Source organism: Adelges cooleyi, unplaced genomic scaffold (genome assembly GCF_023614345.1).
Source record: "Adelges cooleyi isolate 19-005CV unplaced genomic scaffold, UGA_ACOO_1.1 ACOO_flye_CR_arks_rails_tigmint_CR_PRNA_2, whole genome shotgun sequence".
In the NCBI taxonomy this organism is placed as follows: Eukaryota; Metazoa; Arthropoda; class Insecta; order Hemiptera; family Adelgidae; genus Adelges; species Adelges cooleyi.
In genome coordinates, this window is record NW_026095860.1 from 13,144,735 (window position 1) to 13,216,823 (window position 72,089).

Genomic DNA, 72,089 nt, shown 5'->3' on the forward strand with positions numbered 1-72,089 from the left:
ATACCATAATATAAAAAATATTTTTTGTTTTATTTGAACATTTAAAGACAAAAATCGTTTGAGTGTAGAAACGAAAAAAGAGAACTCGGTTGTTAACTGAACTTAGATGATTTTTTACACAAACTTTCCTATATTTTTGATCTGATCCGACTTGCTGAACGGATTTATGAACAAAATGATGCAACCATTGGCTCTTGTGGTGGTGGAAGCGTCTAGGATAAATACCTGAACCGACGCAACGGTCGTATGATTCAATGTTACTGTATATGGTGCAAATGTATAACGTTTAAATGTAGGTATTTATGACGGTATGAATATTTTCTAGTTCGATTGGAGAAACCAAGCTAGTTTGGGTTTAACGGCCAATTCGATTCTACTCGTAGAACCTAAGGTTTAATGATCTAAAACAACGGCTAAACATTACATCATCAAGTTTCTAAACTGATATAAACAAATTCAAGGGGCTTTTAGATCCCATGGCCCGCTTTTTACATGCTTGCAGTAAAAGTGCAAGTATTATAATAGCTGAAATTAGAAAATTATTAGTTAATGTTTATCTTTACTAAAAAACCTATAATATGTCTCATTTGTATTTCAACTAAACCTCAACGCTTATACAGTTATACCTAAGTAGGTAATTGTTTTTACTGTAATTTTTAAAAAAATATTTATATTATAGACATTATCTAGGACATTTTTGCAGATAATGTTTGTATGTACATCAATTCAACTATAGGACGGCACGCTTAAGGCTAGCATTTGCACTCTGGGCTACACATAGTTTTATGCATTTTTGAAATCAGGCGGCAAAATAGGAATGCTTAAGTAAACATCGGGCACGGCGAGTAACGTCGTCATTAAAATGTGTTTTAACTGAATATTAGGAACGTCGCTTTATTATTACCTCGCGGTCTATTCGTTACCGTATTTAAAACACACTTAAACAAGTTGTACTTAACACACACACACATACTTAACTTCACACACAAACAGGTGCATAAAAGTAATAATAAACGCTGTGTTTGGAAAAAAAATTATTGTGTTTTACGTGATAAATAACATTACAGAGTCTTTATAGAAATCCGAATGAGACATTTTATTACAAACAATAATTATTATGTTTGCACCGCAATCGTTTAAATCGTGTAAGCATATATAAAAATAACCGATTGCCACACATGAAATCCCACAAGCTATATTTTATTTTCTAATCGAAATAAAATATAGCTTACATTCATTGCAACACAGTACTTACATTTCGAATGAAGACATGTACATTAAGTAAATTGTTTAATGATCAAAGGTGCTAAGTACGAAGATTTAATCTTTGGAAAACTATATAAAATGAATAGCGTAAAAAAAAATAATAGCACAATGGTGTAACGATTACTTATGAAATATAATATTATCATTTCAAATTTAAGTAGTATAATATAGTTAAATATTATTCATTTTTTTAAATTTTATTTTAAAAAATATAATTATATTCAACATTAAAAAAAAAATTTTGGTTTTCTTTAAGAACTACTTATTTTTACAAATTTGCCAAAACATTTTATTTACCACCATTTTTAAACAAACAAAAGGCAAATTATACCAGGGTGTGAAAGCTAGTAAGCTATGCAAAAAAACAATACATTTTTACAACTATACAAATGAGAACATTAAGAAACAATAATAAGTAATTTAAAAAGATTCAAAATAGAGTCTTTTAAAACAGATAAAGTAAAAGTCTAACATATACACATTACTATTGTTTGAGAACTTTTGTGTAAAAAATAAGGGAAAGTGCCTTTGAGGTGAATGAAGGCGGTGTTAGGCTGTGGTACTTATAATTATAGTAACTTAACCTCACCTAACTTTACTAGAAGTTAAATGACAATTTAAATAATATATTATTTTAATGTGTCAATGGAAAATTTGGGGCCACCACTTAGAGTATAAAGTTTAAAAATGTCACCCCTTTCTCCAGCTGGTAATATGGCGATTCTCCTAAAAAAAATTACAATAACTAAGCGAAAATTGGCGAGTGTAGTTTTTTTGAAAAATGTATAAATATACTCAAATGTTTTATCTCGTTGAGGTTTATTTGAATAAGTATAAACTCATTACAGAGTTATTTTGAGGGGAAATCAACATTTTAATAATCTTACAAATGTGATTAATATTATCTGAGCCATCGACATTGAGACAAATCCTAAATGTGAGACTTTTGTAGATTTCATAGATTTATATTTTTTTCCACATACAAGCATATGAATATATACAAATACATGTATAAATGTTGTGCATCAATAATACAAATTATAACGGTGAGTTTATTAAACCATTCCCGTATTAGAAATCTGACGTACAATAAAAACGTTGATGTTATTTTTATTAGACGTTGAAAGACATAAAAATGTGCGCAATAAACAGCTTCATAATGGATGTGTTGAAAAAGCAGAGACAATGTATTTGTATGTGTGTAAAAAATTATGCATGCCGAAGAATTATTGCTAATTATTTAGACACCGCCCCGACGTCCAATAGTGACTTAATAATAATATAATATTGTAATACCGATTATTGTAAACGGGAAGTAGCCTAACCGCAAAACGTCGTTTACCGCAATCCTGGTTTTGCGCAAAGAACGTTGAACTTAAGTAATAGTCGTCTTGACCCGTCGGCGATTCGTTTAGCTTTTGCAAAAAATAACACAAATATTTTCTAAACAAAATTTGTTCAAGAGTGGGTATACAATTTAAGAAAATCAAGACATTCCTGACCAATTTATCATTTTTTATGTTTGTGATCCTGTAGTTAATTGTTGTCTATTACAAGTTATCTATTACAGATAACAAGATACTTGTTTGTGGTGAGTAGGTAGGCTAAATAAAAATATCGCCTTAGGACATTTTACAATTATTTCCTCCTAAAGTCTAAAAAATAGTAAGTCACTTCTCGTCTTGGTATTGTTTTTACCTTTTGCTGGACTCACACGGCAAAAAAATAATAATATTGGTTTCTTTTTCAATGGAATTATCTGGAAAGTGCTAATGAAGTTGCGAAAAAAAACTCGTTTTGATAGTTTACTATTAAGAGTAAACTCGATTTGCGTTTTAAGACATCGAATACAATATTTATACATATTATTCACATAGTCAACTTGGTTTGCCGACGAAACCAAGTGATCTCATAAGAAACACCCAACCAAATACGTATGAGGTAGGATACAATAATTGGGAATTACTATGAAAATATATATATATAATAATATGCTATGCTCTTTTAAATAATAACTTTTAGCTTGAATTAGATTCAGAATACCTACACAATTATTTAGTCTAATATAGTTAATAGGTCAAGCCTTGTGTAGTTGGTAACTTTTGCTACATGATGTATGATAATACATACTTATATACACAATGTTTAATAATTAAGATCAGATGAGTCAGGTGGATTCACCGATTCCCGACTTGTGAATTGTTATCATGACTAATTTATTATGGCAAAGAGCCCACCTATGTCCACCTCATTTGGTATTAACAATTAATAATACTTGTTGTCTTATGAATGAGGTAACTGAACCAAACTATACTTTCTCGTGAGGTTTTCGTTAAAATATTGTTTAGATTTAATTAGTATGGATGAATTATTACTTCACGTGGCCACACGTCAAATGTAGAGATCATTTCAAGAGTAGTTAATTTTTTTACATGAGTGTCATTGTTATTTAATTTTTTTTTTAAGTCATTTAAACATCAGACCTAATCCGTGGTTACGGATATATATGACTAATTTTGCTATGTCAGAAAATATACATAGTTAAAATAGGGACGCAATAAAATGTATAGTTGGAATAACAAAATAAATAGTTAAGCCAGCTAAATGTATAGTATTACTTGATGTGGCCATGGTTACGAGGGGGTGAAACGGTTTCTCGGACAAATCTATAGACTTGTGAGCAAGTCCTTTACATACAAATATTGCTGTCGGCATTCAACTCTTCGGTAACGAACTTTTGAACGACTTTAGATCTACACTCGGTTTGACCTTAATCGATAAATTCTGTGCGCGTTCCAGTGTTTCACTGGGATTTTCAATATAAGCTGGACACTATATTATATTACAATAGTAGAGTCGGTTCTTGACGGCGGCGGTGACCAATGAGAAATTCCCAAGGCCGTTAAGGTTACACGGTTGTGATAACACACAGTCAGACACAGACGGAGGCCGGTCACTGTGTTTGACCGTCATTCCCACGAGGAAGAGGCGATGGTGCCGCGTGCGCAGATCATGTACCCGCCAAAGAAGTCGACGTCGGAGGCGCGAACCGGCGGTGATTAAAAAAATAGTCTCCGCCAAAGTAAACAAACTTAAACGACCTTGTGACGTCACACGCGACAACGTGCTCTCTCGCGAACGAGCACACAAACGCACCGCCCATCTGTTGGCTATTATAATAATATCTAATAATATGTAATACCGTTATTATTAACTATAATGTTGTACTGTCCGTGTCATACCGAATGTAGGCTATGTTCGGTTGTGTTGGAATAGGTAAGGACAACAACAATTACATTTAGGTATAATTATTAATTAGATGGAAAATTAAAAAAAAAAAACCGTAAAACTAATTGAGTAAAGACTGAAACTTTTAAAGGTTTTATTCCGGTTTTTATTGAACTTAAAAAATATTGTATACAAAACATGTAAACAATAATTATTGTATTCGTAAATAAGGAATTAAACAAAAAATAATGCAGAGAACAACATATAGGTATACAAAAAAACGAGTTGAAGCTATGTAAAAGAAATCAACCAAGAACGAAAAAATGGTAAATAATAAACTTTGTGAATTAATTGTCAAAAAAATGAAAGAAAAAAAATGTATAAGAAAAATCCGTATAATGACGAGGAGAAAACCCGCTCGGACGAACTACATATTGAGAAGAAATATGAGAAACACGACGGCTAAACGACCTGAATCGTCGGCGGACGGCTCTTTTACCTCGTTTCCACAACGACCCTAGACGGGAACTCTGGGAAGTTTCGGGTGTTCCCGAAGATATGAAGGTATTATAAAGATAAGAATCCCAAGCTTCGTCGCCAAAACCGGAAGTCGGAAGCTCTTCCAATGTAAAACCATCATCCCAGAGTCCCACGTCGCCAGCCGCCGGTTCATCCGAAGTCCGAGGAACTTGCCCAGATGAAGCTGATGCGAATTTGAAGAGCCATTTTCTGACCGTATCCTTTTCCATCCGAAGGGGAAAGGCCAGAAACGACGGTCGATAACTTTTCGGGAATCTTGAAATTTTTTTTTTTTTGGCAAAATCTGAATGTAGCGCGTAGAGAAAACTGTGCAGAGTGCAACGGTAACAGGTAAATGACAATTAAACGCATCTAAACGGCAAACATCGTATAAAGTTGAGCAGTGACATCCGAGTAGCACCAACTTGAAACGACAAAAGCGAAAAACATCTTGTTGATTCAGGGTACCTAGACAACGGCCGGGATAACTGGCCTTGACAACTAAATACATAATCACATAGAGTATCTATTACCGATTATTATTATAACGGTCGCTATATGAATATTGAATACTGTTATAATCATTTTTTTAAAATTGTTATCAAGTATATACAGGGCGATCTGTTCAACCAAAGCTAAAAACCAGTTTTATATAATGTGGAAAATAATTTTCCTTTAATTCTTCACTTGAAAAGGGCTTATTTTTAAATATCGAAACAAGTTAAAATAATAATATTTTTTAGACACTGTAAGTTATATAGTATAAAATGTATGTAGGTATCTTTGAAAGATACAATGCCAAATTTTAGTATTTTAATATCAATCAAAAAAGTTAGTAGTAATGCGAAGACATAATGATGCGAACAAGAAAATTTGAAGAAAACCATAAACGATTTAGTGGCGCTTCCGGTTCGTATGCCCATAGATCCGGTCGAACCGGATTCGGATGTGGGTGTATAAGGTTTAAGACACTACCGCGGTGGGGCTCATTCAAAAGTATTATCATTCAACATACTGACCGTTGCGGTAGATTGTTTTTACATGACGTACCTACTAATCTTTCCCCCCCCCCCAAGTTCACTTTCTAATCGCCAAAAATGTATAATCTCTAAATAGACCATACCCGATAGAGTTTTGGGAAAAACGTTTAAGATAACTAAATGTTTAGTCATCAACGCGTCTCCTATGGCCGGTACACTATATCAGCTGATATCAAGAACTTAGAACGTAGGCGAGCTCAGAGATTCCTCACCGCAGTCATAAATAATATTATCATTTTATAAGGCTTCAATTGTGAATGATGCTGTACAATTTCAAAGCTACAATGCAGTGGATGTGTAGCAATGTGTAGCTATGCACCGATGCTGGGACTGTGTTCTAACTTTGGCAATAAAAGAACACCGAGACGAAAAAGGACTATGTATTAGTATTTGTAAAGGATTGCCTGACGTGGCGTGCTGGCATGCATTCTGAAGGGAATTCCGGAAATGCTTACTGAGTGTGCGGCCTTTCACTCGATCCACGTATAGCCTTATACCGTTTTTGTGTTATTTATTCGATGACGAGTGTGCGTTTCGAAAATGCTCTGCAGAAGGTCAACCGTGAAATGCAAGATTGTGTAATAGCATGACGTTTACGCGTTGAAAGCATTTACTTGGATCCTACATGTGCGCAGCGGACAGTGGCAAATTTGGCCTCTATCTAAGTGCCTTTAGCGAATGACCTCGGTCTATAACTAGGGTCCCTGACTTTTTTAGATTCTCCAAATCCCCGAAAACACTTAGTCGACGAACAGTACAGGAGTTGTTTTTTAAGCACTCGTGCCCACCACCTACGCTTGTACTAAACTACACATTTCCTCAAAAAAATTAGGTGGTAAATTAGCCCTCATCCCGTGCATCCTTTAGTGACCACCGGGGATTGGAGCCACATTTTTCTACCCGTCCTCTATGTCAAGAGGTTAAGTTCAGTTGCAGAAATTACGTATGATTATGTGTAATATATTTATTATTTTTTGTGCCGGCGCAGAGGAAAGTAAATCGCACGGAAACTGGTTCTGATCCGATACGACCGATCGATATGCGTTGGAATAAGTCGTCAGCTGTTGTATAAAATTACTATACTCGATACAAACCGTTTATACTGTGAGTCATGAGCACGGCAATCCAACAAAAAAGGTAGGAAACCGGTGCGTTATAATACCATTTATACAAACGCACACGTATCGTGTGTGTAACACACCACTTGACACACATATTATTACTATTATTATTATTATTTTGTTAAAATACTATACATTTCATTACATGTTTATAATGTACCAGAGCCACTACATATTATTATGCACTAGTTGTAATAAACGGGTTTTACTCGGACATATCCATGTTGTTTTTTTTTAAAGTTTTTTTATTGACTCACGGTGGTGTATTCCACCATTATCACATGGAAAAAAATACATAGTTGGCCCAACTAAATTTTTAGTTGAAGCAACTATACATTTAGTTCGGCCGACTATTTATTTAGTTTATTCTAACTAGAAATTTATTGTGTCCCTATAGTAACCATAATTTTAGTTGGACCAACTATGTATTTTTTCCGTGCATAATGTAAACAACAAATATTTTGTAATCCCAATGATTTCATCACGAACACGATTTTAAACCCGGCGTTACAAGTGTGTCTCGACCTTTCCTATAAAATATAATTTTTATATTATTATTACCTGTAGGTACAACATTATTACCGTAACGTCATAGCGGTTGTTTCGATGTGACGTAAAACAATTAAAATTAGTTAACAACTGCTATTTGTTTTCTCTGAATGACATTCCCAAAAAACGGGTTTAATTAATTGTATTTATATTTTTCAAACATAAAAATATGCACAGCTTTTAACAGTTTGTGTACTTAGATTATTTTCTATGAGATAATCATCTTAGCGAAAAAAAAATGTCAACAATTATTATATTATTTATACAAAACAATCTTACATAGTATTAAATGTTAATCGAGGGCTACAATTGAAAAATATACTTCCGAACCTCCATTATTCCTCAAACTTTAACAGTGCAAAAAATATTTGTTTTTTTCCAAATTAAAGATGAAAATATCATGTTTTTAAAACATCATGAAAACAACAAAAATGTATTGGTCAATGAAGTTTTGAATTCCCGGCACTTTATATAACAACCTAACATAATTTCTTTGAAAACTTATAAGCGAAACTTATAGGATCGAGTGAAATCATGCAGTACCTCACTTGACAAGTGTGATATATTATGTATACAATATTCCCCGCAGCAAGTTAATAATACTAACATTTTTGTTGAAATTAATTAGAAAATAATAGCTTAGTTTAATAATTGCTCGATGTTTTGATAATAATTTATATGTAACTTTTAAATTTAGGTATAATAGGTATTTAGGAAATATTATTGAAGCATTTGTAGCGCGTTTAGTGATAAGATATTGCTCAGAGTAGATACTTATAAATAATAATATCAGGTACTTACAACAATAATACTAAGAACTATGTAGGTTTTGTCTTCTATTCGCCGCTTACAATTTGGTTAGTGTAAAGGGATAACAGTTTAGTAAGCGCCCTTTTTTTTTTAATCCGTTGACAAATTCTTCTCGAGTGTTGTGTTACAACGGTCACACAACAGACTCCGTTATTATAATAAAAAACCGTATAGGTGTATATATATATTGTGGGAATACAAGTGTGTAGTTAGACAAACGTGTTTAGCACCCCAAAATGATAAATAAAATAATTGAAAAAAATGTGAAATAATATTCTGACGTTTCGGATGAGGAAGGTTATCATTACGTTTTAGTTACCTAGTTGGTTTTTTTATATATTTTACTAATCCTGTCGAGTAGAATATTAACAGAAGGATTTACATGAAAAAACACACACGTGGACAGTCATAACTCGATTCATGTGCACAATGAAAACCCGACGATGTATACAAGACTATATAAGACGATTGGGAATTTACCCATAGTTAGGTATATAATATTCAATAGTTGTATCCACACTTGTATACACAGACGAATCACGAGTGTAGCCGTACAAATATTTCAGTGTTGAGTGTTTGTTGTTAACGTGGGATGGGGAAAATCTTAAGTAAAATTATGATCAACTCGTGAATTTTCAACGACTTTGATTTGGTTGCTAGACAATATAAAAAAATTAGAGCACTAAGGCACATTCTTTCACTCCCCCCCCCCCCCCCCCCGACCCAGAATCGTTTTATTTATATTCATCTTGACATAATATGTGTAATTACACATAAATTATAGGTTTTAACACAAAAGCCATACAATTAATTTCTAGGACTGATATAAAGGATTTAGTGTATAAGTTATCTGAAACAGAAAAATTACAGATGATCAAATAAAAATGTATATGCATAAAATATGATTTGAAGATCTTCTAAATAAAGAGGTTTTTCAAATAGTTTATAATTACAAATCATTATTTATCATTTAATAAAAAAATTCACCAAGTCTGATCCACCAAGAGTTTATTTTTTTTAGCGACTTTTCAGTTAGACTAATTTATTTTTACTTAATTTTCAATTATATTTCAAGAGTTTTTGTTTTTTTTTTTAAATAGGTAACTTTTTAAGTGTTTAAGCTTTGAACCATCTGCTCATATTTTCGAAAGGGGAGGAAATGCATTTTCGCTCATCGACGAGCTACTTGGGTTGACATTCTAGACGTTTTTTATATAATAATATTGCAATATTAGCTGTTATGATAGCTAAGAAGCTGGTTAACACTGTAGATAAAACTTTTCCTAAACCCAGTTTGAAAAAATATGTTTTTCAAAAATACAAATCATAGTAAGCATTACAGCGTTATTCATATTCTGTCCCAGGGAAATAACTTGACGACGGCAGTGAGTATTGTCTGTTGTGATCTTTCAGAGTTTAAACGGTTAGATAAGAACATCACAGTGTCATTGATTATCTCATTTGGCAGTTTCCCAGACACTATACAATGACACATTATCGTCTACGGAATTTTACATTGTTTAATTAGCGCAGCAGAGCCGAAACTAGTTATGGTAATGAGGTCGACACACGATCCGCTACCATCGTGAATTCCACCGAAAGTGACATTTTCGGATTTGTCGTCATTCAAGGGTATCCTCAGCTACCATGCCAGGCCATCTGTTTACCCATACTGTCTACTTGTACATGCACATTACACGGTATAACACTAATGAATGTAGGTAATACCTATCTGCGTTGATCTTTCCTTACGACCGTTTTGTTTCGCTGCGATTCGGTTCGACTTGTCTGAGACTTCCGGACTTGTGCATACCACTACAACTTATTAAAATAGCATTGTGCACACAACCGTACCACCTTACCCCACCTCCTGAAGATCGAGGCACAATGAGCGCATAATAAAACAATAATAGGTAACTCACGAAATCGGATTTACCGGAAACATTAAATAAAATATTATGTGTTATCGGCTGAGTCATTGCGGTGTTCATAAAAAACACGTGCAAAATCGACAAACACCTTAAATATAAATTATTTGGCCAAATATTTGGTTAAAAAAATATATTTACAAATTAAAATAACAGTTTTCCGTAGAACATCGTGTTATTTCACGTCAATCTTTCAGAGTTCATTTCAATAGACTAAATTAGATATTAAAAATATGAGTAGTCGGTACACTAGTAAAAGTAATAGTTCTATAAAAATTTCTGAAGACTGATGAAATCCTGAAAAACGGGATTTACAGGAAGAAATAAAATATTTTAATGGAAATACAAATTCCTAAAAAAATACATAAAACATTGGAAGTAATTAGTGCCTGTGATTTTAAACGTGTAATTTAAATACACGTGTACACGAACCCCGTGTAATTAACATACACGTGTAATTATAAATACACGTGTATTTAAAAAAATGTATTTTGTCAACAATTTTAGTTTGAGTTAACGTATTTACACAATTATACTTGTGTTTGAGTTCGTATAATTAAATAGACGCAATATTAAACGTAAAACAAAAATGAATAACAAAAAAATAATTTTTTTTGAATACACATGTATGTTAATTACACGGGTTTCACGTGTAATCGAATACACGTGTAATAGGGACCTCTAGAATTAATTGTTTGTAAATATTTTGGGTTTTCTTCCAAAAAAGCTAAGAAGTTCAAAATATATTGCTTGGTATTTGAACACTATTTTAGTTTTTATAGAAGTATAGCTGTTTATAATCAATTGATAACAGTATACAACAAAAATTCGCCGTTTGTTTGACACAAAATCCAAATTATATACATTTTATAGTAATTTGTTCGCCAATTTACTTTTTCAATCGACTCCACAACTGGAAACAATTTACAAAACAAAAATTTCTAATTTTCTTTTAAATAAAAAATAACTACAAAATGTATAATAGAATAAATTAGAATAAATAACTCTGATTAAAAAAAAAAAAATGTAGGAAGTTATTCAAAAGTGTAATTACTACAAAACGTGTTTGCTTACAAATTTGGGGGCGATGTAGAAGACTAGACGTGCTTTAGGTATATTGTGGCCGGATTAACATTAAAACCTACTAGATGTACTTTGGTTGTTTTTCTACAACTGCGTTGTGCAGTTAAGTAATAATTTTACTTATTACGCACAAACTATAAACAGAGGGTTATTGACTGACACAAGATAAGTATCACTGTTTAATTTCTTCAAGGAGGTACACGCCAAACTGTCAACAATTAATAACTTAAAGTTAAAGGCTGATTGATTCATGTTCGGTAACTTGGATAAGTTCAGTTGTTACCGTAGAAAATGTATTTTACATAAATTATAGTTTTATTAAAAAAAATATACATGTATAATATACCTATATATGTATATATGTATATTAAATTAATAATTGTTTGTAGAATTTATACGAGATTGAATTATATGATTGTGAGAAATTATTATTCTACCGACAGATAAAATTGTTAGCGCTTCGTCATCTGCATGTATTACTTATACTAGCTTACCGATTTTCGCTATTTAATGTCGCTATTAGTAACATAAAATAACTCTACTTCGGAATGGACTACAACACAGGTACATGTAAATGACCATTGTATGGTTTGAGAGGTCTTTTTTTTTTTTATGTTATAAACTCATATTATAATAATACAATATACGTCTTGTTAATACCACCATCGACGATGCTCTCGAATTTACACAAAAGAAAAACGCGCTGAATGATTGTCTGACCGAGCATGTTTGAATCATGCTAACCAACTTCTAAAATAACTATAAGAAATCTATTAATAAAAGTTCAACTAGTAATTTTATCTGAAGACCTATTCAAAACCTAACTAAAGTAAAGTAGGTAATCTATATAATTTAGAACGAGACAGTTTTATCAATGTTAATATTAAATCTAAATGTTATACTCCTCCAATAAAAACGCTGTGTCAGTATTTTCTTCATTCCGCATGGAAGTTAAAAATGTATTTAAACTCGAGCAAGGTCAATGTAATTTACAAAAATATTGTATTACTCAAACACCGAAGAACACCGCTCGTCTTGGTTTTTGTTTACATTTTTTTTCACGAGGTCATTTTTTTTTTAATTCCAAGTATTGTGCTTAATCTGAATTAATCCAATTTGCATTACACATTTAATGAGTCAGTAATATTTTTGTTTTTTATACCTACAGTTATGTGTATACTATAGATTAATCGGTATCTTCTGTTGCATCACATCGTCCAAATTAATTTTTTTTTTAAATAATTTCTTTTGTCTTACTGCCAACTAGATAATCGTCCCAAATATAAACTTTTTATTAACATTGCTATTAAATTTAAAAAATATATTTACACATATTTAAGTAATATATAGGGTTGTTCGTTCTGATAAAAAATGATTACTACTATATAACAAAACCTATTGGTTAGTATATTAATAAATTAATTGATTGTTAAACAAAATATGTCTAACAACTGCGACCATGTTACTAGGCTTATGGGGTAGTCATGGCCAATGACCAATGAATAAAACAATCTGCATCCATCATATTATATTAAATAAAATATGTATATTATAATTATTAATTATCCATGCCGGCGATAAAAGGCCCTTAAGTTCCAAAAAGTGAGATTGACCATTCTTGCACCAAGCCATGTTTTCCTTTTATTCAAAGCTACGCTTATTAGGTATACTTAACAAGTCTGGATATGTGAATAGGCAAGCGCCCAACTATAACTTCAAAAACATACTCTTAGAGTCTGCGCTAGACAAAAACGGTCCTTTTCGGAGCCAATTCTCGTTGAAAGTACACGACGTAGCGGCAGGGTTTAGTCTTCACACAGTGTCGTGTCTGTAGGGTTAGTGTCCGGGGGGGGGGAGGTGCTGTGTTATAAACGGGATGATAGAAGCTCGGTCGACCGTGTTTCACGGCTGTGTGGGTCCACCTGTGACGTAGAAGATTTGACGGCGGGGATGCAACACAAATACCGTGTCAACGTGTCTGGACGTCTGACCATTATGTTTGCCATCCGGCTAAGGCGATTTTAATTGGCACGGGCCGGCGGTCGAGGAATACCCCATAATGGAACATATGTAATAGTTTCGGCTAGACCGGCCGACGGTAGGCTCGTGTGTGTCTGTGATTTATATTATATATATATTTTTTATATAGAGACGACTTGAACGGACGCGAGGAGAGAGAGAGAGAGACGTAACGGATTGTCGTACCCTATATATTAGTATTATTATTATTATATAGCCCAAAAAAAAAAAAGTCAGCAGCTATACTTTTGGCAAACGAGGTGACCGTCGATGCGCACACCCCGTCCGTTCTTAGCCAATATATTATTATATTAGGTGTATTGTTATGTAGTTTATGTAACTTGTTTGTGCCCGCCGTCCGACGATTAGGCCGTCCGTAAGGGCTAAGAGAGACATAATATATAATATAGTATTACATTAGAGTTAATAATTGGTCAAGGTATAATTTTTATTATTATTTTATTATTATTTTTTTATATTATACTATGGTGGAAAATATTGTGAAATGTCAACGGATCACGTGTGCCCCGTAGTCTGTACAATCTAACGCACGCGGTACTCCCACGGGCCACGAGCTTATAATATTAATATATACCCACTGTTATTTCCTGAGTATAGAAATTAGATCACCTCACGCGCCTGACACACACACACATCGCATACACCATTCAAAGGGTTACATCTCGTAGTTATGTACACAATAGTATGTATATTAAGAGATACTAATAATATATACACTGTCGGCGTGTTACTGTTGTATGTACCTACGTTAATCGGTAAACAGTTGTAGGAAAAAAAAACAAAACGTAACTGCTAAAGCCGTATATTATTATTTTTAAAACAGCCGACACGACAATATTGTTAATACACGATGTAAATTCAAGGCTTCAACGTTAACTTACAAAGTTATCTCTCAACTTACAATAAGCATCTTAGAATACCAACTAATAATTGGTTTAATAATAAAAATATAGTTTCTAAAAACCATACTACAGTGGTATTCGAATATTGAGTGTTATGTAAAAAAGATTTCGTTTTTGTATAAAATGTATTATTACTATGAACAATAAACACTAAAATCAGAATTATAAACATTGTTGTCATATTTTGTTTTATCAATGCATTAGATAATATATATATTTTTTTTTTTAATGACTTGATGGCATTATATTAGTAAGTATTTTTTTATGTAAGAAACAGTTTTCTACACTATTGTATTTGTTAATATCTATGCATTAATAGTATTTTTTCCACCTATGATATTCTACATATTTTATCTCCTCGTTAGCTACAGCTCATAGTTGTTGTTTGTTTTCGATTTACATGAAAAGTTCTACTTGTTTTGGTGTTTTTGAGCTTTGGGCGTGCGACAATATGTAATAATAATAATTACAAAAGGTGTTGACAATACGCACCACAGGTATAAATGGCGGTTCAGTCGTCAGCAAGCTTCGGACTTGCCGTGACGTCCAAATAGGCCGGAGAAATTGCCGAATAGGCAATAATAATCACAGTAATAACGTAGGTATATAGGCGCTGACCAGCGTTAAACCGCCAAGCCCAAGCGCACCGGTTTGACCCGAGGGCACGCAACACTAATACAATAATATATTATATTATTATTAGTATTATATGCAAATCAGAGGCCGAATATAGAAACAGCGAGACATTTTACCAACGGACCACGTCCTGTCCGGCGTATAAATAGCGAACCGTCGAATTGACAAATGCCTTGTATCGTGTCAATAACACTGCTCTGGGTAGCTGTATTTTCTAGAATAATATATACCCGGTAATAAATATTTACAAGCAGTAAAACACATCGAATCCCACTCGCCCGGACGTTGATGTATCGCCGACGTTTCGTTATACCTGAAAATAGTCTTTTTTTTTTTTTTTTTTGACAGTGCCATCCCAATCAAGGTCTAATTTCATATCAATCTCTTGGGTCAGCGGCAGTACCATCAGTTCGGTCAAGCGGTTAAAGTATGGTGTGTTTGACGCGTTATAATAATATTTCGAGTCGACTACCACGGAACGTGCATCATAGGTCATAGCCCATTCCATAGCATATAGATGGTACGCCATTACAATAGTCCATTGCATATTATGGTTGTTCGATTATACTTAACGTAACGCACGGTCGTTGGTTTCGTTGTAAATTCAACTAAGGTTTTCACGATAAAATGACCGAAATCGTTGAATACCAACTAACCGTAACTTATCCAACTAACCGTTCTTCTTCTCAACACGAAGGTAGTTGACTGCTTGAGTATTTTAAACTTGGAAGATCTCGGGTTTTCCTAGATAGACCCGAGGGAGTCCCAGAAATAAATTATAAGCTATCAAAACAATAACCGTTGTTTCCTCTAAAGAGCGTTCCTAATGGGCAAACTATTAGCATAAAATATTGGGCCTCTAAAGGGACATCATTTAGGAATTTGCCGTTCTCGCATCTGTTAAAATTTCCTAAAAGTCAGTATAAAAATTTAATTTCCAGTTCCCTTGACATCCGAGGGATCGAAACTGTGTTGTAAACAGTTAACCGATCTCCGAGCACCGGTATCGTTGGCCGACAAATGTTAACTGCAAAATAAACACGTGTCAAGAAACTTACTACTAACAAGTCTTATTAGAAATATACACGTAGGTACTAGACCCTAAATGGGCTGAACAATTTGAAAAGAAAAAGGTACAATACAGATCAATTGCACAATACCATACTCCTCTCATTATGTCATTTACTTTAACGTGAATTCTATTTTGTTTTATCCCATAAACATGTAAAAATATTATGGTTTAATTTTATGTTTTAATATTTTATCGCTACAAGTCCAACGTTATCATAGAAAGCTTTGCACACATTGTAGACTCATCACTGCCATGTTACGTTCAATTGAATTTCTTCAATTTGTAAATTTTCCAAAACATTCCAACCTAGCGACATTCTTCACCTGCGTTCAAATAATTTGCCTACTAGCGTTATGATCAATTAAAAAAAAACACAGTTTAACAGCAGCCGGCAAACTGCCCCAAGACAAAATCAAGTATAATCGTCAATTATATAAAATCATTAGTCTGGAATCAACCGAACGGCTGTAGTATATGATTGGGGGTTTTGTATTCCACGTATGCGGCCTACATTGGATATTGAGACTAGGCGGATTTTATTTATAGACCGTCTTCATGATTACTATTACTAGCGCTCGGATGCTTAAAGTTAATAGTGTCTGAAAAAGATAAAAATGTCATCTCGTCCAAGGATAAGCTAATTAATTAGTGACATTTGCCGAACAAGGCGAAACGAGTCCTTTTCCTTGTCTATCATTCGAGTCCTAGAACCTCTATATCTCTATAGTACCCAAGTATCTCTCCTGACATCAGTTAGAGCTTTTTTCGTGGTATCCGAGAAATACGGTTAAGTCACTCCGTTCATCACTAGCTCCTGAGCCCGGTTTTGGCTGACCTGAGAGGATACCTAGAGTATTTGGGGATAAACTCACTTGTCTTAATCGGGATCTGACAACGTCGATTGGTTAATTACCGCTCCTATCTCAAAGGATCGCGCACTGGTCCTAAGTACTACTGCATAACTCAACCGAGATTTAGACCATAGAGCATTGTCAACTGAACGTTCTTTTATCTGTACACATACATTGGTTTTACAAAATCTCACTGATTATTAAGAAATACCCATCTCATAAGATTAACGTTGATAATAATGTACAATTATTTTGGTTTTGCTCTCCGGTAAAATGTTTTTAAAAAAACCTTTTCATTTCTACATCGATGTGCGACTAATAAAGTTTTAACCCCGCCTGCCGTTTTCTAATCAATTGTTATTTTTATTACCCGTTGTAATTGACCAAACCTCAAATCCTATCAACATAATCGGCAAGGCGTAAAGATAATAGTTATGTTTTCTTTCGTTTACGACCTAACCGTTTTGAAACATTTCGATTTCTCAATACAGTATTATTTTTATTAGTATAGATTTTATTATGCAAAACAATGAGCAGACAAAAGAGTGTCTAAAAGCTTGTACACAATTAAAACTGCACACAATACTTTTCGAATAAAATAAAATTATAAATACTCACAAACGTACATGGTAAAAATATAAATTTATTTTTATTTTTTATATTATTGACAAAATATAAGTGTTACAAAAAATAACATCAACAATAAAACCTCTCCTATTTCTATATTTCAAATTTGATTAGAACTTCTGTTTGTATTACAATATAATGCGGTATTATGTTGCATTGTTATGACATTTTTTTAATGATTTTAATGGTCTTGTATATTAGATAGACATGAAAGGCTAATGCTACCCATTCTATCCGATAAGTTATGCAGGACTACAAACTAATATTCACCCAATAACGAATTTGTTACATGTGCGTATGTCACTTATATATATTGTATTAAAAAAAAAAATAGTTACACGGAAAAGAATACATAGTTAGTCTAACTAAAAGTATGGTTATACATTTCTAGTTAAAGCAACTATAGATTTAATTCAACCAACTAAATGTTAACTGTGTATTTTACACTTAATTGTGGTACTAAAACTACATATGTTTTTGTTTCTGTGTGCGTGTTGCATTTAACATTAAATTGTTTTCAATTATTGTTGAAAAAGTATAGAAGTATACTTATATACTGCTATTTATAGCATTGATTTTATATATAATATTATACAATCAATGCTTATAGGTTTTTTTTTTTAAGATCTAACACCATGTTAAGTCGACCAGGCCACAGTAAATGGTAAACATATTGTTCTTTTTACTTTTATGCTCGCATAACTCATACAAACTATACTAAAACCGTTTTATTGGCGTTATAATTTTTTTGTTATACGTTTCTTATATTCGTGCATGTTTGCAGGAATTTTTACGACTTTCGGATGTGGTCGACCCTGATGTAAAAAAAAAATAGTACAATGCGCCGCCTGTACGAAAACCAATACACATAATAATTATACACATAAAATACAATATAATATTATTTTCCAAAAATTCGGGACGTAGGTTCGGGACTACCCGTGTCGGCGATCTGCTTGTAACGCTATGATTTATTGTACCTATATAGTTACATAGGTAAATTATATTATTTATGAAACCAACGGTAAGTATGTACCCCTTGTGATCTGCAAAATCACTCACAACGCTATATTTAAGCGCAAACAACATTTTTTGACGATTAAGTCATGATCACCACAGTATTTTCAAATAAGACGACACAAATTAAATTTTAAAAAATTCTCATTTGGAATATTTGTATAAAATCAAATTTTGTAGATTTTCTGTACTCATGGCAATCAATGTTAGTAAAATGTTACCAAAGTGTATAGTTTAATATACAATTTTCATGTATTTCTAATTATAACCTAATGTATACTAATAGTATTGATGTAAATAAAGATCGATAGTAAAAAATAAAAAAAATGTTACAACTGGATAACAAAATTAATGTGGATAATAAAAATAATCGTTTGACCGAAATTACTACCGCGGATTGCACCACTATACAAAATATAATATGCAGTTGGTCGTTTACCTAAAACAATAAAATGTAGAAAACTCAAACTGCTGTGTGTCCATAACTATACTCTAGGTGTACACTGTATAAAAACGATAGACAACATTAAGCGCGTGGACAAACAATGTTAATTAATTTTTTTAAATATATATTTTTACCACTATAACGTACAGAGTGGCGCTGAAACAGTATAATTATTGATCCGATAACATGGCGTCGAACGCGGTTCCTGTGTAGATTACACAATATTATTATAATTATTCTTATCTTATTATAATATACATTAAAATATTTTGATGATCACTCGAGTTATTCGGGTCGTTATTGCCGATAGACAGAGTAAATAAACCGATTCGATTGTCTAATAATTTTTGGTTTTTTTTTTGTAATACAACATAATATCGAAAACGTCCTCCGACTTGGGAACACTTGCGGGGAAGCCTTATCGTGGGCAAAGTATATTATACAGGTATAGTATACTCCTATATTGATATTTTTTCGATCAATAGATATTATATTGGATATTACACAACAAATATTGAATACTTCTAACAGACATATTAAATTAGTTGTTTTATTTAAAACATAAATGTGCTCGGGGACACTTCAGATACAATAATATTACAACAATAACGTAGAACACTAATTTCATATACCTACGGAAGATTAACTATTTAATAATTGCGTTATATAATTTTGATTAAACAAAAAAATATATATATATATATATAAACTATCATTATGTACTCATATTATACGAATCGTTTGTATATAAAACATCCTATGTATTCATCCTCTATGTATAAAAACGTTTTAAATATTAATATTACCCATAGTTGTTTATTATGGACAAATATAGCACTGCCGGAGGAATAAAATAAATGCCAATAATGTAAAATGATAATACCACCTCGAGTCAAAATGGTAAAATGCCCTTTTTTTTTTGACAAATCTAGCTTTACCCATTGAGCATGTAAAATATTTGTATTCTACAAAAAAATAACACTCCCAAGAGAACAAATGAGAAAGTTTGAGTTTTGTAAAAAAAAAATCAATAAGGAAAACTTAAAAATTAATATTCTACTTTTCGATCCGACTTAGACATAGTTAGATTATATAATAAATAATTTACCGATTACAAAAATATATATCACCATAAATCAGCGATTTTCTTAAATTTCTAGAAATGATCAAAAATACCTTTGAGTTACCGGTATTGTCCATTAAACCAATCGAGTAGATATAATTTAAAAACTACGTTGTAAAAATAAATAAAGTAACGTTTTGTAATTACATGATTGTCTAATGCTATTGAGTATATATTGGCATAAAATCGTAAAAACTTTAAATGAAAAAAAAAAATGCGATCGATTATATCTGCCCGTACAATTATTTAGAGGCACTCCGCCGGTAGAACCTATTGCGATTGAGCCGGGCCGGTTTTATGTTTATTTTACTTAACCCATATGCACTTATAAATTGACTGGACTGGGTTAACCAAAAAGTGGTCGACTATGTGATTCACCGCGTAACCGTATGATGGTAATAATAATTAGTATACATTTACTTTTGTTGCAGTCGATTCGATCAGCTGAAAAAGACAAGGGGACGCGGTCCAGAGGAGAGTCTTGCAACAGGAAACGTGTTAACGACGTTGACCGGCGCCGGCAGAGTATATTAGGCGGTCGTACGAGGGAGCAAGCACTCATCCGGAGCTTGTGTGTCTTCTATAAATAAGATATTATATTATAACAAGGCGAGTACATACTGTATACGGTATAAAAGTCGAGCAACGGTAAGCTGACGAGGGTCGTTAGGTGGTGTATAATTGATGTTCACTCGCTCGAGCGCAACGTGTAATTAATTGTCATCGACAGGACGAACGCGCGCAACATATGTGCAGGGGATGACCCGGTGACGTCAATGGTCACTGTCCACGACCATCCCCATATAATATGAGTTCCGAGTTAATTATAGGATTTTTTTTCTTGTGTGTGTGTGTGTGTGTGTCAAGGGGGAAAAAAATCAACGATTCTGTTGTTACCCTAACTTTTATCGAATTAAAACCGTTGATTTCCTGTAAACGGTACTGTACACGTATAGGTAATAATATTATGAGATCCACTATAATTGCAACAAGTTACAACATCTCTCTAGACGCGTGTTAGTTCTCTTAGAACCAAGTTATATATATATATATATATATTATGTTTATATATAATTTTTTTTTTCATTGCCCCTTTGTTAAAGATATAATAATCTTTTTGTTTTTCGCGCCGCCCTCGTACGGTTCGTCGCACAACTCTATATTAAACAGTTACTATACTCGCTACAGTGTATGTTCTGATACAGACAGTGCAATAGAAGTCTTTAGTTTTGAATATTGTAATATTGTAAGCCGTAAGGTACGACGATATGGAGACAAGTGAAGAGTTTTTGAATTTTGTGTAAAGGTAAATATTAGGAAAGCTTGTTCTCTTTATAATATGTAATTGAATACAGTCAATTAAAAAATAATATTATTCTGTTTACCTACAATTAACAGCTATGCACAATTATAGTATTTTTTATTTGTTTTATTATATTTGTAATTATTTTCAAATAAATCTCTCCGAGGTCCACAAGTAAGAGATACCTAACGATACCTACTATCGTTTAATTTTCGTTTAAATTACATTATTTAATTATTTTTACTCGACACTATAATTTGTAATCGATAAACAAGGAATCATATTATTACATTAATTTTTATAAAAATTACTGCTTTAAAATTCCTGATTAATCTCATTAGGAAAACATTAAAATACCAATTTGGATACAAACTGTGATTTATTGACTTATAAAATATGATGATTTGATTTCGTTTTTATAGTTTTATCTTCTTTTTATTTAATATAGTAAATTATTAATGTTATAGTATTTAAGATTGCATCTGTAATAAGTATCATTTTAATTATTGCAGTTTTTTCTATTTCTGTAATAAGATCAGTAATAAGAATATAATATATATTTTTATGACAGATTGATGCCACATTGTTTTTCTGTAGTCAAAAAACATAGATAGATTGACTGTTGATGCCTTTTGAATAGATGCATACCAGTTACTACAATATCCCACATTCATAAATACATTTTTATTAACACTCATAAACAACAACCTCAACTCAACAAATAAAATACAGATTCCATTTCAGTATAAAAACCCTATTATGATGAATAGTAAATCGTTTTAATTGTTTGTACACAAAACGTATGACAAAGCACGTTGTTGTACTATTTAAGGATGAAAATCATTTTTCTTTTTTCACCAACAATTCGAATTTCACGTATCTTTGCTAAATACCTACGGGTAACAATGACACAATATTTTAACCAACTTGTTCTTTTTACGCATTATTCATTTAAGAAACGTCTATATTTATACCTATGCTTACTACACTATAAATAAAATAATTTATATATAATATATGTCATTGTGTTACCTCTGGGTCTCTTTTATTTTTCCCTAATAACCGAGTTTTTGACGGGAAGTTCTGGGAATTTACCGAGCAAATATGTTGTCGTCGAGAACATTTCTGGAGTCTTTTCGATTATTCTAGAAACGCGATTAATTTCTAAAAAATATATGTAGAACAATGTAACATAAGTTTAATAGATGAAACTACACTACACACAATGTTTTACCGGTTATCTTAAAATAATTTGAAAGAAATTTAATCATAAATCATTTGTTTTAGTGTACCTTTTTAAAATTAATTATATTATGCCTAGTATATACTATATTTTTTAGTAATATGTTTGCTATTAAACGACCAGAAATCTTATAAAATCTGTACTTTAATGGGTCCAAAATGTATACAATTCTCACTTAATATCCCAAAAATGGAAACCCTTCTTACAAAAAAAACTTTCAGATTTGACACGCTGTATAAAATAGTATGATAAAGTCAACGTTATTTTTTCTGACAATTAGTTTTAGGCATGCCTTTTTTGTGCAAAATTTTAATCGGCGGCTCATATTTCAAAGTTTGATCTTATGAATTGTAAGACGGGTGTCTGAAAGACAGTTATTGTATTGATATAATGTCTAGAAAATGTTTCGTGGTTTTTTTCTTTTTAATTTTGCTTATCACACATTACAAGTTCTTCAATAAATTATTATGTATGAAAGCAAGTAGAAATAACTCCATACCCGCCAGCCCGCGTCTCTATATTGACGACGTTTAATAATACCAATACACTGTGTATTATCTATTATACATATAGCTGTTAATAATGACAATAAACTGTATTTCAACATCATTGGCTGTTCTGTTACCAATAGTAGGTATCTATAATATGTATAAAGGCACCGTGACCGAATATACCAAACAATAGAAACAGTATGATATGGTATAAGAACAATTATTATTGGAACGAATTAGACATGCTGGGGGGGGGCCAACGTACAAGTCCATAATGATATTAACATCCCACCATCGTCGCAACACAAAAGGTTAAATTATTTTTTTATATTCATATATTGTTCGTATACACGCGTTGTATAAATATATTTTTTAAAAATCTAATTGACACGCAACTCGTCCAATGGAAACGGCTGGCGACAATAAACGCCTGTTGTTTATGTGACGCCTCCCGTGCCCACATCAACCCTCCGGCACGCGTTAGGCCATTGGAGAGGGCGGAGTTAACACACCCTCACACACAGTTCACTATACGGCTTTGCACTGTTTGTACTTTGTACATTATATTAAAAAAAAACAAACAAAAAAAACACTGAAAAAATTGCCTATTATTTAATAATCCCATTTACAAAATGTGTCTGTACAACTGTCTACTAGAATGTAATCTTCACAAACCTTGTACAGACCAAGTGTTTTGATGTATTTTTACAACCCTCCCAAAATATGTTCGTGTTTGGCCAGAAGAGCAAAAGCTCACAATGTATAATAAGATATCCGACTCGTTGGACGGACAAAGATTGTGCAAACGGTCGGCTAGATTGAAATTTGTTTTGTGGTAGTAAAAAGATACGAATATTGGCAGTAATTATAGCGGAATGGCTCGCAGAGACAAAAAAAATCCTCAATTCACCTATCATTAAAGTATATTGTAATATATTTTTATTTAGAACTGATAAAATACAATAAAATATCTTTAATCAATGAGTTCATAAAAAATGTATTAAAAAAATTAAGAATATTCAGCATTTAAACGTTGGTAGGTTTAAATTTATGTATGAAAATTTTTGTTTTAGTAAAACCAATCGTGTAGATTCAGATTGAATTTTTAATCCTCAGCATAATTGTTTTCGTTAATTTTTATATTATTCAATTTTAAAATTATAATCATAAATATAGCTTTAAGAGCATTGTTTCCTAAATGATAGCTTGTAACTCTTACAATTAGTATAATATTATAATTTGTAACAGGGATTATTTGTTGATATATAATAAATTGTTATAATCTTAACGTTTTTCGAAAAAAACTTATTGTTTTTTAAGTACAGATTTACCTAAAATTGACATTGAAAAATTAGAGCGTAGTCATGAATCATTGATATATTATGGTATATGAGTAGCGCGCAGACTACTGAATATAATTAACCCTCGTTATTTTCGGGTAAAAGGGAACTTATTATCAATTTTAGAGAATACAAAATGTCTTACATCTGTAGTTGACGGATCTTTAAAATCGTATTAAGTAGTAAGTATTTTTTTGTGAAACATAAAACCATCATAATTTAATAAAAAAATCGGGAATCATTACTCTATGAATTTGATAATGGATATTTTTTGGTCTAGAACTATGATGGGCCTAACAAAGCGGGTTCTGCGTAGATGCGTTTAAGTTAGAAAAACATGTTTAAAACAATGTTACGGCCCTCGGGATAGTCTGATTAAAAATGAATTATCAATAAAAACATCCTCGCTGCTGTACTAATAAATATACGCTTTAAATTTAGCCAAAAACTTTGATTTGGCGAACAATTTCCTGTACCGAAACCCTTAGTTAACATAGAAGTATAGCGTCCTCGGTTCTCTTAACACTTAAGAGATGCACGCCTGCCAAATGTTTCGACTTAATTAAGGGGTTAAGTGAAGGTAATTTTGATCAAAATCTATTTTACACATAAAATTACTTGAGCGTGTAGGTTTATTATTACAATGATGAGTAATCTTAGGAGGAATTATAACTTTCTACTCGATTACCTATTTCGCTATTTTTCTTCATAATATTATTGGTCAGCTATTAACCGTTTTATTTCGCCTGTAGTGATCACAGAGTCTTACAATATTGGGTAAGTTTTTCGTTAAAGCAATAATTAAAAACAGAGTCTGTTGTTAGCGCTGATGTGATGATGGTGACATTGCCGGTTAAGGGTTTTTTTTTTAAATTAAATATTTCATTTATTTTTTTACAATATAATATTATAACCACAAGACGTGTCGCTAAAAGTTTTTTTTTTTGAGTTAATAAAAAAGTAAGTTCAACAGAGCAATATCAACAAAACGACCGACGACATACGTTCTTGACAGTTAAAGAATTAGCTATACGTCCACACGTTTAAAAACACGACCCGTGAAAGTGCCACAAACTCGAGCGGCGGACGGACCGTGCCACAAGACGTGTCCGTCGAGCGCGCGAGGACATCCCTTGACGGCAAGCGCCGGGACGACTGCGGTGTCCGCGGCGGCCGTGTGGGCGGCGATTACGGGGATACCCCCGACGGACCTCGCGATCTCCGTGCGTGCGTGTACGGCCGCCGACCGCCGCGACAAGACCGTGCCGCCCGGCAGTATGTCACAGCCCGTTGACATCGCCGCCGGTGTCGAACCGGTGTGAGTGTGCGTGCGTGTGTGTGTGTGTGAGTATGTGTGTGTGTGTGTGCGTGTGTGCGTGCGTTATGCTTCGCGCGCGCGCGCCTAATAATGTCCACGCGACTGTGACTGTACGGAGGCGGCGGAGGGGAGTCGCGCGATACATGAATGAACCCCGTCGCCTTAGGCCGGTCCTACCGATCCTTCCAACAGGTCGCCATTGGTCAATCGGCGACCGGGTGGAAAACCCACAACCCGCGCCCGGGTGGGGGGTCCGGCGGGCCGCCCTTACGCGGCGGCGCTGCTGCCGTCGCTCCTGCTCCTGTCGTCCGTCGCCTCCGCCGCCCGGTCCACACCGCTGCGACTTAAATGTCCACCGGAGTCAGGTGGCTATCTCAGTTGATCGTTTTTGGTCGACGGTATACCGCGGCGGTCATCACCACCTCGCACAGTCACATAAATACACATACACACACACCCACACACACAATCACCCGTCGATACGTATATATAAGTGCGCACGCGTGCGATACGTGATTGTTTTTATTTAATTTTGAAAAAGCTAATATTAATATTTATATTTTTTTCCACACATATATTTTTTGACTATCTACCGAGTGTTTTTTGTTCGCATTTTACCATATAATAAAAAAAAACTTCGCCGAGTGTTGTCGACGGGACTCGATCATAATTTTTTTGTGTTAAGTGTCGCTCGGTGTATCGAAAAGCGCGAGGTTTTTTTATTTTTGAGTATTTTCAAAGCGCTTAAGGACAAATCGTCGCTTTCCTTGTTTTGTTTGTCGGTTTTTTTGGGTTTCGATCCGATAATGGACACATACGAAACGGTGTGCGTCGACTGCCAACGTGAACACTGTCGACGGAAATCCGAACCGGAGGTCCGTAGTCGTCGACGTTTCAGACCGGCCTACGACCGTCGACGCGTGTGCTCTAGCACTCTTTTCATCGGTGAGTTTTTCGAATTCTATACCTAAGAATGGCAATAGGGCTTTGCCGAGTGTTGGCCAAGAATCAAAAAGGCCTAAGTAACCGCGTTATTTTAACTGTGCACAAAACGGTTTTTTTAACGTCCTTGGTAAAAAAAAAAAAGATTTTAATTTAAAATCCAAAACGATACCGATTCGATAACGACACGTTAGCGTTTTCTTTATCATTAATAATATAATCGTATATACTAGAACGTTATACTTATATATATATATATATATATAATATATTATAGTACTCATAATGCCACTACTATATTTTATTATTATTATTTATTATATTATACATATTATTCTTCGATAATTTGTTTTGTCTGCGACGTGTCACCGCCGACCGTGTGAACAAAATGATTGTAATATTTTATGTTAATACACTATTCGGTCGATGGTTTTGGACGGGTCGAAGATTAGGGTCTCATTGACGATTTTACCGGGCTATAGTCGGAGTAGATTTTTTTTCTTCATATATATATCATTCTCATATTGTTGGAAAAATTACACTCTATTGCGCTCAAACGACAAACGATAGGCGAAATTAGTCAGCAACATATTAACATTGGACATTCTAAACGGCTGGTGTTACTATCGTTCATGCCGTGTAGGACCCGGTCACCACAACCGCGTGCGATATTAATTCAATGATAATAATAACACTAATTATAGTTATATATATATATATATGCGTAACAAACTAGAAGAACTATCATAAGGATATATAACAAATATTCTAATCGACGAGGCTGCGACGGTGGTAATAGCAGACGTGATCGCGACCTGGATGAGTCACGGGCCGTTTCCGGATGACGATTTCCGAAATCAACGCGGTTTTTTGCCCAAACGGATATCTCGTTTCTCTCCCAAGGAGTTTGTGTTGTTTTGTATACAATATAGTCAGTACACAAATATCCCGCGTATTTCGGTTCGGTTAAACTCGACCGGTATTTACAAATCCGGTGATATTATCAAACGAATCAACTGTATAATTGTTCGTATGTTCAAAATTAACAATAATAATCGCATTTACTATTATTGGGGCTGTATTCCTATACCTGTTGCTTGCGTTGGTCACGTTTAAGAGGGGGTGGGGGGGGGTTAATTCCATAATATGTTTTATATATATATAATATATATGTACCAAAGCGCGGTAAATTATAAATTCCCACCGTATTCCCACATATAATAATATGATAGCGACAAAAAAAAAATGTTGTAAAATCTCCGGTTTACCGCGAATTTTTTTCTAATTGTTCGGCAAGCTTTTGCAAAAAAAAACAATTTTTAAAAAGAAAAAAAAAACGGGAAAAATGTAAAGAATACACAATCGGCCCAGACCGCGTGTTGTGTGTCATGTAAAACGCGCTGTCGTCGTCGCTCGTGTGTGTGGTCCTCGCGACAAACAATACCACACACAATAATAATTAGCCAGTAATGTGCCCCGTGAGAGAGCCAGCCGATGCCGCCGTCGCTATTCCGTATACATGATTATTATTAACCCCCTCCCCTCGATATTTCCCCTCCAATACGGCTGTGCGTAAGTACGTATGTACCGCAGAGTTAAAATAATATACTCTTGTAGTCTGTGTGTGTGTGTGTGTGTATTCCACAACAAAATATATATATATATATATAAAAAAAATACTACTGCTACCATTACAGATCATACACTACTAGTCGCAACTATATAGATCACTAATTGGGGGTGCCGGCCGACATACCACGCAAAAAAAAAAATCAGTATAAAGAAATTGAAGGGAATAAAAAAGAAAAAAAAAATCGTGAGACATCATGAGTAAATAACGCCGCCACCGCCGTCGTAGGTATGTGACCGGGTATGTGCTCGGCCGATCTTTCGTTGTCTGTATACATATAGATATATATTGAGTACATTACACAACTATATAGGATGTGGATATATAGGTACTAATGATAATTATTATATCGACACTCGGACCACATGACATTTACAATAAAGTACTAGCAATGGTTGAAAAACCAATATCAAGCGCGTCGTACCTTCGAATCTATTCCGCAAAGGTCGAGATGGTGCTGGTTCAGGTGGTGCCCTTGGTTGAAGCACTCAAATATGTATGTCGTTGCCTCCGTCTAAAGTTGAAAGTTTCTTATCGTACGTGCCCGAAGTTCGGGGAAATGTTTTAATTCAATACATCAAAAGAATAAGGAAAATAAATTAGGTATTGTTGAAATGAGAATGGATTGAGATGATTCGGGCATGTAATGAAAATAAAAATTTAAATAGCAAAAAAGCTGGTATAGTGTAAATAAGAATAAGAGTTAAAGACGTTCGAGCCAATGTGCTTTTTGAAAATGTATAATACCAAAATTATATAATGTTATAAACATATGTATGATTTTTTCCCTGCAGCTGGTTCGTTTGTCATTGGCTTGATAATGATGCCCTGTGCAATGTCCGCCCCCGTGCCACTGACGTCTCAATCGCAGTCTCAACTGCATCTGTCGACCGCCTCGGCTACCACAGACGACGCGGCGACTCAACCGACGGGCACGCCGTTCTGGTTCAACCCTTGCGGCATGCAAATGATGATGGAAGACACGACGGCCACACCCTGCCCACCCGGCGTCAACTGCAACGGCGGCGGCGGTTCCGGCGCAATGGCCGGCAGTGGCGGTGGCAGTGGCCACGAAATGATGGACTCAGAACCGCGAAGGCTGGTGGACGTCATCGAAGGCGTCACCGTGTCCGCCAGCAACGCTCTCATGCACGCCGAACAGTTTGCCGGATCATTCGTGAGTACACTCTTGATCTATTGGATAAATCTATTGATGTACAATAGTATATATATAATGAAATCATTTTAAAGTATAGAAAAATGTGGAGCACATAATTTTAAGTATTTTAATGGATATTCGACTTTTTTATATTTTTTCTATGCTTTTACGACGGTACAAAAATAGGGTATTTGCGCCAACTCTGCTTTCTATATCAGTTTACAACTTTGTTTTTATAGTAATTTAAGTAGGGAAAAAAAGAAGGATTTTATATCGCTCATGTAGAAAAAATAGCTGGGGGGCTTCACGTTGATAAATGTTAACTTAACCACAATAATGACGACTTAAACCCCATATTTGTGGAATAAAATTAAACTATCAAATTTCTGCCCCTCTATAGTCTGAGTAAATCGTGCCCCTTAACAACATATCTAATTAAATTCGATCAGTATACTATTTATAGAGCTGTAAAGATCCCGGTATTTAATGTGAGATATAATCAGAACATAAAACTGTCAAGAGGCGAACTACTAAAAATCCGTTTTTACGCGTTTAGATCCGTATATTGGGTGTATAAGCGCGCTTAAATAACACAATACAATAATTCCGTATATTATTACATACAATATATTGTGTGTTTTAAGGCGGCGCGGCGGGTTCCATGAATAGGTGCTATAACAAGGCGTTTGATGAGTATTTGAAAAGAACCGTTTGACCGACGATAATTTTTAATATTGACACAATAATAATAGTTATATAATATTGTATTAAGTGCGTGTATAATGCGATTACCATGATTATTGTTATTATGAATCACAAACCGCGTAAGGGCACGTGCTCTACACTAAAGGGGGGAGGGGGAAGGGCACAATGCGATCAGGATGAATGATACTTACACACTGCACGCTGTTGTTGTTGGTCCTATGCGATTCGAAACGGCCGTCAGCGCAGCACAATCGCCGCCGCAGGTCGAGGTTTAAACCCGAGTAGTCGCATGGGCATAGTTAAAGTAATATAATAAGCTATTTTTTGGAATAGCGTCACAAAAAATTTGCCGGGCAAAATTATAAGGCCTGCGGTGTACAATGGGTGGACGGGTATAGTGAATGGAGACGACGATGAATGGTCATTTCTTTTTTTTCTGAAGGGGTTTGACTTGCTCTTATGCGGTACTAAACGTCGCCGGGATTACCGCTACATACAGTGTGCGGACGTTAAAGTCTCCGAAACGGACATTATAGTAATAATATGTAATCGTATGGCCCGACACTCGGCACTATTCCCACGGCGTTTGTGTACACAGTCCGACCGGCGTCGTTTTTTGAAAAACTAATATACCTCTATACTTGCAAAAGGCAAATTGTGTGTGCGTTTCGCAGCTATATAAAAAAAAAAATCCGAAATCCACATCCGCCGTTCGTATAGAGCAATAGTGTTATAGTAAAAGCTGATTATGGATTTGTACGCGTTCCTCCCGCATGATTGTATAACATAGTATACTAGATGTGTATAGCTGCAGTTGTTGACGCACTTCTAAGACGTCATAATAGTGCGTACGGACTAGTCCTCTGACGATAAATCCAATAAGACGAATGGCCTGTACATTCGTAACACAATATCCGATATGTACCAAAACTATTACATTAAATGTTATACATATATATATATATATATACAGTCGATAACAATATTATAACGTCGGCGGAATTTATGCCTATAATATAATGTGGCATATATATGTATACCTACGGTTTATCCGTCAGGTGCGAAACGATTGCGTAAACGGTCGGCTCGCACCGAACGATTTGCCTTAATTTTTCTCTCTATTGTTTTTATTTGTTTATTATCACATACCCACGTTAATATTTACTGCGATATTATAGAGTCGAAATCATTTTCCTGGATGATTAAAAGAGCAATATATACTTATATATATTTATATAAGATATTAATTTCCTTTATAATTCAATAATTACTATGGCAATTTTCGCAAACAAAAACACACTTTCGCATTTATGTAGTACTAATTGTGTGTATACATACAAAAACCACAATTTATTTGATAAAAAAAAAGTGTTCATTGTGATGTATTGACTTAAAAAAAATATGTCATCGTTATATTAATTTGGTATAAATAGGAATATAATATAATCATAGTAGTTAAAAAAGTGTGTGGCGTTTTGAAATTTCAATTGATATTATTTGAAATGGTATTATTTTTTATTTGAATACAGAAGGGGGAAAAGTGTTAAGTAAAAAACATTTATACGAAAAACTGCGGTCATTCTAACCTATAAAAAAATAACGATTGTACACTGGCCTAACCGCTCTATATAATAATACATTATACACACATCATAATATAATGTGTGACTTAGAATTCCTTTGGTGGCCGTATCGATCTTTGGCGACAAACAACAACACTCACGTGGTACACGCGCGATAGCAACCACCAATTTGGCAAATCTGTGACCCGGTTTAAGTTCCCAGAACCTATACCCCGTATACACACAGCTGTGCCCAATCATAATATTATTGTAATTAAAATCTGTACGCTATTCCACCGGCGAAGGACTTATAGGAAAAGTCCCCTCTCCGAGGTAACGTGTTCCAAAGGAGATGAGATCTCATGTTGTTACTCGATTTTTATTTTAAACTTCAACGGCCGCAGACGCCAATGTAAAGTAGGTATTTCATAAATTTACATATAATTTTTAAAAAAAATAATTTAGAAAAAAAAACATTTTTGAATATCACCATATTTATTTTTACAAGATAAAAATTCGATCTCCCAAAATGTTTACAAATAAAATACTTGTACTCTTTTCGTTTACATCACTTTATTTAATTATTGTTAAAATTATAAAGCATTAAAGTGGTGTTAATTGTCATTTGTTAGCCTAAAAAGTCTGAACATTTTCTTCTAATCCTACTTATATAGTTGATTGATTATATATTGTATACTCTGTTCACTATAGTCGTTCTACGGCGAATTTTCGACATGGCTTCGTTTTTATTGTTTAAGCATAAAAATATGGCCATTTTTCTGTTTACAATTATTATCATTATTATTATTGTCCTTATATTCTAAGTAAAGCGTACTGCGTGTTACACGGTTCGGACTTGGTTTATATAATATTATTATTGCGCGCAAATTCTGTGACCCACAAGGACCTACATATATATATATATATACACAATAATAATTGCCTACTACGCCGATACTATTATATTATGTGTTATACGTATTATGTCATTCGCACAAATCATAAGAAAGAAAGTAGTAAAATCGTTATTATAAATAGTTTTTTATAGGTGGAATACAGTACTATTGTATTACATTTTGTTAATTGGGCAAGTGTTAAATGTAATTTAAAACAAATTAAAATTAATATAGGTAGATTCGATTTAATTTACTTACCCAAATAGTTTTTTTATTTAAATAAAAACTAAAATTGAAAAATAATTAAACGTTCAAATCGAATAACAATGTATAGCATAATATTTTGTTGTAATCGTAACAACATCAACGAGTATATTATTAATAATTAGTGTATTACAAATAAAACTAAATAATGTTATAGTTTTACAATCGTTATAATATTAAACACAATTTATCGAGATAATAAAATAAAATATGTACAATTAAAAACAAGCGGAGAAGCAAAATATAATAAAACACAGAATACCTATATATATATATATATATATACATAATACCTCTTATCAACCAATGTCCATCTTTAATTACAATACAAAAATGACAATGTATAATATTATATGTGTATATAATACGGTTGGTTTTTTTTTTTGCTCCGGTATGTGATTTGCACATACATTTATTATAATATTATTATTCGTACTTAATAAACCGCATGCGGTAAAAGCGCGTACTCCGACGATGTCTAGCGGTCGCCGAGAAGTAAGACGAGAATGAGTTGAAAAAATATGTATAAAAAAAAATAATAAAAAGGTAAAAAATGTCACATGATAAAACAACAATGCGGCGACGAAATAATAAATGACCATTTAGATAAGCGCGGCCGTTATCCGCAGTTCTCACAGATGCCGAGCGAGCTCGTCTCGCGTAAACCGAGTAGTGATTGCCACCACAGCAGCAATTACGCCCACGCGTTATTATCACATTTGTTTTGTACTTAACAGGTAGCACTAATATAAGAATGCATCATTTTTTTTTTTTATCTTCTTCCGGCACCGCTCGTTTGAACGGCGGCCGCCCGTGATCGCGTTACCCGCCGTCATACAAATATCTAATCGTTATGAAAAAACACACTATACATATAGGCACTGCGCTTAAGTATATGCATTAATTATAATATTTTTTGATCTGATATGTACATTTTTTTTGTACCGGGTGCATACTCATTTTGCGAAATTCAATATAATATTTTTCAAACGATACATAACGATATTTATTATTTGTATGCTTGCGATTTCCAGTAATGAAATTTGATTGTTACTAGGAACAAGAATTTTGGAACTGGCGGGATGTTCTCAATATATTACATAATGTTTTCCACGCACTTAAAATCAGGCATAGGGAAGAGGAGGAGGGGGAGTAGGGTAGCGTGGGTACAACAGGCATGTGTGCACAATTGGGAATATTTTCGTTAGTTTATTTATATTGTTGTGTTATGTACGAGACCTCGTCGCAGTTCGTTCGGTAGACTGCTTGTCGCCGCCCATTGGCGCTTTTTCAGCGAAACCCGCAAGGCCTCGCCTTGTACCATTCATTAGAGTAGCTATAATACAGCCGGCTTCTGTCGCGCGGGTGGCAATGTGCGATAACACAAGACAAGTGGTCAGGGGAGGTGTGTGTAGGAGGAGAGGGCAGGGACACCGGGGAAAACACGGCGTCGGGTCACTTTTTATTTTATTTTTTTGGTTTTCCGTTTCCACGAAAACCGTCCGAAGAATTCGCTTACGGGTCGCTTCTTTGCCCGGTCGAGTCTTATCAGCCGTCGGTAACCGGATACCGGCATTTAAAAAAAAAATCAAAATTGTCTAATTCTCAACACAACTGCATACAAGATGTGCGTAGGGCATCAGTAGACTTGCGCACGAACCAACGCCGACAGACCACTAGACGCCCATTATTAAGTATATATAAGGAATAAAATCATACACAAGACGTGTATCGAAATCCCTTTTCGTCGGCGGTCACGCGCGCGCAAAGGTTGTTTTTTGTAATAAAATACATAAAATATTATCGCGTGTAGGTATATATAATATCAGTGAAAATACAGTTGTTTTTTTTTTTTACCTATAAATCAGTTACATAACATTTAAAATGTCGGCGGCGCGTGCGGCTTCATGACAAATCAATTTCAAAAAAATAAAACAATAATAATTTACACTAAGGCCGCGCATAATCAAAACGCGCACACTCTTCAGTATATAGGTTATACCCAAATACAATGTTTTCGATTAAAACATTATTATAATTAAACGTGTTCTCGACGAAGAGCGGTAAACCTAAGTTTCAAGACTTAAGTTTGACTTTAAGTTCAAAGCTGTTCATTACACCGGCCCGCTATAGTCGAACGTTTTTGGAACACACTGTACAAAAAGGCTCGTCAAGAAGATAAATTGTCAAAGAATTACATTCCACGGTCGTCACGGTACATCCCGTATAACCAGTTAGGACTTGGGAATACTGTAAAACTCGTAATGTATGTATTTTGTCGAGTAATGGATTTTTGTATTATTATAAACAAACCGATCGATATATTTCGTTGTGCTTACAACGTTGATCTTTATACACATACTGTGCTCCCAATTGATATTTTATTTCACACAGTAAAACATGTCAAAGTAATCTCAACGCCAATATAGCCAATTACTATACACATCATGTATATGTGTATTTATGTATGTATATGTATAATATGTATATTATTTATACTAGCACACGTTTCAATATTATTATCTGCCGGTCATCGTAAAATGACAAAGTACAAAGCGGCAATGCTTTAAGTGAAAAATAATAACACCAGTCATTAGTTTTAAAAATAAAACAGAATAGTTATGGTAAACGCTAACCTATCATAAAAACAAACAAAAAACTTTCTTTGATCTATTCGAAACTGACGATTTAGGGTATTGTTATGCGGCATTACATTATTATAAACACACAATATTAATTGTTGTCGCAGTATTTTTTTTTTTTTTATGGATTTTTTATGAGACGTCACCTGTACGATTATTATGCTGTGAGGACTAGCCGCGTCGTCGCCAATGCGTGCCACCAATATAATTGTTTTAAAAAACGCTAAATAGTAACTTTTCATCTTCAAAATTCCATAAAGGTCCATAATTTCAAGCAGTCTCCTCCTTCTACTCTGGTGGTTACGGACTTCAGCACTTTATTACTCAGTTTTCCTATCTTCTTTTTAAAATTTGATTTGTCTTTACACGCCACGACGGTCAATCGCAGCTTAATCTCGGTCCTTAGAGAGTCCCGAATGTACTATTTTCTCTATGTAGATCATTTCCAAATCATTATTGACCTTGTTCCGGTAGAGTTGCTTCGTGTTAAACCGTCTTGACTTGGATAACTTGGATTGACGTACAACATAAAAATATTAAATTATTCGCGCGTTTGGATACAACAAACAAATAGGTTTGTAATTATTTTTTTATCAGAACTCGCCTCACCCGTCACCTATGCTGTTTGTACGCGGTCCTTCCGTATCTGAATTCCGTTTAGATCCGCAGTTTTTTTTTTTTTAATAACGGGATCGCTATCGTCACCGGCGCCGTCGAAGACCGTGAGAGAAAGCTCTAAATGCGCTGATGACTTCATATAATGTACATAATATATATTATTATAGTGGTAATAATTTATCGTTATACGGGCGACCCACGGAGGCGACGGACGAGCGGCGGGGGAGGAAATTGTGTGAAAGAGAGAGGGAACGAGTATATTGTTGTTTACAAAATTGAAAGAAAAAAAACAAAAACAAAAAAATTCTACACACGTAGAAGCCCGCGAAAAGTGTCGACTCGTCGTTTACGGACGGACTGCGCCGGTTCCCAACGTTGGATTTTTTTTTTTTTTTGGGCACTGTAGGCGCGTTTGTAAAACATTACGCTCCACACATACAGCTACAATACACAAAATAATAATATTATAAATAACTTATTATGTAAATATGTGACCATATTGTATATTGTGTTGAGCTGCCAAGGGACTGCCGCACGATTCGATTCGTAAGCAAACGACGGCCGTTTTATATTATTTTCGTTTTTAACTAATAATAATTTGGAACGAGACAGTGTTTATAGATTTTTTTTTTTGTTAATCTCATGAACTCTGGATTTAAATCTACGGCCTAACCGCAGCCGGCGCACTTATTAGATCATGACAATATTATGTTATGTTATTATATCGCGGTACACCGCCCGCCGAGGCGCCCTTTAATCTCGTCTAATCGGCCGACGTCTGTGCTGTGCTGTGCCAAAACCGCAAAAACAATAACAATATAACGATATGACTGCGAAAATAAAATAATATTGAAAACCGAGTAGCCCGCACAACCCTTCAATTTCGTTTACCGGCCATTAGCCGTTTTGTTACCGATGCCGGCACCGCCCTCCGCTTCAAATTGACCGTAAAGCGCGCTCGTTAACACGGTCGCAGCTATATAATAATAAATATTAAGGTTAAAAAAAAAAAAAAAAAAATGATGTTTACCCGGACTAACAATATTGTGTGCGAAACAATGATATAATAACCACCGTGTTGATGTATGTGTTGCAGGTCAGCGATACGTTCCACGTGGACGTCAAACAGCACCACGACGTGTGGAAAGACACGGCGCTCATGTGGTTACAACAGGCCGAGTACATGCCCAAGGAGTTGGACGAACCGCTGGACGAGTCGTACCTGAGTAGTCTGACCATCAAGGACGTGTTACACGCCGTCAACGTGGGCTTGCAACACTTGGCCGTCGGTCTGGAACAGGTGTCCTGGGACCAGGACAGGGACCGGCAGCCATTCTCCAAGGATTTCAAGGAAGCCACGTTCAAACTCCGAGCCGTAAGTACATAGCTTGGCGCTCAATTTGTTTCTAAAATCTAACGCATGCATGTAGAGTCCATATCAAATAGTTAATTAATATAGGACAACAAAATATTAATATTTTCGAAAAAAACATTTTTTTAAACGGTTTTTTGACGCGAAATTGTTAAAAACATTTTCGCGATATTTGTTAAGTATTTGTTTTATATTTTGCCGTCTAAAATTCTTAAATAGCGTTCTTTCATTGCCGAATTATTTCGTTACAAAAATAAAAAACTCGGCGTTGTTTCTGAGCTCTAGCAACAACAGTTTTAGTCTTTGACTTCCAATATATTATTTTGTCCACAATGCGTAGATGACTTAACGCCGTCGTGCACTATGCTGTCGATATGGGTTATTTTTATTTTTTTTTTTAGATTAATTTCAAAAAGCACGGTGTTAATGTTTGCTTTGTTGCCCGCAGGTGCTCTGCGAGATATCGGTGGCTTTGATCGAGATAAACGAGACTGTGCCCGCGCCCGTGTCCCGGGACATCATGCCGGTCGAGTCCAGGATATCGACGGACAACAGGTCGCTCAGGGATTGGCTGATACTGCGGGAGTACATCACCAGCCTGCAGTACATCATCCAGGTTTTTGAGTTTCTCAAGTCAAAAAAATAATACATCCCGGCTCCTAGCAGGCGAACAGGAGCAACACCATCGACTATAACGTTATACCACCGCCTCAACAACAGCCACTGGCACCGCCGCCACCGCCGTATACAACCGCTAATGCTTATCAATGGCGGCGCGCACTAGTGGCTTAAGTCATCGATAACCACCGCAGCCACTTTTGGGCCTCCCACTATTATTTATTGAACTTTTTTTTTTTTTAGCGTCGGCTAATATAATAGTATTATTACGGCTAATTATCATTATTATTATTATTATTATTATCAATAATCGCGCATATTATTATTATATATTATATAGTTGTTCGGAGTATTTATTAAGTTTTCGCATCTCGTCGTCGTCGTTTTTTTATCGTTGAACATTTTTTTTTTGTACATACAAACTCATAAATAGTACACACGTTTTAGTTACAATATATATTTTATAACGATTTATTTATTTCTTATTATACCATCATTATTTTGGTTTGCCGCTTGCCCGTGACCAGACTGTTATACACGTTCTATATGTTTATCGAATTGTTTTTTTTTTATTTTTTGCTCGTAACGTTATATCAAAATATTATTATTACTATTATCAATAATATTCTAGTTTGTTTATATCTACATAAGTCATCGTCTAGTTATAACTTATAAGTATTTTTTTCGTTTTAATCTAATCCGATATAATCTTGTATTGTATACGAGATTCGACGTTATATTTTTATTTCTCATTTTATTTTCTATCTTTTCCCCTCTCTCTTTCTCTTTCCCTCTCTATTTCTCACTCTACATTTCTCTATCGTCACACACACTTGGAGCATTTGTTTTGTGTGTAAATACTACTTATACTTTATTTATTGTATCCATTGATACCCTTCGAATGCGTTTGTTGTTAGACGTATTTTTGTAAGTATTGTCTGTGATATTTTAATTGCCTATTATACATATAATATTATTATACTATTATTTATTATTATTATTATCATTATTATTATTATTATTATTATTATTATTATTACATTATTACTATTATTATTATTATATTATTATTATCATTACTATTGCATCAAATGTGTACTTAAATCAGTGTTGTTATAACGATAAATTATTATTCTTATTATAATTATTATTATATTATTACTATTATAAAAATATACGAAATATCCGAATATAATATTATATTTACCGTGTGAGACGTTTATATATTTTTTTTTTCTGATCTCGGTGTAGGGATTATACGTACCTATGGGTCTGAAGTGAAAGCGGATAACGTCTAGGCTATAGAAACCAAATAATATTATTGTCCGCCCTCTTTCCTGCGAGACTTAAAATATTATACAGTTGTTCTCCTCCTCGAAAACATCAAGAGCGTCTGAACTAATCCGCACCCTCGTGGTCAATACCATAAATGATCGGTGTTATTAAAATATATCAACCACGTCGTTGCAAAAAAAAAACAAAAACAATAAATAACAAATACAATAAAAATATCTATAACTATTGGCCGGGGGGGGGGGGGTGAATGGCAAGGTAAAACCTATACACACACACACACAGTCCGTTGTCGACTAAACGGAACTAATTAGTTGTTGTGCCGACCAGTCGTTGTCGTCGTTTACTGTTCATTGTCTTATTATGCGACCGACTGCTTGTAAATTGCCACTTAACCCGTAATTTACACTCGTGTTCGCGTCAAGAACACGCATAATAATATATAATAATAATAATAATAATATTGGCGACCACCACCGCAAAACGTAAAAATAAATATATATATATATATATTTATTTGTACTATATATATATATAATCTAAGTTCTAACGCTTTTTATTAGTGCATTTTTTTTTTTTAAGTCAACGTGTCCCGGGACTTGTTTATAACAATATTATTGCCTACTATGTTAATATGCAGGTATACCTACTTGTCGGCCGGCGTGGCGCGCAAAGTGGTTGTATGTTTTTTTGTTCGTTGAAATGTTTAGTAGAACAAAAAATAAATAAATAAAAAATATGGCGGTAAAAATAAAAAATCAAAAAGAAGCCGGCGGATACGTGACCGTGAAAACGGGATAATACCGAAACGCCGGCGAACTCGTCCTGTTTCCTCTAGAAGACCGGAACGGCACACCACGTGCAAAATATGTGTTTACCGTGTGTGGTATTACCAACGATTATTGCGTGTGCAAGACGACAGTCATCCATCTAATAATAAACGAAAAATATAACAATGGACGTTTACCGCAAAATTGTGCACACCTTTTGTGCGCCCCTTCGGGAAACTCGTTCACACGTTGCCGGCAAACGATCGACATATTATTATTTATTTATTTGCAAACATTAATACCACTATTACGAATGTTATATTATTATATTTTATTTAAATATACACAATGCGACGGCAGAGCACAAGCCTCGAAACGGCAATCGATGCAACACAACCAACATTATTGTTTTAACTACAGTCTTGCCCGAGCGGTCTGCGGGGCGTCTCTTAACCCGTTCGCTTTTATTGTGTATTAACCTAACCATAATGTATATTACTGGACGAGTGACAGCTTAGCTGTTCAAATCAAAAACAACATCAGCAACAGCACGAGACTTCAGTCGGCGACACCGTAAAATATCACTAAATATAATCTTATGTCTTGTGACACGTCCCCGCATGTATTAAAAATGTAATTTAACTAACAAAAATAATAATTGTACTGTAAAAATTCAGCTATTGTACTGTAAAATTTGTGAAATATTAAATTTGAATTACTCAAAATGTCCCGGGATTTTTGAAACCACGTCTGTAGTTAGAATTATACAATAGCTTTTTACATATTGTTTATTTTTAAAAGGTCTTAATTAAAATGTTTGAATTTGGTGAAGTCGGGCTAACCGCTAAGGAGCCGCACTTTGCGGTATACTTGGCTTTGAGATTTTTCAGGAAGTGATAAAAACATAAAATATGAACACCGCCTCTATACTCTGGTCGTGCCACAAAAATACCGTACAATAAACCAGCGGGGGCGAAAAAAAAGTTTGTGTTACTGTCCGAATTTCCCCCCCCCCCATTTATGTCAAAAAAAAAAAAAACAACTATTAAACCTGTTAATATCTCAGCATCTACCTGCCTACCTCAATACAATAATACTGTTCGGTCTTCATTGATTTCACGATCAACAATATCGGCAAACGGAACACGGAGAGACATGTCCACAATAAACGTTTGGTTCATTTTTTATTTTTTTATTATTAAGATCAAACGGGATAATTTGCGGTGATCCACTAGCAATTACCTACTACCGAATGGCTCATACATAATATATAGCATTGTTCTATGATTGAATGAAACTAGAAAAATACTTATATTATTTTAAATACTTAAAATAAATAATAATATAATACTGTGTTTCTATTAAAAAATATGACTATAGTCTTACACATACAACAAAAAACCGGAAGACTGCCATATCCGTTTGATAAATTAGAATCAATCGAAAAAAAAGTTCAAGTAAATATTGAGTTTCATAACAGAAGTAAGTACCAATTCGTGTCTAATGAATGGTTCATTATGAACTATTAATTGTATTAAGAACTTTATATTTTCTAGATAGGTACACGCAATTTATTAAAAAATGTTTTATACAGTTAACATGTAAAATAAATTATTTAATCATGATATAACATGTGTTGACATCTGAAATAACATAGGTACCTAATACCCACACCAATATTTTGTTCACAACCGAGAACCACTAATGTTAGTTTGTGTTAACAATGTGTTGTGTACCTACACAATGTAGTGGACTCTGGACGAGAAATTTTATCTTTTAAACATAATATAACGTAGGTATACCTAATAGTTTAAACAACAGTTTTAATTTCTATAAGGTTATAAGAATATTTGCCCGTGTTTTCTTAGGGCACGCTCTAAACGGTGTCTAATAAATAGATATTTGTATGGCTTCAAAGGCGCTGTATTTGTCAAGAAAAACAGAAATAACAAAATAGGTACGTCCTACCACAATAATAATAAAAAAAATGGTCCAAAAAGATTTTACTACTTATACGGATTCTTGTCATATAAATGATATAGTACTGGTATAGACTTGCACACGGCACGTCTACCCAGCAGGACTCCTAGTAATAGCGAATGACCACATTACCATTTAATATTTACAGATACAATTAGCGGGTGCACCCTTAGCGATGAATACGAGCATCAGGTAGTCGTGCTATTTGTATTTTTTTTCCACATCGCTATATCTATTCTATTAGGGCAATTGTCAATATAAATGCGGTCTAGAACCGTTATACCAATATTTTGGTTTACACAAAAATCAATAGGTTTTCACTTGCATTCAGGAAAAACTGACAAAGCCTACCGCGTTTGATACCTTAAAAGTGAACCACACAAAAAAATAATCTTCAGAACACTTCACGATGTGAATTTCTTTACCAATGACATCTGACATTAGAGCATCTGAGCCTGTGCTTATATACATTTTTTTTTATGTTCCTTTTTTTTTTGCACGGTTTAGAAGTTATTAACGTTTATCAAGCTGTAAAATATTTTTAATGCAATTATAAATCAAAGTAATTAGATATCGATAGTAATCGATAGTAAACTCGAACCGTCTAGACGTATGTAATGTGCTTACTACAATTATTATCAAATACTGTTTTTCTTCGTATGTTCAAACTTACGACTAATAACTGTGTAACAATTCAATTTTAGACACAACTAATTCATAGTTTATATCGACCGGTGCCTCTATTAATATTTCCATTGGAGGTGGTAGTTGAAGAAAAATAAAAACACAATTTTTGGACCGTTATTATTTAAATGAAAAAAAATTGTACCTATTCGTTAAACTATAATAAAACTAAGTACATAATATACGAAAAAACTAATTAAAAATGAAAAAATCTTAAAGTGTATTATATATAGAAATACTTAAAATAATATAATAATAATTTTAAAAATTTGTAAAAAAATCGGTAATAAATTAAACTGTATTTGTAAAGAACGTATAGTGATATTGATAAACGAAGTACCGTTAATCGTTTAAAACCTATGCAAATATTAGAATAACCAACTTGCTAAACATTTATAATTTTTGAGTTGTACCACAAAATATAAAGAGGTGTGAAAAATACAATTTATGGTGCTAATAGGCACTTAAGGGACAGCCCTCATGGCCTGGGAAAATTTAATGGAAAATTCTAGTGGGTTATAGGCCAACCGAAAAAACTACTCTGTCATATTTTATAAAAATATTATGTTACAACATACATTTTCTAACATAAATAACGTTTCCTAAAAGGCATGTATAGAATTTTTTATGGCAAAGGAAATAGATATTATACTTTATGAAATAATACATACGCTTCCCAAATAGATAATCGTGTTAAAAAATCAATTCAAATTATTTGTTTGAAAAATAATGATCGGTAACTGATTAGTAATTACTAATTATATTTGAACCAATATTACAAGCACATCCATGCATGGGCTAGAAGATATAGTAGTTCTCTTAAATAAATGTATACCATTCCACAACGCTTTTCGTTATAACACATTAACGTTACTTAAATGTTTATAATTGTATACAAACTATTCGAAACTTGTTTCATTAGATCAGTATAAAGTGACTAATGTTATAATAGGCAATTTGATAAATATATTTTGAGTTTGAAACAAAATCTAATAAGTATCACCTTTTTTTTTTTTGTTAACAACTGCAGTCTTCTCATTAAAAAAAATCTTAAAACATTTAATAAACATTGAACAACTGTGAATCTCGAGTACCACAAACAAAACGTTATACAAAATGAGTATCTCGAATTTCCCAACGCCTTTAAGTCGTATATCTTAGGACCTATTATTACCCCGCTAAGATAATAGGTACAACTTTGTATTAGTTCACTTATGATCTCGTTGGGTATTGTAGCTGCGCGCAATACCTATGAGTTTTCCGAGTAGGTATATTTATAGATACTAGTTGAACGGGTGACCGTGGTTAAAATAATTCAACGAACATTTGATACTATCAGTATAAAACTATAAAGACACGTCAACTACCTAGAGCTTGAATGTCGATAAACTGGGTTTTTTTCTTGTAAAACATTTGATATTTAAAAAGTGGTCTACACATGAAACCACTTGACAAATTAAATAATAATTACTATAATATTAATCATTTAATCGCATCGCGTTTTTATAGTTTTACGAATTTATTCTTCATTAAAACATTTTTTTTTTTTTTGATACATTGATTTCCAATTTGAATACATCTCAACCATTGATTTGATTTTGTGCTATACACCTAGGACTATCAATATAGTTACAATAATTGTAAACGCGTATTTAAGAAAAAAACGTTAATGGAGATACGAGTATATTATGTGAGTACATCTCCTTCCTGTATACATTTCTGCGCTAAAATGCACACTAGTCGCTGTCATACTTAACAATGGAATGGCTTATCTGTAGGTGTATTTTACTTATTATAAAATCAAAGGTAAAGTACCTAACAATTTTGTTTACACAATCTAATAGAACCCTGACCTATCTATAATATAATGTAATGTGGTAACATTTTAACGATGGTTTTGGCATTTTTTACTTAAAAATATTGCATTCATATTACGGCTTACATCTAAAATATGCCATGAATATTGGACTGACATACTTATTGTACTATCTATTTTCTTTAATTACATCCAATAAACTTACAGCCATATTTACTGTCGTTAAGGCTAATTATTTTAAATAATTATATTTTATAATTCCTAGTATTCGACGGTAGTGCAAATCAAAGGCAACCTGACAAGTCATATGTCAATCGATACACCATTAATTTCAATGGCTAGTGAGGAGCTGAAAATGACATATTTTATACAGAAAACATCAACAATGTTTGTTTTTATTTAACATTAATTAATATTTATTTATGTACATTAACATCTTAGAAAAAACCATTTTCAATCGATATTAAAAATTAGTGTCAATTAATTTATTTTGAAAAATCGCATTAACTTTTGCGTTACAAAGCGTTGATGTATTTAAAATTCAGTAAATAATAATATTCGCTGAAAGATAATATTTTTTTTTTTTTAAATCATTATAGGTGTTTTATTTTGAACGAACCTCACGCACAAACGTATTGTCCCATGGTTTTATTTGCGGATAATGTGCAGTATAACAAAGTGTAATATTATATAGTTAATAATAAATAATGCGTGTTGAGGAGGAGGACCGTATGTCATAATCGTTGTCACCTCAGGTGTCTTGTAAGGCGGTACAAGTAAAAGGCCGGTCCGTCGTGCAAGACATTCCTCGTGCCTGGAGAGAAGGACTCCCGTATCGGAGATCGATCTGGGTCTGATACAGGCTCTACAAGGACTTCAGATTTATAGCAGGGTGAGTATTCAAGTACAATAGCCTCGTTCAAACATATACACGTTTACGATACAACAATAATGTGATACAATAATATATAGAATGTCGGTTGTCATTGCCCGTGGCCACTCTATAGAGGAGCGATATGATCTGATTCGATCAATTACAAGGAGTTTCTTTCAGCTAACACGTAGAGCGATAAATTGTTATAATAATTCTATTAAGAACCGCGTGGCAACAAATTTTAGAAACGAATTTGTCTACAACACGACTTATTGTCAACTAATTAAAAACGACTTGTAACAATTGCGTATTAGGTCAGGTTAAGTTGGGTTTGGTTTGGTTTGTAAATTCGCATAAGCATTTAAATTCAATATAATAACGTCGCGTTTATGGAAAATCGTCAACAGGAAATGTTATAAATTAAATACCGTTTAATGACCGATTGTAAATAATGTAATGTATTATTATGTGCGAGAATGATTTAGTATGAGCTTATATCAATCGTCTGACACGCCCATTGACATTAGTATGGACGTTAGCCAAAATAATCGCGTGCCATACATCACAGTTTTTTTTTTTATAATTTATTCTATTTTATTTGCTTAGCTTTTAACGACCGCGTTAAATAGGTGCAAAAAAGCCGGCATGCTGGTGTAAGTCTTTTCTACACTGGCATTCAATACCGGTACGGTGGGACACAATCTACCTTTAACCTATTATTAACTACGAAGAAAATTAAATTGTTTTTAGTTACTTCTTTTGAATTTTTATACCATCGCATCACTGTGCACATGTAATGTGCATAATCACAATATCTTCTAGAATTCTTCTTGGTAATGATATATTTATATTACATTATTTGACGTACTTTTTTTAATTGTATCAATCAAAATTAAAGATCAAAACAATAATTGTTTGAGTAGTTTTTAGAAAAGTAATTTCGCCATTTAAATACTACTACTATTATCGATTGTTTAAAATATTGCAAATATATTCTAGGCCAAAATTTGTTGACTGTGTAATCTGATGAAGAATAGGAAAGTTTCTGGTTTTGCAAGTGGCAACTAAAATTGTCCTTTCATTATTTTATAAAAAGTTCTTTCTTAATTTATAAGGAAAAACTTAAGAAATCTTTCTTGTAAAACCATACATTTTTTCATAAGGCTTTTTTAAGTTTAGCCTTCGATATTTAAATTTTAATTATACTGAACTGTTCAGATTTTTGTGGTAACCGATACAAAGCAACACTGACATAGGAATTTATTTATTTTAACAACACAACTTGTGTTAAAGAAAAAATTTGTAATAAGCGTAAAATTGTTATTTATTGTGATTTCTCTTAGTTATTTAGTTATTAGAATTTACTAATTATTTTACATAGTGTGATATCCTAAGTCACTTTAACAATATACTGGTACCTAGTATAATCAATTCACAGCGGAGTAATCATCGGTGTGATTGCTTGGATGTCAAATCCCTAAGTTGATTTTTTATCAACTACAGATGACTTGAAATGTTGAAAAAGTCGGTTGCCTAGCAGCACCGTGTACAAATATGATTATTTGCTTAAAGTACAACTTGTTAATAGTTATATTTTAAAACGATTAACAATTATTTCTGATTGAATTTAGTCTAATACTACTTTTAATTTTTGAATAAATAATTAAATAGGATATATCGCAACCTATGTATTGAAACTTGAATGTTATACTCAACGAATCAATTCGGGTTTGGGGGTAGAATAAAATACTGTTATTAGATACTTATATTATTTATTTATTTTATATAAATATGCATTAGTCACGTTGGACGTTTCTGGGTATATTGTCGTTTATTAGGTGCTTGGCGGTTACACGGTTATTATATAATATGATATTGTGTACCCAAGGGATGAGGATGTGTAATATTTTTACGTCAAGCGTGTGTGCGGTGTCCCTTTCGTCTTCGACACGCCTATAATACGTGGATTTGGACAGTTTTCTTCAATGGAAATAACACAACATAATAACTTGTTGGATCTTCTGGATCGCCGTGTACATATAGTGCGTATAACGCGGAAAATAATATAATATATATCTTTGGATGTGGGCGAATAATTCGATTAACGCATCGGTCGGGTGTGCAAAACACACACACAGGACCAGTTGGCAATGAAGATGTCTTTTTCATTTTCGTTTTGTTAAGAGATCAAAAGATCACGCGCGCTCCCCATTCTATCTTGTCAACAATAAATATACATATATTTTGCTCTTTTTCCCACCGGCGATCACGCCGTTTGTGAATGTAAGTGCGTAAATTGCCTTTTTTTTTTGTGTGTGTCATTTTGACGTCCGAAAATTATACGGCCCGCGCCTTTGTTGCGTACTGGACGTGTGGGTGGCAAATTCCTTAACGAGCCAAAAAAAAACCATAAAGGCTTCCGAACCTACTCTCAAGGCGGCGTCGATAACTACCGTTTAAAATTACTGCCCCGGTCCCGGCGGGGGGGTGCACCGTCCGCAGCGGGGCTACCTCGATCATATTATTATTATATCTGTATACACACCGATGTACACGGTTATCTGATGTATATGTATATAATATATATATATATATATATATATTACACATATTATACTATTATGAACACGAATGTATATAGGTATATAACGGCGGCCGGTTAACCGTATATGTACTTTATTTATAAGTGCCACGACCGACCGACCTACCTGAACAGAGAAAACATTTACACATATCCATTGGACACGGTCGCGCTGGTTATTTTTATTATTATTTGTTATTTCTTTTTTTTTTTTTTTTTGATATTACAACGTTGACCCCCGGGTGTGGGCGTGAGCCTTAATTATTTAAGCGAGCTCGGGCACGTCGCCGAGACAATGTTACTATTGTTATTGACACTAGCATTATGCTACTATACTTGTAGAGCGTAAAAATAAACGTGTACAAACGGCTACGGCGATGATGATAATAATAATTAATAGAAGTATCCAATCGTCGGAGGTGGGGAAATCTGTGTGTCCGAGAGGGTTAAAAGAAAAAAAGGATTGAGACATTGTGGCGCTATGACGAGCGGCCGTGACACGACGCGTTGTCGTTCTCTGGCATACTATAGGGGGGACCGCGTACACGGGAACGGCGGCGGCGGCGACGCTTATAAGTTTTTCAGTGCCGGACACGATGGGCTGCAGACAGCTCGGTCGATGCACCGACTCACACTACACATTTCGCTGGAGACATGGTGTTCAAAGGTAGGAACCGACAATATTCTATCAATATAATAATATTATATAATTACAAGCGGGCTGGTTGTAAAACAAACTGAGCACGAGTGTACGAATCGCGCAATTTTACGTTTTATTTTCTTTACACATAATGTATTTTACAATTTTTTTTTTTTACATTTTCATCGAAACCATTTTTCTTGACGGTGTGATACGTTTGTAACACTACTTACCTTACACGAGGTGCAATAATACACGTGTCAATGTGTGTGTGTGTGTGTATGTACAGCACAAAAAAAAATACCATCTCGGTTTCGCGTCGAAGATAAAATTTTACAATCTACATATTTTGCCCCGTTTGTTCGCACGACCACCCCGACTGACCAATTTGTTTTTTAGTCTAGTTTTTCTCGAGTAGTAATTACCGTAATGTGTACTTAATGACGTGATTTCGGTGACCGATTTAAAAATATTTTTATTTAAAAGTTGCCGGTTTCGAGTTGCCTCAGTGCCGGATTTTGGTATGTGCTATGTGGAGGCCCAAAATAAGGTCAACCACAATGAGTTGCTGTTAGTAAATCCCATTTTTGATTTACTAACATGTGGGCTAATCTCATAGTTAGAACATTTGACAAGTGAGAATTATCGTTTTTATTTTGTACAAGAGCTAAACATTTGAGTTTGCTTTTAGCAGGCATAAATGTTCAGTTAATTTGAGTAGAGATATGTTTTTCGTCGCTATAACTAGTCGTTATATTATATTGAGTACAAGGAGATGGGCTTTTTTCAGATTATTTATTAAAGTTCCAGCTATATAATTTCGCCCAGTCACATAATACCTATTTATTGGAAAATTGTTGAGCCCTTTATTACTCTAGGTCTCCACCATGCTAAATTAGGCCTTTATAGTATATATATCTTTAAAATTTAACGTCAAAATATCAAACCTTAGTACACGATTGAGTCTGGCGACTATTATACGTTTACACGAGAGGTCACCCGGCCTCTAGATGTACTTGACGGGTTGCACATTTTGGTTTTAATAACCCGGTGAGTTTATCAGTTTTTTCGATACAACTATTCTTTTTCTAGTGCGTTTTTTTTTGGGGGGGGGGATTAATGTTAGTTTCTCATATGTGTTTGGGTAGCTTTGCACGACTGCCAGCCGACGTATGATGATAATGATTAATGAATATTGTATATTTAAATAATTCGTATGTCTGCACGATGACGTCAGTTTTTCTTTTTATAATGGTAATCAGTGCTAAGCTACCGAAAACGAGTTATGCCTATAACCAATTTCATACGGTCCGAGGTCGAAAACACCCTGGGGCGTTGTACCTAACCGAGTTTTTTCAACGTCACCATTGAACCCGTCGTGCGGCGTTTGTTCGTATACCTAGCGTGACATGATGTCACGGTTAAATGCTTCAACCCTTGCGTTTTGGCCACTGTAATCCAATAATATTACTGCTACAGAGAACCTGTGTCCTATGTGGTTATAGTATAATATGGTAACGCGACTTTCGGCGTTAATTTAATTTAAAAAAGTACTATTTTTATAATTTTTATATTTTTAAGCGTCCGGCAATGATAAAACCAATAGTACCTAACCTATGTTCAGCCAACCAAAAAATCATAATAAAATACCTCTAATCATACCAATATAATATATTATACTCGATCAGAATGCGTTTAGGTTTATTATACCTAGGTACGCTAACTAGGCGGTTTTATTGCTTTTGTCGTTATAGATAGACCATATTATTATTAGGTATATTATATAATACAATAGTCAATACGCGGCGTTTTAGTGGCTGCTCAATACAACTGGAATTATTTTGACATGATCTAAGTGAATAACATTGTTATTTAATAAGTAAAAATATCAGTTGTTTTAACTACAGGGGCGACCGGGAGAGGGGTGTGACGAAAGACCGGATAGGACCAGATTATTGGCATTAAGTCCTTCTTGTCGTGACTGGTGACGTCGTATCGCGTGATTTCAGTACCGGTGACGTATGAATGTCTTGTAGCTGTATTAAAGATTTGTTTTTTGACCGCATGACCCATGCCATGTCCCCTTTTACACGTGTTCCACACATCTACACAAACCCAAGTCCCAATCAACAACAAATCAACCAATAGCTAATAACCAAAGTTGGCCGAAGCTTAGGGGGAAAAAAATATCTATAACGTTTTTTATGTGCACAACATATTCATCCTTCGTCAATTAGTATTAAATGTTAAAAATATATTGGCACTAATAAAAAATGCATACCCTGTTACTCTTAAAATGATTTTATTTTATTATGAGCTTAATTCGTAAAATTTAGTTTACTTTTACCGATTTTAATTTATTGAGTGTGTTTTTGGAGTTGAGCGCAGGATTTCCATCATTGTAGTTTATGCGTGTAAGCTGCAAGTGACTGGCCTAAACCGGTTTTCAGCTTGTTGTAAATAATTATAATGGATAGACGCACATTTACTGGATAATTAATACGTTATTCTTAAAAACTATAAAAAGATTGCATGTCTAAATTTTGGAAATTTTTCATTTTGTTCAAATTTTACAAATCCCAAAAACTATTATCAACACACATCGTCCTTGTGTAATAAATTATTAATTAAAGATTGAAATTGTTTTTTATTGCATTTGAAAATACGTAGATTCATCAAAACTATATATCTAATTCTGACCGCAATATCTTGAAACATGGGTTAAAAAATCATCATAATAACAATATTTGGTGAATAATTAATTTCGTTGTAGTTGATATGTCACTTATAAGGGACAAAGTATTATAATTTCAAAAAAAAATTCAATTAAAATAGGGTTTTAGAAGTATATCCGGTCGGTTGGATGAGGTTAATACTATGTTTATATATATATATATATATATATATATATATCGATTTAGTCTTCATCGATTAAAAGCCAAATAAAGTCCTTGGGAGATAAGGTATTTATCTTATTTATTTAGATTATTATTCACCAAATAATTAATATGAAACACTATAATTTATATTTTAAATTAATACAATAATATAATAACATATTAGGTATGACAGACAAATTGCTCTATTGCTCAAAAAAATTATTTTCAACTGCCCAAATTTGCTTTGGTGGTTTTCCAGTTTTAAGTCCTTTTACGGTCGACGTGCGATCTACACTAATCTTCGATCTCCATTCCATTCTTGAAAACCTTTCAAAAGTTTCCTTGAAGGAAAGACATTAGATCACGAATATGTCTTAATGTCAGCTGATTATCTTTGTTTTTAGATTAGATAAATACCTCTCCTTACCTCTTTCTTTCCTTCACTCTCCTCTCTACTCATCCCCTCCCCTCACTTCTACTATTCTATTATCTTATACTATGGTCAAGATGTCACGATTCCACGCAAATTTTGGATTGACCACCATCTAAAAAAATATTCATGTAAAAAAAGACAGTGGCGATCATCAATGTGACTTTATTTATGTGTGGTATTTTTCTTAATTCTCCGCAGATAATCTGCCATCAATTATTCGACCAAACATAATTTTATTATTAATGAAATATTATTTGGTTGTTAGAATATATATTATATATTCATATAAGTACGCGTTTTTGTCCCCTTTGGGCGTTAACACACATCTTAAATGACCACCGCCACTGATAAATCTCTGTTTGTTGTATACATATTATTTTTTCAACATTTTGTATAATGTGTATAGGTATAGGTATATGTGTAGGTATAGGTATAGTGTGTAAATTCCTTGGACACTTAAGTCCTATTGAATTCTTTGCGCGTTATAAGATAAACGATCATTCTGACTTGTACACCGGTCAACAACCTATCGTCGGGGTCGGCTAGCAAAAGTTTTCCCAGTGCTATCATCCTGCCATTTTTATCACCGATGTCGGTTAAATAATCACACAAGCATTAATCGCCGACAATTATGCGAAAGAGTTGATGATCGAATATTTTTTTTCACAACAGAATCACATATTTATTATTGAAAGTAACAAAGGGCATTATACTGTAAGCACTTTTTTTTTGTATAGGAAACAGAGCTACCATTAAAATACTACCATTATGTTTTTATCTCATAATCTGGTATATAATCTTATGATAACCTTTTTTACGTTCACCTCTACCTTATAACACCGGGTGTACTATAGATCAACTGGGATTCCCATTTTTAAGGGGATGCGAGGGAGACCACCCCTTCGGACGAATCTCCCACGAGGTTGTGTTAGACGGATGCCATATTTCCGGGCATCTCTTCTTTGTACACTATACCTAAATTGAATAACACAAACGCCACCTATATCGTTAATACTATATTGTATTATTTTGTTTTTCAGCCAGTCGTATAACAGGTCGAATACTTGATACAATCACACCGTTATTGCTACTTATTTGTATTGCGACTCAAGTCATCGCAGAAGAAACGAATTCCTATCTAACCAGCGTGTCTAAACAGTGCGGTGAACTTTCGGTGAGCTAATATAGACTTTGTGCGGGCAATAATTTGTCATGTGAATGTATTTTCATTGTCATACTTTTCCATTAGATACTCGACAACGAGGTTGACAACGACATCAGTACCTCGTCGGCGATACCGGGTCAGAAGGACGACAACTTTATCATTTTTGACAGGGTGCGAACGCAACTGTTAAAGGCAAGAAAGAACTTCCAGGCCAACAATAGTTATATAGCGCTACTCTATTCGGACGTGAGTACTACAAACATGTTAATCTGTGGCGTCAAAGCAGATTTTCAGATGATATTACATTATCTCATCAGTCGGTAATTAGGAAATCATATTTTTCGCAAGGTCTGCTGTAATAGCTCACGTCTAAGCGCTAATATCATTTTAAAATCAATACCTATACAATATATAGATATACAGCTATAGTACGTTTATTTAGTTTGATTATATTGTATTATATAAGTATGTAATATGTATATCAAACGACCGCGAATAGACCATCCGTGACTATTTTGTTTATCAAGATAATAAAATCTAATTTAAATTTCCCATCTATCCGTGAACATATATTTGTAATTGTTGTCGAGGTCAGGGTAGGTCAACGTGTGTTATCCATATTTAACGGCTTGTGCTGACACATTAGTAAGGGACCGCCGTTATGTTAATACAATATAATATTGTTGTATGTTGTTTTACAATTTTTTTTTTTTTACTAATATAAATTATCATTATCTCGAATCTGGTTTGGACGATGTTCCATGGGAATTATTTAAAACGATTATACAGACATATATTATACTTAAAATATAATAATACAAATATACAATTTAATCAATTAATATACGTTTTATCTGATATTCGCGAGTATGCCAGTCTTGCGTCAGTAATATACACCATACAAATTTTAATTGAATGTATATGTATATATTTATATATGTTACGGTTAGTTATTGTTTATGAAGTACCCGATATTCAGTTATCGGCAAGAAAAGTCGATAATCTTTTTTCATATTATAAAATTAGGAGGCCATGGATATGACCTTTGCGTTTGTTTCCAAAAATGTGAAACAAAGAGATGCAAAGGTAAGGCGGTCGGTATTTTAAGCAATTCTAAACATGTCGTATTGGTAACTCGTGTAAAAATTAATAAACTAGTGATATTTCAATTTTTTTACTTAAGTATTTTCATAATTAATTATGGTTTTATTTGTTTCTAATTAATTATGTACCCGACTACTATTATAAATTACAATTTTAATCAATCAATCGTAACAAACAAACATAATACCGTGTATTTTGTCCACGTGGCACTTTTGGTACTAGCCAATGTATATAATGCCGGGTCTATTTGTACAACACTTAGCCCTGCCAGTGGTGTAATTGACCCCACTTGGACCGTAACATATTATATATAACATTACAAACGACGTTGCTTAAAAAAATTACTCTATTCTTATGGCTCGGATTAGAGAGATGCGAAAATACTCTGACCAGGATAGTTTACCGTGGTGTGCGTAGTGTACACAATGTGCAACATAGAGATATTATGTATGATAAATAATTACAAATTGCAATCGTGTGTTTACAGGCTAAGAACACCAACATGAAGTCGGCTTACGACTTTGACTGGTTGCCGTCCGAAAGTAAAGAGTGGAAAAGAAGTTACGTCAGTAATCTTGACATGAACAGCAAGGTAAAACAACAATATGTATTTACTCTATATGCAAAGTTATGCTCGTTTGTCTAGGCTTAACCGATCGTCGGTCACAAAATATACAAGAGTGAAAAAAAAAATCAATAAATAGGTTGCTAATTATATTATTGTAAACACAAGTTGTTCCGGTAGACAATAATTACAGGCAAGGCAAGGCCGTGTGTAATAATATTATAGTGACGACGGAGAACACATTTGACTGTATTGAAATATTAGTTTTGTACGTTACTCTTTATCTTATATAAAATGTTTACCAGCCATTTAAAACAATTAACCATTTTCGATAATATTGTGTTTAATCAAATAATATACACAACACTATTATCTAGATAAATATATTATTATATGATTAAAAAATACATGAATGAATTAATATACCGCGTTCCGAGTTTTAAGTGCCCTCAAGTCACAATAAGTCTACTTATGTGTGTATTGTGTATTAACATAATATGATATTGTTGTTATTTGTTATCGAACGACCCACGAAACATTCATATACATAACATAATCTTATAACATCAGTTTAGACGTGTATAATACGATTATTAAACACGTCATTAATATGTTTCATCGGGTCAGTTTGACGATCATCAAAACGGTTGTCAGAGTGGACAATATGTGTATTATGTTATTTTTGTGAGTATATATTATATCGTTCGCGCGTGTAACATTTATTATTTTTGATTAATTATTATGTACAAAAAAGAAAAAAAAGTTAACTGTTATAATTATCATTTTCGTAACGACCAAATGTCAACAAAATATTTGTCCACGCCGGCCCACTGACCCAAAGAAGTTGATGAGTTTCAAATTCTTTAATTGTTGTTGTAGGCAAAGTCAATAAATTATTATTACCTATGTATGTATACAACACGTTATACCGACGGTTATTTTTTATTATTTTTTTTTTTTTTTTTTAGGTGTTTATTATGCTATCCGAGTTGAGGGATTCGTTACACAACTACTCTGTAACGTTAAACCAAATGCGACAATTCAGCGAAACCCACGTCTCGTTTAACTATACAGCGAGAAGACTAGTAATAGACGATTTGTGCAAAGACCTGATCGCCGTGAGTTAACATTTACAATGCTAAATACTACTTAATAATGATATTTGATTGATAACATATTTTCATCTAAATGTAAAACGATTGTAATAAAAACGTACGTAGGGTACATATTATATTGCATAATAAGCTATATAGTATTTTTACCATGCGATTTTGGAATGGGTAAGGTCAGTAACATTCGACTATTTACGAAGTTCGGTGTTATAACAGATGATTTGTTTTGCATTAAACCAACATGCAATTTTTTTTTTTGTTAACAAAAATACCTACTTTATAATATTATATTGTGCTGCGCCGTAAACTTTCTTTTTCTCAGACATTAATGACATTATAAGGGGGGGGGGGTAGTTTAGTTTTTTTTTTACCTCTTACTTAGTTTAACGATACGTCCTTACATCTGTTACATTTAGTATTTAGTATTGACACACAAAAACTGTCAAAGAGTCGCCGGCCAATATAGTACGGATAACATATTGGTGGGACGACCGTAAAGCGAGGGTGGCTTTTGGCGAACAATAAGTACTAAACACACATTGGGCGAACAGATATTTATACGTATATGTACATATTATAGTCTTTTTGGTGATTTGAAATTCCGTCGCTGTTGTCGTAAACGGATGGTCGCGTCCGCATACAATAAAGTCGTCAAAGACCTCGGGGCACGCAACGCAAAATCAAGGTGCACATTATATTATATACTTATGTACGAACATTAAATAATAAGATATATAATATAATATATGTTATATTATTATTATTATTATACATATTATACTCTAACCCGGACGACAACCAGCTCTCTTGCTAGAGGACCTCCTACGTTGCACCCGGTGGTGGTAGTGACGGCGGTGGTGTGGCGATCGCCGCCACCGCCACCCCTTGCGCTGGCGATGACTGCAGGCCGGACGGACCGCGTTTTCATCAAAGAATAATATTATTGGGGGCGCGCGTACATAATATAATATATATATTATATAGGTACACACACACACACTCACACACCTTTATATAATATAAATATATACATATATGTAATATGTGTTCTTGTAACCACCCGTTGTGACAACGTCGACTCCCGGTCGAACACGTGTTCTGGCACAATGATATTGTTGGTCGGCCGATAAGATAGAGAGATAGAGAGCGAGTGAGAGAGAGAGGCTTCCGTTTGTTCGATTTATCAGGTAAGAGACCGTTCGGGCAGTTTACAAAAAAAAAAAAACGGGAAAAAGAAAACGAAAATGTTTGATTAGTGTGGTGTGTGTGTAAAAGAGATAGTGCGAGTGTCCATGTATACGTACAAAGCAGCACAATAGACAAGATGAGAAGATCATCTCGCACGTCCAGGACTTGTGTATATATATTTATACATTATGAGCTGTTGTGTTACTGTTTGCAAGACGACCGGGAGTCCTTGGCGGTCAAGTCCAAAGAGATCCGACCGGCCGATTGTGTGCGCCGGACGGGTTCGGTGACGCGTCCCCGCGAGAACGTATCTCAGGTACAGAAGGGGATGGAGAAAATAAGGCCGTTAAGGTCTATAATACGAGGTCCGCGATTTGTATACATCCGATTTAACGCGCATCTTGTCAGTTTTAATGATGTTGTCTGATGAAAGGAATCGGTCCATATATGCACAAACGACGGTCCTCGAAAAATTATTTTTGCTATTATTATGTCCCTTGGACTTGTCAATCACGCTTACGGTTTCATATTATGCTAGGCCGAAGGTGTTAGGTGTGAACACAACGGCCATGTATAGATTCTCGATTAGCTCATCTCCGTATCACTGGTGACGCCAGCGGGCAGCGAGTGTCGAATACTTACGCATCTACCATAATAAACAAACACACACACACAAATATGTACAATACACATACATTATATTATTATTATGGTAAGACCCCTACTATAGCCACTGATATCATTGTAATTGTAAATAGGTAGTATAATATTCCTCATTTGGTAATAAATATGGTTTTTAATTTATTCATTTACCTATACTCGTTTTTATGAAACTCTATTAAACCATAAAAGTTAATAACGATACAGCCATCTATGGGAAAAGAGTATTTTTTAATTTCATTTCTCATTTAATGTTTTAACGTACATCGACTAAAAAATTCAACTAGGTATTAAACATGTTATATAAAGTAAATATATGGCTTTATTTGCAAATTGTTTTGATAACAGTACAAGTATAAAAAATGTTATATTTGTAAAAATAAATACATTTTTTTGGGTAGTCATATTTAAGATAGCAATCTACGTTATAAACGCAAGAAATGAGGTGGTCGATAATTAATGTCAATCTCTAGTACGAATTTCTATGTAATTGATATTATATGATATTCACGCAGGGTCGCTACAGTAAAAGCTTCACGTGGGGAAAATCTAAGAAATAAAGAGAAAAGCCCACGTGACAAACGTAATTAAGAGCCCCTAAGCTTTTGAGTTTTTATGTATAGCGATTTCTTTTCAAGAATATGAACTAGGTCAGACTAATTTTTGTAAACTATTGGAGAGCAAAGTTCAAAAAAAAAATATATATATATTCTGTACTTTCTTTCTTTTACAATTTTGTGAGAATTGTGAAACTAAGTGACAAGTTCCTAAAATACTCAAACACTACGGTTTTTTTTATCGATAAAGATCATCCAGAAATATAATACACATACTTAAAAAAAAAAAAAATACTTACCTAATTAAATTAATATTTTCTCAACTTTACACAGAATATTAAGCGTCTCGCATTCCGTCATACACTAAACCCGTGTATTATATTATGCATAATATATATCTACATTTCTATTGCGCCAAATGCTTGGTAAGCGCATATATAAAAATAAACTACATTTTATAACTACTCAGCTTTTAGCGTCGACGAAAGCCGTGTTTAAGTTCGGTAATATTTTGGTCATGTTCTGTATAACGTACAATTATAAATTATAGTATTGTAATAAATGGTCATAAAAATTATACTCTCGGTCATTAAATATACGAATACTAAACGAACAGATTAAACCGATAAGGTTTTTTTTTTTTACTACAGTAGATAGTAAAAACATATATTGCAGCACCCGAATGAAAAACGGAACCGAAATTCGATAAACGTACTATGTAATTATCATGAACAGCTAAGACTGTATTGTGTAGTCAGTGTACGCAGCGCATTGTCGCCGAAAATATAGTTCAATATTAAGACGTTAAGTTCTCGCCAGCTTAGCTTAAAAGCCGTCTCGGATTTCTCATTTTTACAATATTCAGTTTTCTTTTACGATTTTTTTTTTCTGTAAACGGCGTCTTGCAACAACCCTGTTATGCCTTTAATTCAACACATCTATACCGCAGTGCAAAATATCTTTCACCAATACGGTAGCTAGTGAGTATACAACCAAACAACAACAGCATATTATAAAATAATCAAACAACCCGACGTCACGTGGAAAACCGATTTCACGTCGAATTAAACGGTCCATATACCGCCCAGCCCGGTAGCGCACGCGACCTCAGTCACTTAATCGTCTACGAATGACCGTACACATTACACGGTCGACACCCACACACTACGACCGTGTCTAACAACCGTATATTATTATCATCGTTATTATTATATTACAACGTACCTATTTTGTACGGTGGGAGACCCGGCTGCTAATGTTATTATTATATACCTACTATACTCCTCATGCCGACCTATAATAACATAATAATATCAGCTGATCCATCTGGATACGGCACGTTTATCGAGCGGTTTAATTAAAAGTCTCACAAATCACGGTCAGGATCGATGCGTGCCCCGGTATATTTTATTATGTACTTAGTACAGGCCGATAGTGGTCCTCTCTGCGCCACCACCCCTACGGCAGGCGCCACATGCTTTGAGGTGTTGGACGACTTTGTGCGTGTGTGTTTGCGTGCAAGCCGCTATACTGTAGGTACTGAAATGCGTATAAAGAACGGAAAAAAGCAGATGTTTCGCACAAACGTCCCGGAATAAATCACTATAATAATAAAGGCGTGAATGTTTGTGCGGTCTCCATTGACGAGGCCCGGCGGGATGCCGCTAGTAACCAATCAATGTACATAGCTGGGCAGTTTTTATCTTATTCAAGTAGAAAAATTATTGTATAAAAGCACCGAAATACGTCCGTACGTGTACAACATGTTTTTTTTTTCTTTGCCCCGACGACACGGATGAAGAGACAATCATAAATTATTATTATTATACTATTATTTTTCCCAGTTGAAACAGCCGAGCGACCGCCGTTGAAGCGACAACAAATTTTACCGACCTTTGTAGTTGATCGAATATCCGTCCCAGCGTGTGTTACTCTCGCTGATGTTCTCCCCTTCCCCTTCTGTACATATTGCCAGCGACATCTGTATAACGTGCGGTTTTCCATCGCATTCATAATTTGTGATCCGGACTTCTAAGCTCCAATCCAATCTAATAATCGACTACAAAATACGTCCCTCGAAAGTATAAACATCTATAAAGATTGTATTGAAAACCAAAGTAAATCTTACACCGTGCAGATAAAGTTTAATAATAAAAGAATTTGGCGAAGTCGGTGAAGGGGGGCGTCGGAGTTAGTCACCCCTAAAATCTATGTATCCAAATATAGATTTTTTACAAATCATCAGTTAAACCTGTATCTCTTTTAAAAAGTTCATTCTGGATACTGTCATAATCACTTATCCTATACCTGAAACTATTCTAAATTATTATGAAATCAATGAAAACTTTAATATTATATTCACATCACAGACAAAAAAAATATACACAAAACATTTAAACGTGTACTCATAATAAAATACAAACTCTTGTTTACTTTATTACTGCGCTCAACCTGGTCGAATAGTGACGTTTGTTGGCACATAGTACAAGTATCGAAACATAAAGAAAAAAGTTACTTCAAAATTGACCTAGGAGAGCGAAACAATGTTTTTAATATGTAATTTATAATTTATAATGCCTTCCAAAAAAAAAAAAATGATAATAAGAGTAGGTTGTGTGTAATAGGTAATATATATATATATATATATGTTTTTGAAATCAACAAGTGTTTACTTAATTTAAAAGCTATATATGAACTAAATAATAAAAGATTCATTGTACTTTTTGTCCAAGCTAACAAAACTAAATTAATTGTATTCCGATCCGTTAAACATTAGTAGCCTGCCGGCAGTAAAAATGAGTTAAAAAAAATATTTTTATAACACCAAACAGTGACTAATGCCGAAAATATTACACGTACCTACATAATGTCCGAAGCTGTCTGACCACATTGTTTCATACGCTAAAATCCCACTGAACAAGGCAGTTGACTAAAATAGTACAGATTAATTATATGTGTTGTGTATATAATTTATTATTATGATACAACCGGCAACTGGGAAGCGGGCGGTTTACTATATCGAGTTTTCGATTGAATACTGGCAGTGTATACATTCTGCTCTTTCGTCAGTATTGCCAAGCCGATTGATCCGTGTTGTTACAAATATCAACTAAGTATTAACCTAACCTTGAAAGCCAAACTATAATTTTATTGGCCAGACTCATAACCAAAACATCTGGAGTAGACACAAACGATAATCATTACAATGTGTGTGAACGTTAAACTTAGCGCTTATGCTTGGCCACATTTAATTTTTGTTTTTATGTTGTGCAGGTATTATGCGAGGTGGAGGCCGCTCTAGTGAATATCAGGCCGTGGCGCCATCGGATCGTCTTGAAAAACCCCCCGGAAGTGACCTTCAGCGGTTCGAAATGGAACCACCATCCTGATCTCACGAGCATGCAGATCCAAGACTGGGGTGTGTTGATCAAATACTACAAGCTCCTAAAAGAATGGGAAGATATCAGCAATAAAATCAAGGAGACGTTGTCGCCCGTGAAAATTGAACACCGCCAGCGACGTAGGTCGTCTTCCTATCTTACCACAACCGAGAAACCAACACTGGGTTCGACAAGACCTGAGCCGTGCCTAAGGCATAGCACCCGTGGTACCAAGCACAGAAGACGGCGGCGCAGGCCCCACACTACGGTCATGTAAATTGACAAGCCCCTCTCTCCCGAAAATCCTCTTTTCTCCCACGAATTCCCATTCCAGTCAATTTGTAACTTTATATATATAATTAATATATACGGTACATCCCGCGAACGTCGCGGGTTGATGAAATATTATGCGTACGTATCGTACATTGTACATTATTATTATTGTTGTTTAAGAATATGTATTGTACATATTAGTTTTTATATTATTATTATTATTATTATTATTTATGTTGTGTCGATAGAAACGCACATTCTATTGTTATAATTGTCTGCTATTAATTAATTTTAAAAAAGAAAAAAGTTAATTTATGATTATTGTTCAGAAATTCCTAGATGATATTAAAACTCTATTATTGTTATTAATACTTTTTAATAAACAAAGTGGTAATTTTTAATTGATATGTTGATTTTTTTTATTTTTCATTTACAGTCAAAACAATGTTTATAATATGATTTGCGAATGACCCGTTAAAGTGGGTCAATTTTGAAGAAAAAAACGCATTTAAGCTATAACTCAAATTTGAACAAATTTTAAAGGTGATAATGTAAGCATAAAACATTCAATATTTTAATGCAGCGTTAGAAGAATTGCTTGTAACGATAAATTATATTGACATGTTTAAGATAATATCTTACTATACAATATATTGTGTGGCTAATTTTGAATCAATTTTATTTATTGATTACATTTAAAATAATAACAATTTAAGCATTATTTTATGTACATGTGTTCTTATATTTCATACTTCTGTAAACATGTGTAAACTTTTAAAAAGTTGCAAAAATTTAGAAAAAAACATGTTTAACCAAAGAAAAACACTTCTACCTTTACTAGGAAAACAAGTAATACTTGATTACCATTAGTATACCTAATCAAAATGAAATTGCATTCGAACTTTTTTAAAAGTTACTATTACTCGAAGAATAAGAAAACCAAAAACTGAATAGTCGAAAAATTAATAATTATCAATATTGTTTTATCAACGGTTATCACTATACAACATCTTATCGATAAAAAGTAGATATATGTAATGTAATGACACCGTTTTGTTACATGCAATGATCTTGCAATGATCATGCAATGACTTATGTCAATGATATATTATAATAGTCTAAACGCCGTTGATTAGACATCGCGATTGGGCATAATTTCACTAACAATTACTGTCTGAAACACACCGCCAATCGAAGTTAACACAACATGAATCATATAATAATAATGTCGCGAAAAGAATTTAAGTACACAATTTAAAAATTACGGTTCTCGACATGCTTAAACAACCTTATCAAAATTAACACATGATATCAGATGATCCATTTGGAGTGATCTTTTTAATAACTCAGGTTATTTCATATTGATTAGAACGCTCTGTAACGAAATTTGTCTATCATATTTAAAATTATCTATCTTCAGAAATGATAATAATACCTAACCTAACCTAAGATAACTTGCTATTGATTAAGAAGGAATAACCTACGTATAATTTGTAAAATTGTTTTTGCGGACGATAAAGATTACTAAGCGGTCGTGCTGATGATATCACCCTGATATAATAGTGTATTGTTGTTGGATTTAACTAAAAAGTGATTAAGCCGACAACAAAGCATTGAACTCGCTATGAATGAATTATGCGTGAAATATTGTTGAATGGGTTGATACAGCCGTAGTTATATAGTTGATATAACTGAAGCTGGTAAATAATGAACGCATAACGTTTTAAATACAAATTGGCATTATCTAATATAACAGGGGTGGCCACTAACCTTAATTTTGGGAGCCGCAAATTTATAAAGCTAATTCAAAGCTAGCCACATTATTAAGATATGTTTATAAAATGAAGAAATGAAAATTTATTAATTTTACTCTAACCTTGGTTTCAAGAGCCGCATGCGGCTCGCGAGCCTCGTTGTGGCCACCCCTGTAATATAACAAGCTTTAAGTTAAATTAGCCCTAAATTAAGTCCTAACCGTAAGCCATAAAAATAAAAATATAATATATATGGATAATATTAGCACATACTTAACTAACAACAGTTGTACACATACTTAGTGGCTAATAAAAATTATAATATTAATTAAAATATAATGATATTAGTTAAAATTAACGTCTAAAAATGCATACGTAAATATACATACATGATAGTTTATCTTTGTTGAATTAATAAACGCAAATGAGTTAAGTTGGCTTAGCCGTTAATACGAATTTAATTAACGCGCATTAGATCTCAGTTTCCGTGTTTTTTTTTAATCCCGGAATTAAATTAACCAATTATAATATTGAATATAAAAAAAAAATAATTAAATAACGAGTTGATCTGGAATTGTTACATTAAAATTATCTCATAGAAACCCTTTTTATGTGCTTGAATTTAGTGCGAATTGAATATTTAATTCAATAATTCGATTTTCCAGTTAATGCGAATTACCAACTAACTCGTACTAAGATGTAATTGGAGTGAAGTATATCAAAAAAAACTTCCATAGTATAATGTCCGTGTTAAATGTTCCGACAAATATAATTTTTAAAGTAAGTTATTTATTGATTATTGCAAACAAAATGTATTTAAGTTACCCCTCTGATATTTGAAAAGTGACTATTATACCAAATGTATTTATATTTATATAATGGTTGGGAAAATAAACGGGAAAATGCTCAGAGATCACTCGAGGCAAAGTGGTACGAGACTGGAAGGCAAGAGATGAATGGAATAGCATGATGGAAGCAGTATAAGCCCTACATGGACTATAGGCTATAGTTGACAAAAGAAATAAGTAAGATGTTTACCTCTATGTTTCCATGACTGATGGGGTCTAAATATATAAATTCTGTCACTAGGTTCGCCGGCGCAACTTAGAGGGGGGCTGGGAAAGTTCAGAACGTTAAAAAAAACTCTAAAAGCTCCCACGGAATATCGGTAAAAATTAAAAACTACTGAAAGAGTTCAGAAGTGGAATTTCCCTAGCCTTTTCCTTCTAGGTCGAGCAGGACGTTATCTCAATCGACCTCATAAAATGTATGTGTCTTATGTCCATTCTTGCATACATTTTACGGCAGTCGAAGGCGACGAATAAGAGCTACCACGCCGGAAGTTTGTTGTCAGTAACATAATGGCAAAATATCGATGGCGGGTTGTGATAATAATAATACAAATAAAAATCTATAAATGTATTTTTTAAAAATGCATCGTTGGAGGTGCCGATTGGTGAATGCCGCCGACGTGATACTACATTGTGCGCGTTGAGAAGATCTCAGCGGGCGAATAAGAGAGAAAAATCCGTTTGTACCGTTTTGGCGACGCGACGGCGCCACCGTCACCGTGTACATAACAGACGAAGGGGCGCAAAAATGTTGTTGTTATATTATTATTATACATATACAAAAATATATATAATATTATGTTCGCGTACGAGGTTTTTGTTACAATAATTTTTCAAGATGTAAACCTGTAAACATATTGTGTTGTGTGTGAAAAAGGCGTTGATCCGCGATAAATAGCTTATAATAAGATGACACCTCCTCGACGACCCTCGACACACACACATATACACACATTCCGTTGTCATCACAATGTGAATAACACATCATTGCCGGCTGGGACACCCTGGTTTTTGAATGAAAAAAGTTTGCCGACAAAACAACAAACGTCAATGTGTTACCCGCCCACTACTAACTAAAACTACACTAGTTTGAATCGTGGACCTTTTATGAAATGGACTGCACACGAAAGCTACATTATGCTACAAAGATAGATACATAATATGTGCCAAAGAGATAGAACTAGTTTGAACGTTTATTTTAGTCTTATCAATTTAACTATCAAACAATCTCCGTCTCTCTTCTACAACATTGTAATTACTTACCTAATATGCGAATCGCTTATTCGAGAAAAGGAATAAGTCACAATTTGTACCAAAATGATTTTTTGGTGGCAAAGCATTTAAGTAGAGCAAGACGAACAAGTATATTTGTATAAAAAGGATTTTTCTACCTGCCCTGTATTACTTAATAATTCGTTCTTATTTAGAATATAGGAGTTATAGAATCAGATATGGTAATTCCTTTTCATCATACCACCAAATTGAAGCAGGAATGCCCCAGGGCAGTGACCTCTCCTCTGATCTATTTAATGTTTTAAAGGCTGACAATTCCAAAACACACTAAATACTATTATGGCCACTTATGCAGATAACACTGCAATACTCTCCCCAGGAAATGATACTGAAGTTACTTCCAATTTCCTTCAAACGCACTTAAATCTAATTGATTTCTGGTCAACTAATTGGAGAATTAAAATTAATCCAGAAAAATCTGTGTACGTTCCCTTCACACTAAAAAAATCTGTTCCACCCCCTCCCCAATTCCAAGGAATACTTATCCCAATATCCTCGGAAGTCAAATATATTGCTGTCACACTCGACAAACGATTAACTTGGGGCTCTCACATTAAATCTAAAAGGAAAATTCTCAACAGCAGACTCCATTTACTACGTTTAGTCCTCAAATCAAAATTACCTTTCCATACTAAAATCATCACATATAAATCCCTATTAAGGCCTATTAGGGCATATGCAATCCAAATTTGGGGATGTGCAAAACCATCCCAACTTCGTACCTTACAAGCTTTCCAACCTATCACTACGGATATCACTTCCGCCCCGTGGTATGAATCAAACTGAAACTGCTCACTTCAAAATGACTTTAAAATAGAATAAATAAACCAATTAGCCACAAAACACAACAAAAAATTTCATTTCAAATTACACACTCATTCTAACCCTAAAAAAAAGGATTAAGTCAATGTTGTTTAAAGTATAAATATAAGTATAAGATAATAAAAACATATGCTTAATGCTTTCGATATTTTATTCATTGAAACGCTTTTAATTTTGGTTTCACCAAGATTTTTACTCTTTATGAAAGTCCATCAGCTGTAAGTGGCTAAAAAAAGAACAAAATAATAATATTAAATGTTTCTAATGCAAAAAAAGAGTTTTTGCATTTTTTCAAAATGTTTAATAGCCGATATAACTTTAATTTTTAATAAAAATTCCTTTGCATTTAAAATAACTAAAATTTATGATAAGAGTTTCTGTTTAGTTGTTATTAAAGAACTTTTATTTAAAAAGTTGAATGGAAATTTTTCTACGAAAAACTTATAAATAACTGTTTTATAGAAGTTTCATTTCCAAGAACTTTTAAATATCTGTCAGAAAAATAATTATTTTAATTAAAAATTTTGGAAAAATTTTAGAACTTTTTCAGACTGTTTTTAAAAGATTTTCGTCTTACTCGTCCGATTGTACTTTAAATGTTTTTTTTTTAACAAATCAATTTTTTTTGAAAATAATGAGTTATTTAAAGTATATTTTTATTTAACGCATCAAAACAATTTTTATTTGCCGTTTTAATTATAAATTATCGTATTAAAATGCGTTTAAAAAAATGTATTTGAAATTTTATTTGGTTTTTTTTTTAAATAAAAATATACATTTTTTAAGATTTATTTGAATTAAAATAGTTCCTAGGTGGTCAGTGTATGTATAAACACATAAGTCAAATTACAACCGATTTTCGTTCGATTTCGTAGTATGTAATCAGACTGACCACATTTATTTTTTTATAATAATTAATTTCAAATAAAAGTAGAGAAAAGGTTGTGGGATAAGACAACGATTTACGCGACATGTTGGCTACACAAAACTCAAGAGGAGCCAATATATAGAGTGTTCCAGAAAGCAGCCACATTTTGAAAATTCTATAACTTTTTTAATATTTGTCCAAAAAAAAAATTACACTTACCATTGTGTTCAGGAGGTTCTGAGGTTTATGTGTGAAACATAACATCGGGCATATGACCGCCTGTGCTCGCCCTACAGGCCATCAATTCAACGTCCATAAAATTTCGGATGACGCGTTCGCAGATTTCGACGTTTAGGTCAACCTTCACTCGCCTGATTTCCGTGGCCACCACGGTCTGTACCCCCTGCAACTTTTTCTTATGGGAGTACGTCAAGTCAAGAAAAAGTCACAGGGGGGCAGGTCACAACACCGTGGTGGCCACGGAAATCAGGCGAGTGAAGGTTGACCTAAACGTCGAAATCTGCGAACGCGTCATCCGAAATTTCATGGACGTTGAATTGATGGCCTGTAAGGCAAACAGGGGCGGTCATATATACCCGATGATATGTTCCACACACAAACCTCAGGACCTCCTGAACACAATAGTAAGTGTAATTTTTTTTTTTTTTGGACTAATATTAAAAAAGTTATAGAATTTTCAAAATGTGGCTGCTTTCTGGAACACCCTATGTTAATTATGTAAAAGGCACTATAAATATATAAATTATTCAGAATTCACAGTTCAAGTTCCTGATTAAATGCAACAATTACAAAAAGAGAACCTAACATGACGATTGCCAAACAATTTTAAAATTTATAGTAGGTAGGTAAATACTATTGCCTATACCAAGCCCCTTAATACATAATATAACATCTACTTATAGGAGATATATAAAAATGAATATCTGCCTGTCTGTCCTTTATGCACTAGTACACCGTTCATTCGATCGCCATGAAACTTTGGGAAGTTGTTGAGTACACTCCCGCGAAGGTAACTGGCATAGTAATTTTCGAAAATTTCACCACTAAGGATGACCTCAAACACGAACTTTGTACCTTAAATACGACATGTTCATAACGTTTGTAACCATGGTAGCCACGGTACTCGAGCAAATGGTAGGTGATGATTAAAGGAACAGGCCGATTCTATGTACCACGAATCTGGGCAAGATTTTAACTGTTGGAACGGCACCCTTGAATAAAAGGAGGACATAATAACCGAAAAAAGTGTCATAAAAACGCTGTGACGCTGATAAGAGTTAGGAGATTAGAGATTATAGATGAGGGATGGGGTTGGGGATTGGAATGAAGGTGGGGATGGGGTGGGAATGGGAATTATTTTACTCAGCCCTGGCAGACTAAATCTCGGGCAACGCCCGGGTAACGCCGGGTCCGGACAGCTTGTAAGAGATAAAAACAGATAATTTTTGTTCGTTTTTTGACTTAGGTAATAAAGGCATATTTTAAATATTTCCGTTACTTAAATTAAACAATTAAAGATAATACAATTTAATATCCTGTTTGCTGGTGGTCCGTTAATAAACCAATAACTAGATAATTAAAAAACTTTTTGTTTTGTTGATAAAGATGCAAAAAAAAAAAATCATATCTTAGTGTTTTTTTTTTTAGTATTAAACGGACTGCAATCTGATTCAACGATAAAGCCAATTTTTTTTAACCGACTATCGTTGTGTTTTTACATAATTACGGCTACAATTAATTATTTTAATTGATTCATAATTATATAATATTATGAAACGTCATCAATATGATACAACATCCATAGTTTTTACCGTAACAAGCCTACAGAATGGTCCGTCGTATCTCAATAAGTTTATACCCTGCTGTTATTTTTCACAGTTTCAACGAAAAACTTATACTCGGACATTCTGTCTATCTATTAATAGTCCAAATGCTGCTAATTTTTTCAGGTTTTTTTTTCACCCCATGAGTATCCCTGTTTTTATTCATAAAAGAAAATTATAAATTTGACGGATAAACAGGGAGACTAAGGGGATGAAATGAAAATATGAAAAACACGTATCCAACGTGGAATTTCACAAAAACACAATATAAGGACCACCTTAATGTATATACCTACTTCAATTTATACTATTCTTGTATCATTATAAAAACTTTCATGGACTTTCTAGAGTTAATGGAAATATCTGTTGTTTTTGGTGAAAAACTGACGTTTTAACTCAGCGGAGGTGTAAAAAACGGACTGTTATTGTTTTATATGATTTTCTACCTTAAAATTATAAATTTGTCCCCATATACTCAATAGATAAACTAAAAAGTTGAAGTGCTTGAAATACAACTAATCCAATTACACGATAACTTTAATCGGATACTCTAACAGTATTATAGTTAAGCATGTTTCAATGAAAATAAAGATACAAAATAAGTAAATTTATTAATGTGCTGTGTGCACCGACTAAAAAATAATGGTCTTGATGATGTACAAAAATAAATTATTATAACCTATATCGTAATATATACACTTGTGTTTTTTGTTTACAAAAATGTTTTGTCTAGTTTATGTGTTAAACATTTACCAACTGCGCAAAAGACGCGAGTCGCTCTACATAGACAGATTTACACTTGAAAAACGGACACCTATCGCACTAATCAACAGTGCATTAATTATAGAAATGAAAATACAATACTCTGCACTGACCCACATATAATAATTTATAATATATATATATATACAAGTTCGTGTATAGTGTATAATGGATACATGTATACATGTTTTATTTATTTTGATTTTATTCATTCACTGTTGAGTATCGGAATTATTGCTGAAAAAGTGAAATACTTTTGTAAACACATTTCGGTAGCGTGATGTCTACTCTTTTAGCGTTACATAATAATACTGTTGTCGACCAAACCCCGTATTGTTCTTTAATGGTCTTGGTCTAGTTTTAAAAATGCTGAAGCGACTAGATATATTTTTATTCTGTCTACACGCAGAGTTTAATATGTCTATGCAGTCGAACGACATTATTATTTTTTTTTTATATATATAACTATATAATAATATACATGTATACGTTTTAAACATGCCGTTCTGAGTTTACTTCGACGACGAGTTCGATTTGAATAACACATGTAAACAAAACTTACTTAACAATCAATAACTCAGAAATCTATAGTGTCTATCTCTTCCTCCTCCCTCCCATCGACTTACACGTGTGTGATAACAGTAACCTTGATCGTCCCGATCAAATAAAAAAATCAATAAAACTCTTGTAATCCGTTATTCGAAACAGGGTTTTACAGACGGATAGGGTATAGATTGATAGTTAGCAGGAGATTATATTTATACAAGTTTGGGGCGATGGTCTTACCTCAATATACATAGTAATGAAAGTTGTCGAACGCCCGAGTATCACTTTCACTGTACATTATTTAGCACCAGAACCAACTCTGTTGTTTTGAACTTTAGGGGTTATAAAATAAATTGTAACTTACAACAAATTTGTATAGTTGCATGTATCTGCACTGTGTACCTTTAATTTTAATTAAACGTTTTAACCACGTTTTAATTTTATATAAAAACAACGAAAATATTTGTTTTAAAACAGTAATAGACAATGGTTTAGACTTTTGTAGGGGCCAAAAGCTCTACTAAAACTTCTCTTATACCGCTTAGTACGCATAATAATAAAATAAATACGATTATTATAAAATTAGTATTATTATTAATAGGTATTAGTAGTTTCAGCCGTGTTCCACCGACAGCAATAACCCTAACAACACCTTGTCTTCGGAAGAGCACCTCCCCGTTCTCATCCGATGTATGTACACACATCATAATAATATTATAATACAAACATCATACAGATAATATTATTTTTGACACGTCTCTACACGGTCCCGGATTAAAATACAAGGTAGAGTTTACATTTACAAAGAGCGCTGCCGCCGCTATAGTGTATAAAGGGTATATAGTATAGCCATGGGTAAAATCCTGTGACAGGAGAAGCGGGAGACCGGTCGAAGAGATCGGAAAGACCGATAAATTTGTCGTGCCTGATTTTGGGTCAAAAAGTGTAAGGTAACAAGTGGTGGTACCTCTATTGGTAAAATAATAATACAAATAATACCACGACAACGGTGGCAAAGATGAATGGGAATTATTT

At 33.8% G+C, this 72,089-nt stretch overlaps 2 protein-coding genes across 2 annotated transcripts; both read left to right on the forward strand.

Annotated features, from left to right (window-relative positions):
- The first annotated feature begins 26,343 nt into the window (after positions 1 to 26,343).
- Positions 26,344 to 38,594, forward strand: LOC126833870 (uncharacterized). Its single transcript, XM_050565428.1, has 4 exons — positions 26,344 to 26,897; positions 29,319 to 29,701; positions 37,467 to 37,745; positions 38,191 to 38,594. Exons 1-4 carry the CDS (start codon positions 26,759 to 26,761, stop codon positions 38,386 to 38,388), a joined length of 999 nt encoding a protein of 332 aa, XP_050421385.1. The 5' UTR covers positions 26,344 to 26,758; the 3' UTR covers positions 38,389 to 38,594.
- Positions 38,595 to 48,891: 10,297 nt separating this feature from the next.
- Positions 48,892 to 62,651, forward strand: LOC126833353 (uncharacterized). The gene is made up of 6 exons (XM_050564629.1): positions 48,892 to 49,025; positions 53,351 to 53,484; positions 53,560 to 53,721; positions 55,067 to 55,171; positions 56,113 to 56,262; positions 61,935 to 62,651. The coding sequence occupies exons 1-6, from the start codon at positions 49,013 to 49,015 to the stop codon at positions 62,316 to 62,318; spliced, it is 948 nt and encodes a 315-aa protein (XP_050420586.1). The 5' UTR covers positions 48,892 to 49,012; the 3' UTR covers positions 62,319 to 62,651.
- The last annotated feature ends 9,438 nt before the right edge of the window (positions 62,652 to 72,089 follow it).

Excerpts from the sequence above, each read along its gene's own strand:
- LOC126833870 (XM_050565428.1), top strand. The coding sequence starts at position 26,759 with ATGGACACATACGAAACGGTGTGCGTCGACTGCCAACGTGAACACTGT. Across the intron at positions 26,898-29,318 it reads CTCTAGCACTCTTTTCATCG|CTGGTTCGTTTGTCATTGGC; the intron begins GTGAGTTTTTCG and ends TTTTCCCTGCAG. Across the intron at positions 29,702-37,466 it reads AACAGTTTGCCGGATCATTC|GTCAGCGATACGTTCCACGT; the intron begins GTGAGTACACTC and ends TATGTGTTGCAG.
- LOC126833353 (XM_050564629.1), top strand. Across the intron at positions 55,172-56,112 it reads ATCTTGACATGAACAGCAAG|GTGTTTATTATGCTATCCGA; the intron begins GTAAAACAACAA and ends TTTTTTTTTTAG. Across the intron at positions 56,263-61,934 it reads TGTGCAAAGACCTGATCGCC|GTATTATGCGAGGTGGAGGC; the intron begins GTGAGTTAACAT and ends TATGTTGTGCAG.